This window comes from Coregonus lavaretus (assembly GCF_964263955.1).
Source record: "Coregonus lavaretus genome assembly, chromosome: 23".
Classification (NCBI taxonomy): Eukaryota; Metazoa; Chordata; class Actinopteri; order Salmoniformes; family Salmonidae; genus Coregonus; species Coregonus lavaretus.
This window is the reverse complement of record NC_140010.1, coordinates 40523778-40595866: the sequence shown is the minus strand read 5'-3', so window position 1 is coordinate 40595866 and position 72089 is coordinate 40523778. Positions and strand designations below refer to the sequence as shown.

Here is a 72089-nt window from a genome sequence, read left to right as displayed (position 1 = left end):
GAGCACCACCAACACAGCGAATGGTAAATGAATTCAAAGGGAACGCCCTCTGCTGGTGACTTGCTGAATGTGCAATCCTAAAGGAGGGCTGTGATTGGTTAATGTCCTATAATGTCAATTTCTATGTATAAAATTGGTAAAATCATTACAAGTAGCCCACTCTGGAAATGTGATGTGTTTGAAGAGTATATTGTTCCAAACAATATGTCAAAAAAAATAAGCTAAATCAAAAAGGGTAGTTTTGAGAGATTCATATTAATAGTTCTAATGTTGAATAAATTAAAATGTGAAAATGTGTATTTCAGAATCTAGACATACTCCATATGTTAGAGCACACTATTAGGAGTATAATGACACCAAGATGTTGACTGTATCATGTACGGTTTACGGATCATAGGGACTTATAGGAGGTACCAGTCAAAAGTTTGGATATACCTACTCATTCCAGGGTTTTTCTTAATTCTTTACTATTTTCTACATTTTAGAATAATAGTGAAGACATCAAAACTATGATAACACATTTGGAATCATGTAGTAACCAAAAAAGTGTTAAACAAATCAAAATATATTTTATATTTGAGATTCTTCAAATAGCCACCCCTTGCCTTGATGACAGCTTTGCACACGCTTGGTATTCTCTCAACCAGCTTCATGAGGTAGTCACATGGAATGCATTTCAATTAACAGGTGTGCCTTCTTAAAAGTTAATTTGTGGAATTTCTTTATTTCCTAATGCATTTGAGCCAATCAGTTTTGTTGTGACAAGGTAGGGGGGGTATACAGAAGATAGCCTTATTTGGTAAAAGACCAAGTCCATATTATGGCAAGAACAGCTCAAATAAACAAAGAGAAACGACAGTCCATCATTACTTTAAGACAAGAAGGTCAGTCAATACGGAACATTAAGAACTTTGAAAGTTTCTTCAAGTGCAGTCGCAAAAACAATCAAGCACTCTGATGAAACTGGCTCTCATGAGGACCGCCACAGGAATGGAAGACACAGAGTAACCTCTGCTGCAGTGGATAAATTCATTAGAGTTAACTGCACCTCAGATTGCAGCCCAAATAAATGCTTCAGAGTTCAAGTAACAGACACATCTCAACATCAACTGTTCAGAGGAGACTGCGTGAATCAGGCCTTCATGGTCGAATTGCTGCAAAGAAACCACTACTAAAGGACACCAATAAGAAGAGACTTGCTTGGGCCAAGAAACACGAGCAATGGACATTAGACCAGTGGAAATATGTCCTTTGGTCTGGAGTCCAAATTGGAGATTTTTGGTTCCAACCGCTGTGTCTTTGTGAGACGCTGTGTGTGTGAACGAATTATCTCCGCGTGTGTATTTCCCACCGTAAAGCATGGAGGAGCAGGTGTTATGGTGCTTTGCTGGTGACACTGTCTGATTTATTTAGAATTCAAGGCACACTTAACCAGCATGGCTACCACAGCATTCTGCAGCGATATGCCATCCCATCTGGTTTGCGCTTAGTGGGACTATCATTTGTTTTTCAACAGGACAATGACCCAAAACCCACCTCCAGGCTGTGTAAGGGCTATTTGACCAAGGAGGAGAGTGATGGAGTGCTGTATCAGATGACCTGGCCTCCACAATCCCCGACCTCAACCCAATTGAGATGGTTTGGGAAGAGTTGGAACGCAGCGTGAAGGAAAAGCAGCCAACCAGTGCTCAACATATGTGGGAACTCCTTCAAGACTGTTGGAAAAGCATTCCAGGTGAAGCTGGTTGAAAGAATGCCAAGAGGGTGCAAAGCTGTCATCAAGGTAAAGGGTGGCTACTTTGAAGAATCTAAAATATATTTTGATTTGTTTAACACTTTTTTGGTTACTACATGATTCCATATGTGTTATTTCATAGTTTTGATGTCTTCACTATTATTCTACAATGTAGAAAATAGTAAAAATAAAGAAAAACCCTTGAATGAGTAGGTGTCCAAACTTGACTGGTACTGTATGTCTAAAAAGGGCCTAAAATGGCCACTTTCATCATAATAAAAAAATTAAATAAAGTGGCTGGTGATACAAATGTAAAAAGCATTTCAAACATCCTTCCTCCCAATGAAGTTTCTATGTGAGATACCGAAAATATTTTCACCTGGCGTGGAATCGCCCTAGAGCCTTACCTTTCCCATTGAGCGTGCGTATGGATGCAGGTGTTATGGGGACTTGCTGAGGGATTAATGGGCTTTGAGTCCTGGGCCGGGTCCCCATGCGCGCCCTTTCTTCCCCAGGCCCCAGCAGCAACCCCGGAGGCTTCTCCAAAAGGGCCACCTCTGGGGGCACCGAGTCCTGCTCCTGCCCCCCTTGATCCAGACAGTGGGCCGCCTCGCTAGGCGACTCCTCAGAGTCCGCCCGGCTGCTCATGGGGCTTTTGGGTACCAGGATTTTGATCCCGGACTTGGCCAGGTCCATGCTCCGACGCACCGTGCCCACCGGAGAAGCCGCAGGCCCACTTGTGAAGCCCGGGCTACAAATGGCACCGGTGGCCGAAACGCTGTACTTTTGGCTCAAGTTAAGCTGCTGTATGTTCGTTTTAGCGTCTGCCATGCCAGTGTCAAGTGGTGGCAACTGTTTGGAGATGGCCATAGCTGCTGTGGGGGGCGAAGGGGCATTCCCGGGTTTTACTAGAGCTTGGCTTCCTGCTCCACTGTTGCCACTGTGTGGCTGAGGCCTGCAGATCTGCTTGCGGGCGTTGTTTCTCGAACTGTAGCTGTGGGCCGTGCTTCGAGTGGAGCGCAGTAATGTGCCGTCTCTCTGTCTTTCACTGTGTTGCCGATTAAAATCGTGGATGAACTCCACACAGGCAGAGAGTTGCATCTCGGGCTCCCAGGTGTCCCCCTCGTAGCCATAGCCCCTCCACCGCACCAGGTACTCCATCTTTCCCTTCTTGTTCTTCCGTTTGTCCACAATTCTCTCAACCTGTAACAGAATTAAAACAAATAGTTGGCAGTGGCAATGACTGGATTTAGGGCAGTCATTAAGTCACAATCATGAGACTAAAACATCTCGGGTTATAGACTACAAATGGGGCTACATGATGTGAGAAACAAATCAGCCATATGGTCAAATCATCTGTGATATTCCAGGATCCAGGCACCCAAATGGACGAAAAAGGACTGAAACAGGGCGGGACTACCTAAACTTGTCCAACAAGAAATGCTTGTTTTCATTTTCCGTTTGCACTAGTGAATACGACCCTGCTATAGCTTATTCTAACACCCTCAGATTTCCTGTAGGATGTTTCTAACTAGGGATAGACCTCAGAAATAAAGCAACCCCACATATACTGACCTAACCTAGAAGGCGGCACCTAGGAACAGAGTTGCCATCTATCAAGGACATTTTCATTAACCACTGCCGCCCTCAGTATAATCATGAACTGTTTTCATCCCAATGGTCCAGCCATAGTATTAGACCACCAGGTTCAAAGAGGCCGTTTCTACCCACAGGCAGTAGTGTGACTACTGAATAGATGACTTCATTGCTGACTGGGTCCGTTTTTTTGTATTAGCCTACTTTGATATTCCTCCTATAAGCTTTGATTTCATTGATATATTGCTGAAGCTATTTGTATGTGTTTAACCTGAACTGTCTGTGAGTAAGATTGTCAATGTAGGCAATTTAACTACCAGTAAATGGCAAACTTGAACTTGATAGAAAGACAAAATCAGCATGTTGAGTTTAAAACTAAAATGTTAAATGTAACTTTACTCCATTACCTCATATAGTCTAGATACGATAGGCTGGCTACCTGTAACAGTTAGCCTATAGTCCAGGCCATATATGAAAATGATGTTAACTTTTTCATAAAAGCATGAAAATCTTGACACACTTGTGCAGTTTGGGCCCATTTTCCATTCTGCCATAACCAAAATGTATACTGAACAAAAATGTAAAACGCAACATGCAACAATTTCAACAATTTTACTGAGTTACAGTTCATATAAGGAAATCAGTCAATTAAAATAAATAAATTAGGCCCTAATCTATGGATTTCACATGACTCGGCAGGGGCGCAGCTATGGGTGGGCATAGGCCCACCCACTTGGGAGCCAGGCCCAGCCAATCAGAATTAGTTTTTCCCCATAAAAGGGCTTTATTACAGACAGAAATACTCCTCAGTTTCAGCCGCTGTCCGGTTGGCTGGTCTCAGACGATCCCGCAGGTGAAAAAGCCAGATGTGGAGGTCCTGGGCTGGTGTGGTTACACATGGTCTGCGGTTGGGATGCCAGTTGGACGTACTGCCAAATACTCTAAAAACGACGCTGGAGGTGGCTTATGGTAGAGAAATTAACATTAACTTCTCTGGCAACATCTCTGGTGGACATTCCTGCAGTCAGCATGCCAATTGCATGCTCCCTCAGAACATCTGTGGCATTGTGTTGTGTGACAAAACTGCACATTTTATTGGCCTTTTATTGTCACCAGCACAAGGTGCACTAGTGTAATGATCATGCTGTTTAATATGCCACACCTGTCAGATGGATGATCTTATCTTGGCAAAGGAGAAATGCTCACTAAAACGAATGTAAACAAATTTGTGCACAACATTTGAGAGAAATAAGCTTTTTGTGCGTATGGAACATTTCTGGGATCTTTTATTTCAGCTCATGAAACATGAACCAAGACTTCACGTTGCGTTTATATTTTTGTTCAGGATATTTTGCGTCATATCTCCTGTACCAAACATAACATGGAAAATGTAATGTCTACCCCTATGTTATGATGGTCAAGGATTACAATGGTGACGTGTACGTCATAAACAGTTCAGATGATTACATAAAGGGTGGACTGCCATGGTAAGCAAGCTAATTAAAATTGCAGTTTCTGACTCAATAGAATATTATTTCTGTGGCATACAGAGCCATACAATCGTCTTCTGCTGTTGTCTTTCCCCTGGATCCCACATGCCACTCCTCAAATTATATTTCAGAAGAGAACATGTCCATTTTAGAGCCATTCACAATTCTCCTTTATGATTGCACTCAGTCAAGATAACATCAATCAAGCTCATGTTGAGATGTTCATGAAGAAAGAAACAGAAAATGAGCAAATCCTCCCACAAATGAAGCATTGGTGCAGCACTTCAAAATCAATTAATACAAATATTATTTATATAGCCCTTTTCACAACAACGATGATCAACACCCCGGCCTTGACTCCCAAAGAGCAAGCAACAGCAAAGGAAAAATAAAGAAAAGATGGAAGGATCCTCCTTTAGATGTACCGAGTAGAAGGTTGGAGTGAATATGACCATTTAGGCCAGACAAATTGTCAATTTAGGCAAGAGAGTATGGTAGAGTATGTGACCAAGATTCATGGCATGGATGACCTACAGGGTCATAGAAGATCAGTGTACAACTCTCTAGCTAGAGAGCTGTCCACATAGGCCGACAAAGATCTAATAATCTATACTTCAATCCATTTCATCTCCATTGGGACATAAGTCCATAACCACTTGATGTGGTGTGTGACATTTTGGCAACCGGTCTTCTTGTTTAGCTTAGTGTAGTGCATTTTACTCGGCCAGAAGATGCAGCAGATTCTGTGGAGACATCCACTGCTGGAAGACTCCATCCTTCTCATGCCATTCTTGGGGTTAGCAGTGTGCAGTTGCTCCTGCCTTAGCTTGGTGTCAATGGCTGACTCCATGCATACATTTTCAGTAAAGCAGAATCAGAAATGGTTGATTCTGCATTAACCCTAACCTGTGCTTCATTTTCAAGCATTATGTAAAAAATAAAAAGAGTAGTGCAATTTCCAAATCAACAACAGAAATAATATTATATTGCATACCAGTGATGAGGCAGACAGTGGTGAAGCTGAGGCAGGCTGCAATGCAGGAGGCAGAGAGAGGAAGGAAGCAAGCCGAGAGAGGGGTTAGTAGTACAGTGGTTCCCAAACTTGGGGTCAGGGACCCATGTGGGATCCCCTGACATTTAAATAGGGTCCCCTGAGAGAATCTTGAATCTTATCAAACACATTAATAACTTGCTTCTCTTCAAATAGGCATTATATACACACCATTTTAGAGTCAACTAAGGGCCTTTTACACTGTTAGAATGCACTTTCATGTCATTATGAGTTGGAACAGCCTGTGGGACATAAAAATTGAGTGAAATACAGTATAAAGACAATTTAAATAAATACAATGTAATATTGTCATGTATATAAAAATCTATTTTTTTAAAAATGCTTTACAGACAGTGGTGAGGCAGACAGTGGTAAGGCTGAAGCAGTCTGCAATGCAGGAGGAGGAAGAGACACAGAGAGAGGAAGCAAGCAGAGAGAGGTTAGTAGTCAGGGGTCGCGTTAACACAGGATTGTGTTTTTCACGCAGAAAAGGAAAGATAAAACGCTGAAAAAATATTTTGCTGTGTTTGTAAACGCAGATCTAAAATGCTTCTTATTATAAATTCTGCGCGGCTTCAGTTAGGGTTCGCTCCAAATCACGAATGTAAAAGGACTAATTTCGTGCTTCAGTTGCACTTCTCCACTCGGATGAAATATCTTTGCACTTGTCATTGGATCACCAGACAGCTCTGAAGGCTACTTTTCTTCTTTCCTCCAGAGTAGTTTTTCTCCGGTAGCAAGTTAAAATGCAAGATTAACTTCAAGTAAAACATTAGGAAATGAGGCTGGCTACATTCTTTCTATGATAAACAGAAATATGACATTGCTTTTTTATTGTAAACTAATTTACTTGTGTAGCTACTAGCCAAATAGCGTTGCACTTCTGTTGTTATCTGATGAAAACAATTTCATTTTCTGCCGAATGTGTTGCACTAATGCATTTTGTGTTTCGAAAAACTAGAGTTGCACGCCCCTTATCACTCTATTGAAGCAAAAAAAACACGACTTTCAATATGAAATGCAGGTGAAATGGTTTAAATACGCAGTTTTATTTTGATGGTCTGCGTTTTAGAAATTCAGATTTCAGAAAGCTAATGCGACCCCCGGTACAGTAGAGTGCAGTAAAGTACAGTAAAGAAAACTATAGTTTAGTCTAGTACAGTCCAGTAGAGAAGTATATTACAATATACTGTACTCTACGGGTACGAAATTGGGATTAAGAAAAATCCCTAACGGACTGTTTTTTTTGAGGGGGGGGGGGGGACACAACATTTAAAATCACAGTGCAGTTATCACAAAACATTTTTCGTGTTATAGCCTAACTAGACATAGGCTATAAAGGCCTGGGAAAAGTTGTATAATTTAAATAAAAAGAGGCAAACTTTAGGCTACTTTCATGAATTTGCGAGGCATGCAAGACAAGACATTGCAAGATACAGATTACCAAAATATGCGCACAAATCTTTCTGCCTGCCCCCTCCGCTCTCTCCCTCGCGTTGGCTCGCCTGCTCCTTCTCTTTGCTAATGGTGCGAGTGTGTATTTAGTCTTCAGTCTGTTACATGTAGAATATCCTAGCCTATTCGTTGATGATAGGCCGTGCTTTACTGAAGTTCCGAGACATTGCAAACCAAGAAATTGCGAGATACAGCATTCCATTGCAAGATTCAGCTTTAGATTGCCGATAGATAGGCCTAGTGCACGGTTCTGACTGTCTGCCTGGTGGCCGACTTGCCTATACTGTGCCCCTCCCCTCGCTAGTTCACTATGAAAGATGTGAGTGTTTGTGTTCTCGGAAGTATGGCAAGTAATCAGTCTCCTCTGTTCCAAAAATACTGAATTTTAGGAGTCGATTCCAAGCGGGATCTAATCTTGACAGTCAGAAATGGGAGTCGACACCGGGAGTTGACGTGCAAGGAGCGGAGGAATCAATTATTTTGGAGTCGACTCTCCACCACTACGTCACAGTCGTTAACAGCTGGAAAAACGGCAGAGAAAGGCAAGCGACAGCAGTGTAGTCCTACAGTATATGGAAATGCAAACTTGCGAGGTGGAATTGAGGTAGAGTAATGGTAGTACAGGTGCAATGCTTAACCATCTGAAAGGGATGCACCGTGAGACCCAAACCGTTGTTGGCAGCAGTGCAGCTGCATAGTGAATTCACCTGGAATTTCATGCATTTTTCTTATTGTTTTTTACAGAGAGAAAAAAAAAGGCAGTTTAAATTAAGAAAAAAATATATTTGTCACATCCCTAGTGTGCTCTACTGTACTGAACTATACTCTACTTTCCTTTACTGTAACTGTGGTTTGTGACTGATTTGCCCTTGTGGCCAATTCAATTGCAGTCATTCTGTTAGATGTTTTGGTCACCATTACCGATTTATTAGTGACACGTTTTAATCAATGAATAATAACAAAATTGTTATCCGTAATAACACTGTAACTAATTGGTAGGTCTACCTTTACTTGTTACTTCTGTTAATTTTCATAATCCTCCCTACTCGTAATGGAATATAGCCACCATGGCCACCAGGAGGAAGCGTTTTTGCAATGGCTTCATATCTGAAAATGTTCAGGGCCCCAAACTATACAAGTGTACCAAGTTTCATGCTTTTATTAAAAGTTTACATGTCACCTAAAATGTGGAACATATCTGCCTGGACTACTACTAACGACGTTAATAACTGGAAAGCGTTCACATAATTACATATAGAATAGTACCTTACTTGAATAGGACCTCTGTGAAAGCATAAGCCTACAATGTTTAAAAACCTGGCCACAAGACCTGTAGGTGAGGCAAAATCCTCTAGGTGCAATTTAAAACAGAGTGCAGTACCCAATAGTTAGCTATCTAGCTAACTCACTCACTAGCCTAGGTTAGGCAAGTTGGTAGGGTAAAGTAGCCAAGAGGACTTGACATGCACAGTCGGTATCACTGCTAACTAACGTTAGCTAACGAACAGTCAGCGAGCTAACGTTAGTTGTCGCGTTAGGTGGCCCAATTTCGATTTAGTAGGCAACACGTCCTGGACTGAAATTGTAATGAAGCTCAAGCTAATGTGGTGTCTTTCAAGCCAGGTCGCTGGCTAAGAAGCTAACTTAGTTAGCTACACGAACCAAAAACATTTCAGATAGCTAGCTCCCAGTAGATAGTAGCTAACTCACCTCATAAAGCTCTTCCGAGGCCATTATGAGTTGCAATTTCTCTCGCCGTTTGGCTAATCTTCTTCGGTTGAAAGCACCTCCAGATTTGATGAAGCCCAGTTTACGTGAGTTGTCTTTGGCCTGCTCCCAATCCCCGTAACGTTAGCTAGGTACTCTAGGTGGTGTTCTGTCCAGCCGAACTTTTTGTCTCTGGGTCTATGTGCGGAACTATTTATTTTGCGCTCACAGCTGCGCATGTTTTGCGCATAATGATGCGGTTTTGGAGCCTAGACTTGATAGCCAAACCTGTTGAAGAGGAAAGCTTCTAATTTTTTTGTAAGGACTCCAACGCAGATCTTGTATTCGTTCAAGAAACACATTCAGGCAAAGAGGATTATAATTTTTGGAAAAATCAGTGGGGTAGTGAAATTTTCTTGGCCCACGGAACTAATCATTCAGCTGGGGTTGCAATTTTAGCACACAATTTCAAAGGGACATTTTTGTTTACTCAAATGGACACCAATGGACATTGGCTAGTAGCGGTCTTTTATTTATTTTTTTTATTTTACATTTTAGTCATTTAGCATACGCTCTTTACAGTTATTGAGTGCATACTTTTTTTTTTCATCAACCACATGGACAGATTATTTGTGTAATGTATATGGATACTGTTCTAGTCCTCCAAATAATTTACTTCTAGAGGAAATTCTTAAAAGACTTCTGAGAAAATATCCATCCAGTCAGATTATAGTTAACATGGTTTATTATAATGAGACTGATAGATTGCCCCATAAGCCTAACATTGGTGTGAACAAATTGGCGAATTTCTGCCAAAGCCTGGACTTAATTGACATATGGAGAGTTATAAACCCCGGAGAGAAACAGTACACATGGAGTAATAGAGATCGTTCACTACAATCAATAATTGACTTGTGGGTGATAACCTCTAGTCTTGAGCCCCACACTGTAGAGGTAAAAATACTGCCTGCAGTCCTGACAGATCATAAAGTCAAATGGCTGACTGTGAGTGTGCAGTAATGATGATACGAAATACTCTGGTGGTTATTGGAAATTGAATAACTCATTGTTATTGCATGATGATTAAGAAAATGTGATTAAGAATCTAATTTCTGTTTACTGAAATATTGTGAACTACTGAAATGTAAAATCTGCTCAGCCTGTATTACTTACGGGAAACGGCTTGCTTTAAGAAGGAGATGTGAGGTAGCTGAGCTCTCTAAGAAAATGGCTGATATCACAGAGATTGACCATCTTGATCTTAATGAAAAAGCTAAATTGAATGATTTACAGAATCAAGTAGATACATTTTATGAGGAAAAGGCTAGAGGAGCCTTCATAAGATCCAGAAAACATTGGCTTGAAAAAGGCGAAAAGAACAGTAGATACTTTTTTTATTTAGAAAAGAGGAGAGGGGAACTCAACACACTTCGGAAACTTAAGATTAATGGGGTAACCTCTGAGGATAGGGAGTTGGTATCAGACTTTACCACTAAATTTTATGAGAATCTTTACTCCTTAGATAACAGTTTGAGTGACTCTAGGGATCTCCTTGATTCTATAGAGAATGTTAACTCTGTTAGTGGAGAATTCAATTGGTCTTGTTGTGAAGATTTATCCATTATAGACATCCAATATGGGGTTGCTCAATTAAAAAATAACAAGTCTCCAGGTTGTGATGGATTAACCTCTGAATTTTACAAAACCTTCTCTGAACAAATAGCACAATTCTTACTTGAAACCTTTAAAGAGTCTATAAAGAAGGGAGAACTACCTGCCTCTCTGAAACAAGGGGTTATTACTCTTATACCTAAACCACAAAAGGATCTCTTAATTATTGATAATTGGCGTCCAATCACACTCCTAAATAAAGACTACAAAATTATAGCCTCAATCTTTGCGAAAAAGGTTAAAGTTGTGCTTGAATGATCTGATTGATGAATGTCAATCAGGGTTTATGAAAGGGCTCCATATATCTAATAATCTGAGGCTGGTGTTAGATTTGGTTGAGTATTGTGATCTATTGGATGACTCCCCTGTTATCTTATTTTTTGATTTTCAGAAAGCATTCGATACCGTAAGTCACCATTTTATCTTTGATTGTCTTAAGCATTTGAAGTTTGGTAATTTTTGTTGTTGATGCTATTAGAACTCTGTATAATGGTAGCAATAGCTGTATCAAACTCTGTCATGGAACATCCTCAAGGTTTAACATTTACAAAGGAATACGACAAGGTTGGCCAATTCCACCTTTTTTTTTGTTGTTGTTAGTTTCTCAAACCTTATGCTCATTAGTTTATCAAAGTCAATTTGAAGGCATTACATTCCAGGCCAGAGAGATCAATATATCCCAACTCTCGGATGACACCTCACTTTTTTTGAAAAATGTGTCACAAGCTAGATTGACATTGGATATTGTGAAGCAGTTCTCCAAAATCTCAGGTTTGGCATTAAATCTTTCCAAATGTGAGATGTTTGTTCTGAAAGGAGCTGTCAATCCAGCAGATTGTAACATCTCTGAAAAAGATACTGTAACATACCTCGGTGTAAAGATCACCAAAAATCTTAAGGCTGTGAATGATCTTCATTTGAATCCTGTAACTGAATCTATCAAAAATAAGATTTCTTCATGGTTAGGGAGGGATTTAAGTCTTCAAGGGAGGGTGCTTTTATCCAAAGCTGAGGGGCTATCTCGTGCATCTTTTTTCATCTATTGACATTCCCAAATCCACTTGCTGTACCTTAGATAGGCTATTGTACAACTTCATATGGAAAAACAAGCCACATAAGATGAAAATAGATGTTATCACCAGCAGGGTTTGTGATGGCGGTCTAAATATCTTAGACTTCACTCTCTTTATTCAGATATCAAAATTCAACTGGGTTAAAAGGTACTCAAAAAATCCTCCTAGTTTCTGGAATATTATACCTCATTTTGTTTTTCAGAAGCTCGGAGGGCTTAATGTTTTACTACAATGTCCCTAAATTGCGGGTAAACTTCCTGTGAAATAGGCGGCTTTTCACAAGCAGGCTTTAATGTGCTGGGCTTTGCTGTATAAACACAATTTTTCACCTCATAAATGTTTTATATGGTGTAATGGGTCGATATTACATAGAAACAAGATGTTATTTTACTGTAACTGGCTCTCGAAAAACATTGTCCTTGTCAGCCAATTAGTTAGTATTAGTGGGAATCTATTAACACGGAGAGAATTTATGGAAAGATACAACTTTGAGGTTTCAATCAAGGAATATGACACTGTTATAAAAGCTATAATAATAATAATAATAATAATGCCATTTAGCAGACGCTTTTATCCAAAGCGACTTACAGTCATGTGTGCATACATTTTTACGTATGGGTGGTCCCGGGGATCGAACCCACTACCCTGGCGTTACAAGCGCCATGCTCTACCAATTGAGCTACAGAGGACCACTTACCTATACCTAGTGGGAAATATATTTACTTCAGAATAATGCATATTTTGGAACCTCTCCTATTGTAAGCGATATCCAAGTGAATGGCATAGGTTTACTAGATAAGAAATTCAATAATCGTTTTTTAAGGGATATTTTCTACAGGAATTCTATTCCTTCTGCAATATTTTATTGGGCTTCATAGTTTGATGTAAACTGGCACGGTGCTTGGCGCACTCCACACAAATTTATGGTGACCAATAAAGTAAAGGAGATCTCCTTTAAGATTATCCATAGATTCTACCCGTGTAATAGCCTGATTTCTAAATATATACCTGATGTTACTAGTGAATGCAGTTTTTGTGAACTAGAAACTGAATCTATTGAACACTTATTTTGTAATTGTTTACATAGTGAGGTGTTCTGGACTGATGTACAACTATATCTTGGCAACAAAATTCATACAACCATTGAAATATCTACATTTGACATATTATTTTACTACACTGATTCCACAATTTAATGTCAGTATGTCATAAATCTCTTTATTTTATTAGGAAAATGTTTCATACACAAATAAAAATGTATGAAGAAAATGCCAGTTTTTTATTTTTTTAAATCAGATTTGGAAAAATATTTAGCATAATTAAAACATATACAAAACAAAATGTCATTTTTTTTTATTCATTACATGTCTGTATTTGATTTGATATAATGTGGATTTGTGTTATTTTTGTATTTTTTTCTGTCTTCCTTATTTTTTTGTGTAATCCCTCTGGCTGTTCTGTTTTTTTGTGTTTTACATGTTATTGTTAAATAAATAAATAAAAAACACACACCCCAAAAAATATATATACTGTATATATAACTAAAAATAATAATAAATCACTTTTTTTTAATGAATAATTTAAATGCTGGTAGCTCTTCTTCTTCTTCATCTGTGGATTTTGTATGGCGGTTGGCAACCAACTTTAAGGTGCATTACTGCCACCAACTGGACTGGAGTGTGGACCAGAGACAGTGAAGGTCTAAATAATAATATGCAATTTAGCAGACGCTTTTATCCAAAGCGACTTACAGTCATGCGTGCATAATTTTTTGTGTGTATGGGTGGTCCCGGGGATCGAACCCACTACCTTGGTGTTACAAGCACCGTGCTCTACCAGCTGAGCTACAGAGGACCACAAATCCTACCCAATAATCTCGGACCCCCTAAGGCAGGGTTCTTCAATTCCGGTCCTGGAGGGCCGAAACACTTCTGTTTTTTATTTCTACCTGGTAGTTAATTGCACTCACCTGGTGTCCCAGGTCTGAATTAGCCCCTGCTTAGAAGGAGAGGATGAAAAACAGAGGTGTTTCGGCCCTCCAGGACCGGAATTGAAGAACCCTGCCCTAAGGAAACAAAATACATAATTAAATACTACATCCCCTGAAGATTTCCCCAGCAGTTCACTTAATCCTGGCTCTTCAACCCTATTACTCCTCAAATCTAATAACAATCGCTCCCTTTCTCTCACATATTCCAATGTCTCCATCTCCTCCTGACAATGATCACACCTCCCAGTCGGATGTTTTCCCACCACTTTCAATTAACTATTTAGTCTTGTGTCTGCTGGTAGCTCAGTGGTGCATATGTCTTTTTTTTCGCATCAGTATAGATATGGAGACAATGTTCAACACATATTTGATGAATTAGTATGAAAATGTATGAAAATGTATGCACTCACTAACTGTAAGTCGCTCTGGATAAGAGCGTCTGCTAAATGACTAAAATGTAAATATGTAAATTATCTTTAAATAATCCACTGTTTCCTAAGTATGGAGTGAGATTTGTTTCTTTATTCTGTAAATATGTCTACCACGATCTGTGCATATATTCAACATAACTCACAAATAAAACTATGATCTGTGAATATATTAACATATTTAGTAAATAAAACCATAAAAGTAAATATATTAAATGAATATTTCACAAATTAAACCATAAACCATTAATATGTACAAATATTTCATGAATATTCACCACTTACACAACGGGTGGTTCTAATCTTGAATGCTGATTGGTTAAAACCGTATTCCAGCTGGTGTCTATTCCACAAGTTACCACCGGCTAAATCTATGACGTTAAAATACCTATTTACTCTGTTCCATCTGACTTCGATAAAGCCACCATAAATCACAAATAAATCTATGATCTGTAAATATATTCAACATAGCTCACAAATAAAACTACAATTTGAACAAATGTAGAAGGATCTGTGAGAACATTTTCAGAAATCCCTAACATTTACAAAATGTGCATTTGCGCATTGAAAAAGTGCTTGTGGATCTGTATTCTGAGAAATGTTTCTGCCTGTCAATGTATTACACAAATGTGTCTTCAGATGAGAGTTGGCTATCTCCATTCATTGGGATAATCTTTGTGTCACATGACGCGCAGAGTAATAAATAATAAAGAACGACTTCATTAAATGTGAGTATTGTGGGTAATTTTCCAGTATGTGTATTATGAAATATTGAGATGGAATAACATAATTATTATAGGCTTAAGGGAAACCTGTAACCACACCTTTTTGTATAGGAGAAGGGCAAAACAGAATAAGCATGATTTACACTTTGTAATCCAGATGCATGCCTGGATAGTAACGACAATCAGCACACCTTGTAATTATCTTTAAGAATGTACTCATATAATTTTTTATGAAACTGCTAGTATCACGCAAGAGTCGAAGGGGAGGGGAAACCCCGCCTAGAGAGAAACAACTTAGGTTTGGAAACAATAGTGGCGTGAAACTAAAAGATGTTAGTCATTTACATAAAGAGGAATGACTATGTATGTTGTGTAAGAATGAAACTGTATAAAAGGAGAGCTCCGAGTCAGGATGGGCAGTTGCTCCATGTACCAGCTCGGCTTGTTACTTTGTAATAACGTTTATACTGAATTCACAAGCTCCGGTGTCTGAGAGATATCTTTGAAAAGTATTTTCACTACAGTACAATGTTTAGTTATTCAACAAATTATGTTAAAATGTTCAACAAAATACTTTCATATGAATGTTAAATTCGACCATTGGGGCATGCAACACCGAGTGTGTGCTTTCGACATCAGCCCACTAGCCAAGCTAGCTAACGACATAACATTGGACACTACCGATAGCTAGCAGGAAATATTGTCAGCTGTTTAGATGAATAACCAGAGTTAAACTTACTAGTTAATTGTTTATTCAGGAATGTGTCAGTTATGAAGAACCATGCAGTTAAATCCTAAATTGGTGATCTGGCTAGCCAGCTAATGAACATTTTTGCAAATGATATTTTTCAATCTGATTTCTTTCAGGGATTAAACAGGGCCCGGTTTCTAGAAACTTCGTAGGAGTATCGTTAAATCTCTGATCTGTTTTCACCATCATTACTAAAGTTGCACTTGAAAACGCTTGTTATTTACCGACTGTCTCAGACCACTCATACAACTACCTGTAAGCACATCACCTTATACACAGAAGAGCTCTGCTAAACATAGAATCAATGTTTATCTGTCTCTCTGTGACCGCCATAACTTCACAATGAAGTTGAGTAGAAATACAAAGTTGCCCAATGTCTTTGCAATTGTTACAAACAAGTGAAGGATATAAATTAAAACTGAGATGACGGCATTCAAATATAAATAGCCTACAGTATAGGCTACATAGGCCTATATAATTAAATCATATTTCAATCAATTTCATGTTCATTCAATTGAGTTCTATTTTGCTAATTGTTGGCTACTGTCTGTAATTTTTGCCTCAGTATATTTCATGGTGTAACGTGCACAATGACGTGCCAAATCTTGATTTAGTGCATTATTATAGGGTAAGCATTAGAATAAGCAGCCTCAATATTTGCAGCCATTGGTGATATAATCTTTCTAGCAGCTGATCCGTTGTCAGTAGCCTATTGTTGAATAATTGTAATTTTAAGGTAAGATTTGAATGAAGATAGCTGATCCGAGAGCAGCACTGCCTTTCTTTCGATCCTATCAGTATCGACACGTCTTAACGCACTTAGCGAACGTTCTCTCTGCGTGGTCCATCGTTAAAACACTGGCAAACCTAAGTTCCCTCGCTATCGGAAAACCAGGCCCAAGGCAATTGATGCTTTGACAGGACAAATCACTCTTTCCAGACTGGTGTGGAGGTAAGAAATTGTAACATTATCTGATTAAAAATGTTAGAAATTCAGCTAGCGGTTTTCTGCTCAACGTAGGCTTGCATACTAGCTAGCCAAGTCATTTGTTGTGCATCCTTAGCTACATTTATGCATGCATTCCGTGTCTGACAGTAGTCAGTTCAATCCCTCTCTGTATTGTGTTGCACCATTGGGTTGAGGGACTGGGCAATGTTACAAGTTAAACGCCCACAACAGTAGAAATCCACATTTTCAAGCTGAAAGACGATGGCCAGTGTTTACCCATGATGTTGCAAAACAATTTAAGTCAATAAGTAATCATTTTAGTAAAAGTATGATATATTTGGGCTTGAAGTGACACATCTGAACTACCCACTTTGTGCAAATCTGTGTGAATGCGATGTATTTTCCTATGATATGATGTACAAATTATTTTCAGCCTACGTTTCGTTTCAGGGCTGGGTTTTATTTGAATGTTACCACCCACCAGCATGGCATTGTTTTATAATCAGAAACAGCTGCAAAGTTATTCCTCTTCGCAATTGAGATGAGCCAAACAGCCTTGTGTCCATTTGGCCCCCTGAGCCATGGAGCAAATTAAAATAGAGTGTGCAAACTTAGAATTGGTGAATTTTCACTTATTTTGAGCTAGTCTGTATTATATATATATACATATATATATATATATATATATATATATATATATATGACAATTTTACAAATGGTATAATTGCGTGATATGATTAGCATTTTGCAAACCCACTCCCCCCTGTCTCCCCAAGATTAATGGTTTTGACCACTAAAGTTTTGCATTCTAATTCGATATACACTATTCATCCAACATTACCATGCATAGATTTAAAAACACAGATATTGCACAATATGTATGTTTAGAGATGTATTCATGAACCCTAAGCTACTTCATGGAACAATGGGGAGAGCCTTTATGCACACGAGGGAAAACACGGTGGTTTGATTCATTCCGAAAATTGCCACATTCAGTTCTTCAACCAATCGTAATGTTGGAAAATTAGTGTACATCGAATTAGAATAGGTGTCAAACAGAGGTTGCATGACCTTACATGAAGTTTGGTATAACCTGTGTCCAAATCAGCCAAACATGTGTAAGGGTTGGTGTGAGGTGTGACCCAGGTGCGGTGTAGGATAGACAGTAGGCAGTAAGCAGAGATGGTGAAAACAAGGATCTTTACTGGTGGTCCCGAAGCCAGGATACAAAACAATGGACTTAACACGATAAAAGAAAGGTGGAGCAAATAAGTCTCCAAAAACAGGCTGACAACCAAAATACGAAATAGTAACTACGACTGAAATAATAAAGAAACAGGGAGAACACTTTTCGAGTACCTGTACATACTTCTCCGATCAGACACTGATTAGTACTGCTGAGCATAGAAAAACTAGCAGAGAAAACTGAGCAAGGGAACACAGGGAAGTGAGGGCATAAATACACAGGTGAACAGGTAGACACAGGTGACACCAATAGGATAATGATTAGTCCAGACTGAGTAAGGAGGTGCCTAAGGTTGTCGGGGGATGACACCTAGTGGGTTACTCCGGAACTGCGACCCCCTCCTGTAACACACATGCATATTTATTGAAAATGATCTTGCATTATTAGCTTTCAAGAGGTATGGGGGCGGATGTGAAGTCATATAGCTAGTCCTATAGAGACAAAAACAGTGATACCTGGCTCCATTCTGTGTTTTAAAATACCAGTGTATCATTCAAGTGCCTTTTGTTTTGAAGAGATAATCAGGTCTGATTGTATTATGGGGTATTTGCTAATCATAGCGATATAAGCCTAATACTTTCAACTGATAGACTTCAAACCTGAATCAATCTGTCAACATATTTATTCATAATGTATTGTAAATAAAGATGTGGAACATCCCAAAACAAGTGTGATGTGTACTGTCTGAGAGAGGGGGAGACACTTTTCGTTGTTCTCAGTAACACATGGACAATGCATTTTTATTCTATTCTATATTTTGGCACTTAGTGAGTTGACAAATGTGTGCAACAAAGGGAATATCTCAATTGCATACTCCTCGCATCCTCTCTCCTTGTCTCCTTCTCAAAACCCATTGGATGAGAAACCAGAGGTCCCTCCCCTCTGACCTTCTCCTCCAATGGGTTTTGAGAAGGAGATAAGGAGAGAGGAGTGAGGACGTCTTATTGTAGCCAATAAAATGCGAGCATTAACAGCCCACTGTCCCATTATGACAACCCGATCGTAGAAGTCTCCAGACTTCCAATAGTTGCTTTAAAATTGGATTTGGAAGCTGTCCTCTTAACAATATGGTTCAGGTGGCTATTGTATGCTTATAGTTGTTAAAATCTCTTCTATGAGTTCAGGAGGAAGAAATAGAATGGAACTGCATTTATTTGGGTAAAAAACATACAGTGCATTCAGAAAGTATTCACACCCCTTGACTTTTTCCACATTTTGTTGTGTTACAGCCTGAATTTAAAATGGATTACAAAGGAGATGATTGTGGACTACAGGAAAAGGAGGACTGAGCACGTCCCCATTCTCATCGACGGGGCTGTAGTGGAGCAGGTTGAGAGCTTCAAGTTCCTTGGTGTCCACATCACCAACACACTATCATGGTCCAAACACACCAAGACAGTCGTGAAGAGGGCACGACAAAGCCTATTCCCCCTCAGGAGACTGAAAAGATTTGGCATCGGTCCTCAGATCCTCAAAAAGTTATTCAGCTGCACCATCGAGAGCATCCTGACTGGTTGCATCACTGCCTGGTATGGCAACTGCTCGGCCTCCGACCGCAAGGCACTACAGAGGGTAGTGCGTACGGCCCAGTACATCACTGTGGCCAAGCTTCCTGCCATCGAGGACCTCTATACCAGGCGGTGTCAGAGGAAGGCCCTAAAAATTGTAAAAGACTCCAGCCACCCTAGTCATAGACTGTTCTCTCTGCTACTGCACGGCAAGCGGTACCGGAGCACCAAGTCTAGGTCCAAAAGGCTTCTTAACAGCTTCTACCCCCAAGTCATAAGACTCCTGAACAGCTAATCAAATGGCTACCCGGACAATTTGCATTTTGTCACCAGTAGCGGTGCTTGGGTAAAATCACTGAATAAGCCAAGCCAAGTCAGTAACAAAGCTATATTACAACCTATGTTGTGATAATTGCATTGTTTGCTCTATAACCCATTCTTTCATATGCCACCGTAATATACAATAAGGGCGTGACAACAAAAAGACAACAGTCACACAGTGGTGGAATAAATTAAACTACACATACGTTTGTTTAATCACAAAACCGGAGAGCAACATCTGTCTGGTGAAGACTACAAAGCAAATATTGCCTGTAAAAAACAGTTATATCACCTGCAGCATGGTCACGCAAGTTAATGTTTTTGACAGTTTACTAAACAACTACTGATTTAGAACCACAGAGTTACCGCAAGTCAGCACAAAGACAACAGGAGCACTGCCTCTGTTATTCCAGCACCATTTCAACTTAATCATTTAAACATCATCAAATCAACAAGGCTATATATGCTTAGTTTAATACACTGAAAACAAACTTAAAGATTCCTAAAACAATTTAGTCCAATCAATCAATGTTGCTAAATATCATGTGGCTGCCCATGGTACTGATTTCTGTGTGTGTGTGCGTGTGCGTAAGAAAAACAAAAAATGTTGAAGACTAGTTGAACGCCAATGCCATCCTCCTCTCTTTCATGTTGGCAAAACGGTCTATGGCTCTGTCATACAGTACACTTTTAGTTTGTTTTGTCATAGGATACCTAGCTAAGTTGCTTGCTAGCCTAACTTCCTTGCATTGGCAGCAATGAAGAGGCTAAGTTAGCTAGCTAGCTAGCTAGCTAGTTAACGTGAGCCTACTAGGCTACATCAAGGCTACATATTGAACTTCAATCGTCTCAGGCCAGTGGCACAACATATTAATTTATGGTTAGATCAGAATCACCGTCATAATCATTGGCCTGTAAAGATAATTAAGTCAAAACCACAGGTCCAAATCCCCATCTGCACCTATGGCTTAGGAAAGGGCGGATTTAGCAAGCTAGCTACTGCAGGTCATCAACACAAGCAGACCAGAAACAGACAAGTTTTTCTGAAACTGACATTTTGCTTGGGAAGTGATTTGTTTGGTCTGAAGCCAAATCCAAACTGGCCTCCCCTGGGGGGCGTTTTGCTGCACCAGGACAACCCACAGTTGAGCTCAGCTCAACACTGATTGGCTAATTATTTTATTTAAAAAATGATCAAGGGAGGGCAAGTGCTTGCTCGCATCAATCAATCAAATGCTAAGGCGGCAACATGTTATACTCTTTTGGTCCAGACAGCATCAGAAACATGGGCTACACATATTGAGACAGAGGGGCGCTGTTTCCCTCGCTCTGATGATTTCTAACGGTGAGATTCAGCCCCTTGCGAATTGACGAAAAATTATGAAAACACAGAGAGAGACGAAAATTAAATTATTTTATAATTCCTATTTTGTTATTGGTGAAATATTTTGGGATGGCTGGCTTCCCTTGGCATCCATGAACACATGCCACTGTTTGTCACTGGCCTACACACAATGCCCCATAATCTCAAAGTGGAATTATGTTTTCAAAATTTTTACAGATTAATTAAAAATGAAAAGCTGAAATGTCAATAAGTATTTAACCCCTATGTTATGGCAAGCCTAAATAACTTCAGGAGTGAAATTTGCTTAACAAGTCACATAATAAATTGCATGGACTCACATAATAAATTGCATGGATTTTTGAATGACTACCTCAGCTCTGTACCTCACACATACAATTATCTGTAAGATCCCTCAGTCAAGCAGTGAATTTCAAACACAGATTCAACCACAAAGACCAGGGAGGTTTTCCGATGCCTCGCAAAGAAGGGCACCTATTGGTAGATGGCAGTGGAGGCTCCTCAGAGGAGGGAGGGGATGACCATCCTCCTCAGTGAATTTCAGAAAAATAAAAATAGTGAAACAATTGTCATCCTTTTTAGATAAAGCTATACTAAAGATATTCACGTCACCAAATAATTTATTAAACACTGTTTTGCGATGAAGGTCGACAGTAGCCTCAACAGCACTCTCTAGGGTAGCACCATGGTATAGCCAGAGGACAGCTAGTTTCCGTCCTCCTCTGGGTACATTGACTTCAAAACCAAAACCTAGGAGGCTCATGGTTATCACCCCCTTCTACAGACTTACACAGTAATTATGACAACTTCCGGAGGACGTCCTCTAACCTATTAGAGCTATTGTCAACCCAATCAAAGTGTCACGTTTCAGGAGAAGACCCAGATTTAGATAGTGTTGAAGAAAAACAAAAGTTTATTACAAAAACAGGGGGCAGGCAAACAACAGGTCAAGGGCAGTAATCCAGATCTGAGTCCAAAAGGTACAGAACGGCAGGCAGTCTCAGGGTCAGGGCAGGCAGAGGTCAATAATCCAGGGTGGTTTGACAAGGTAGAGAATGGCAGGCAGGGTCAGGGCAGGCAGAATGGTCAAAACCGGGGAAAACTAGAAAACAGGAACTTGCAACAGACGCAAGGGGAAAACCACTGGTAGGCTTGACGAAACAAAATGAACTGGCAACAGACAAACAGAGAACACAGGTTTAAATACACTGTGGATAATGGGGAAGATGGGCGACGCCTGGAGGGGGGTGGAGACGATCACAAAGACAGGTGAAACAGATCAGGGTGTGACACAAAGGATCAGATAATTCATCTAGTACTGAAAGCATAAGCTACAGCTGGCTAGCACTGCATAAAATGTGGTGAGTAGTTGACTCAAAGTGAGAGAAAGACAATAGTTGAACAGTTTTGAACAAATTAATTTCTTTAAAAATGAAGAAGCGAGAGAGAACTATATTTAGTTGAATTTTTTTCCCACTTACTAAGCTAGAGAATGCAGCTAGCTAGTTTAGCCTGCTCAAACACCCAGCTCAAACAGAGAGGGATGCTATGTTAGCTAGCTGGCTATGGCTATCCAACACTGGAACTCTTCCAAGGTGTATTAATTTATTGCCACTGGGGCCTGACGGTGTAATTGCTAAACTGCTTGCTGTACACTGTACTGCATGATTGTAGCGGGTTTATTAACGCGTTATTTCTAGTAGCTAGCTATATTTACTATGACGTTAGCTAATATAGTGACAACGATGTAGGCTATTTGTAGCGGTTAGAGGTTATGGTATGAAGGTTTGGCTTGGAAAGGTTTTTTCGCCTGGTCACAGACAGCTGTTGTATTGTGCTCCGAAGTCCACAAGCGAAAGGAAAGGTGAGAGGAGTTGAGCACGTAGATGCGAGAAGGAATTATACAATGAGCAAAGTGATCGTGCTGTTTGTATGTTGCTGCTTTGAAAGTGAACTGTGTCTGCGGTGATCAGGGGTGTATTCATTCTGACGATTCTGTTGAAAAACTTTTCTTAAACGGAAGCAAACGGAATGAAACGGGGATAAACATACCTGAATTTATCCAATAGAAACTCTTGTTTGCAACTGTTGGACTACTGATTACACCCTAGATCAGCTAGATGCAGGAAACCGTGTGCAAGGCGATATTGAATGTGTCACTGTCTGTCACCTTGATTACAAGAAATGTTATCTCGACCTGTGCACCTACGTTGTAAACTTTCATTCATATCCTAGGTTGTAGCAACCTCATGATGGGTATAGAGAAAATGTGGGTATCATGTAGTAGCCTAAACCTATTGATGTTACATTGAGCTGGGTGAATGGAATATGAATGACAGTAATCCAATATGCTGTAATAGAAATAAGGCTATGCTCCTAAAAAAAAAAATGGTCCTCCCTCATCTTAATACTGCAGTGGGCTAAATCAGGGTCACACATAGTGGTTCTTGGTAGTCTTAAACGAATCTACTTTGAAACAAAAGTATACACCCCACACACATGGTTATGGCCTTAAAAAAAGAAGACACCTGTACCATGTCAGATATAGAGTTGAAATATATTCAATTTTGAGTTTGCATCCCAATATTACACTTTATATACATCACAGAAGACTAAAATATAACAAAACCATTTGACACAGAAACACTGGATTTTTGGCAGGTTTTTTCAAATTATGTTGATTAATTCTGAAAATAATTAATAACATTCCACCCATGAGGCCACTCTGTCATTTGACTGCAAGAAAGGGCTACACAGCACCGACCGCCACTGGCAGATAAAAAGCAGACATTGAATATCCTTTTGAGCATGGTGAAGTTATTAATTACACTTTGGATGGTGTATCAATACATCCAGTCACTACAAAGATACAGGCGTCCTTCCTAACTCAGGCGAATGGTGCCTTTAAAACAGTTACAGAGTTTAATGGCTATGATAGGAGAAAACTGAGGATGGAACAACATTGTAGTTACTCCACAATACTAACCTAAGTGACCGAGTGAAAAGAAGGAAGCCTGTACAGTTCTCCTAGCTGTGCCATTGAGGAACTACAGGAACAAACTTGTAGCCTAGTTGTTTTGTTTGGAACACAACCCTGCATCCCCGCCAATCACAAAATGTACTGTTGTTGTTTACGTAATCCAAAAACGGCCCACTATAAATCGCAATTTGGGTCAGGTGGGCATCATTTGAAAGCTTGTTCTATTGCCAACATGACTAGCTAAGTTATAAAATACGATATTACAGTGTTAGGCTGCGACAAGTAAATTCAGAGAAACAGATCGTAATTTTGGTGCGCCTAGAAAGGAGTCATGTGTTCCGCGGCTAATTTTCTTCACAATAGACAAACATAGGCTCATTCTGTTCAGACAACCCAGGGTATAACGCCATGTCATCTTGTAACTCTACATCAAACATAGTGATCATAAATGTTGACGCTGTATATGACATGAGTTTTATGATATGGAAATGTAATATCGCTACACCCGAAATAACATCTGCTAAATATGTGTATGTGACCAATAGAATTTGATATGATTTGATTTAAAGTGCACATTTGGACTCACGGGTGTTTGGCTTGCTTGTATGACATCAAAGCAGAATTGTTTATAATCCTCAACCACAGGGGGTTGGTGGCATCTTAATTTACAGTCCACTTAATTTACAGCATTTCCCTTTTCGCTCACTCAGAAAACAAAACATTTGCAAAAGTTGCCCAATTAGTGGAAGGAATGGGGGCAACTTCTTGTCGTGTGCGGTGTCCAAGTTTAGAACGGCTGTCAGTCATAACCCACATACCTGACCGATATTGAAAATTCAATGCCCCCTTTGCTAAAAAAAAAAATCAGAATACTCAACAATCTCAGGATATAAAATGTATGTGGAAAAAAACGAAATAAAGGCAATAGGAAAAATAATAACTCACGATCTACAGCAATCCAATAAGTGGACCACAAAAAAATATTAAATAGTTAGGATGCTTAATAAGTGACAACAAACAACAAATATATAAATAACTTTATTCCATTACTCAACAATATGAAAGCAGATCTAATAATCTTCCCATAAATCTTACAGGCAGAATAAACCTCTTTCAAATGGCATGGCTCCCAAAGTTTTTGAATTGATTTTTGGTAATACCAATTGCCCCACCGAAGACCTTCTTTAAAAAAGTGTACTCGGTCATAACAGACTTTATATGGGCTAATAAAATAAAAAGGAACGTTTTACGTCTTCCTAAGTCTGAGGGTGGTTTTAACCTTCCAGAATTGGAGTTGTATCAACTAGCTACCCAAGGCTTTTACTTCCGACTTATAGTTAAATGCACTAAAGAGGAACAATGGATACATATTGCAGATGCGCATGTGTCTATTTTCAAAGGATAAATCTAAAAACATTAACAACTTCATAGTTAAGAGCACTATAACAATGTGGAAGAAAATGAAACTTATTCTACAAGAACCAAAATTACTCCCTAAAAACACAACCTTACACTCTTAGAAAAAAAGGTGCTATCTAGAACCTAAAACGGTTCTACGGCTGTCCCCATAGGAGAACCCTTTGAAGAACCCTTTTTGGTTCCAGGTAGAACCCTTTTGGTTTCCATGTAAAACCCTTTCCACAGAGGGTTCTACATGGAACCCAAAATAGTTCTACCTTGAACCAAAAAGGGTTCTATCTGGAACCAAAAAGGGTTATCCTATGGGGACAGCCGAAGAACCCTTTTGGATACTTTTTTCTAAGAGTGTATGGAACAATCCTTGGATAGTTTTTCAGAATTCACCGATAAATTGGTCCACATGGAAAACTAAAGGCATGGAAACTGTAAATGACTTGGTAACAGGAAATACATTTATTTCCATGACAGAATTAAACAGTAATTTTGGACTGATCAATGTTCATATGATAGAGAAAATATACAAAACCTTTCAGAGAAAATATCCAACAGACAATCTCTTCGAAAAAATATAAACTGTTGGAGCCAAGACTTAAAAAGAACTGATGTTGGCACAAAATGGAGGGAAAGTTGGAGCATAACTAATTCAATTAAAGTTAACAAAAATGTATGCTTAATCCAGTATAAACAAATGTATAGAATTTGTTATACAAGAGACAAAATTCACAAATTCTACAGCACAAAGGTAGGTTTATGTCTTAAGTGTAAACTAATAATGACTCAATAATCCATGCTTTCTGGGAATGCTATGATGTCCGGAAGTTGTGGGCGGAGCTAGAAAGTTGGCTGTCAGAAGTATTACAATGTAAACTTACTTTTAATCCGTCTGTCTGCATATTTCAAGACATGGCATATGGGGGTGTAGTGAGATACCCAATGATTTATTATTGAAAAAGCATTGGGCGACAGAGAAAATGTGTCAAATTGAAGGCCATGTGGCAAACAATAATGCAGACACTAGGGATGGAGGTGTGAGCATGTGGATCTGGGCAGAGGAGATGTGGTCGTTGTTTGTGTGTGTCTTTTAAGTTGTTCATATGTGTATGTTTGTATTTGGTGTAAAAAATAAATAAACAAATGGAAATAAACATTGTAGCCACACTGTAAGAAATGATTCTGGGGTGAATTGAAATAGACACTGGGTATATAAAACATTAAGAGCACCTGCTGTTTCCATTACATAGACTGACCAGGTGAAAGCTATGATCCCTTATTGATGTCACTTATTAAATCCACTTCAATCAGTGTAGATAAAGGGGGGAGACAGGTTAAAGAAGGAGTTCTAAGCCTTGAGACAATTGAGACAATGATTGTGAATGGACAAGACTAAATATTGAAGTGCCTTTGAACAGGGTATGGTAGTAGGTGCCAGGCGCAACGGTTTGTATCAAGAACTGCAACGCTGCTGGGTTTTTCACACTCAACAGTTTCCCGTGTGTATCAAGAATGGTCCACCACCTACAGGACATCCAGGCAACTTGACACAACTGTGGGAAGCATTGGAGTCAACGTGGGCCAGCAACCCTGTGGAACGCTTTTGACACCTTGTAGAGTCCATGCCCCGACGAATTGAGGCTGTTCTGAGGCGGAGGGGCGGGGGGGGGGGTAATCTTTGGTATACTCAGTGTAGACAGGTCACCCCTCTCTCCACCGAAGACCAGGGTTAAATTCCCCGCTGCAACCCTTCAATCTGTTTCACCCACCTATCTGTATCCCCGCTGTCATTTCATAACAATAAAGTGTCAAAATACTCCAATAAATATCTTTCAATACCCCAAAAATGTTGTTTCAATTATTTGTTATTTTCATTTTACAAAAATAATGTAAATACAATTTAACATGTTGCTCAAAATGTAAGCATCTTTCATGAGGATAACCAAAGAAAGAGACAATAGAGTGATTGAATTTATTCTAAATCTTTGGTTTTAATCACCTTGCATGTCCATTCTTGCCACATGACTCTGTTTTTAGAGGATTGTGGGTAATTCATAATTTTCGTATTTTATGATTCTTTCACACAATATTGTATGCATGTTTAAGAAATAAAATGATATTTCTATACTAGTATTAAGCTTGTTGTGCCATGAGGTGTAATGGATCATGATGAACACATATTAAAACCGTTAGACAAATTGATGTTCAATGAGGACAGCACCCATTCCCACATTCATGATTGTTAATGTAAGAGGAAAGTGCAGAATCCTCAAGTCTTACAGTTCAACCTCCAGTTACTGCTGGTGGTTTGAACACTACTTGATAATGCCTGGCAAAATTGTATATAATGGAAAATGATCAAATACTTAAAGTAATATTAAACATTAAGACACTTCAGAAAAAAATATATTTCTGCACTAGACAGGATTCAAAACATCATAATTTAGAAGCTTTAGAGAGAGGAAACAACACCAAAACAGGACTTGAAACACTAAACAGGACTTGAAACACCAAAATAGTGTTTTCAACCCTTTCTGTTAGTGCTCCCAGTCCCTGGCAAGGTGTTGCAGATCACTTGATTAAGTGGTGTTACAACACACCATGTAATATTTCAAAACATCTCAGGATGATGTGTTTCAATACTGCAGCAAGTTAAGGTTTTGTCTCCTTCAAGTTGGTGGCAGCTCATTGTCACTAGTTTTGGTGTTAAAAAGCACTTAATTTTAACAGTGTATGTTTGGGACAAATCTAATTCAATCAAGTACAGGCTTAACTGAATGACAACAGAGACAGAATAAAATAACGAAATGTTATTGAATAGTTTGGGGTAGGCCTCATCTCCGAGGAATACTCCTCAGAGGTAGATTCTGATGACAGGTTTCCCTATGCTGGGCAGCTGGCATCGAACCTCCCCTACTGGGAGAACGGGGATTAAACAACGGGCCTTCAGTTGGTGGGGAGGTGGAAGGTCGCTGCAAGACTGTTGCTGTAAAACAGCAAGTGGGAGACACAAGGTTTGAGTTTACATATAAATACTCCTCTAGATTTATGCCCATTGGTTGAAAGAAAGCAAAGTGATTATTGCATGAGTGAGCCCATAGGTTAATCAGCAAGCGTGGTGGAATTGCCTTAGTGTGCCCTGCTCATTGGCTGAAGTTAATAGGTGAATGACATTCTGCATGCCTGCTAATAGTAAAGGGGGAGGAGAGACGTGACGCTATGCTGATGAGGTAACATTATGACACTACCATATAAATACCTGCTATGCTGATGAGTGAGATAGGAAGTGATGTGAATGATGTGTTTACTAGATTAATAAAAAATGACGAGCCATTCAGACCAGCTGTCCTGATTGAACTTTTGTAAACTACATTTCAATCAAATACAGCCTTAACTGAAGCCATAAGACTACTGAACAATTAATCAAATGGCCACCCGGACTATTTACATTGACACCCCCCCACCCCCTCCCCCCTCACCCCTTTGTTTTTACACTGCTGCTACTCGCTGTTTATTATCTATGTATAGTCACTTTACCCCTACCTTCATGTACAAATTACCTCGACTAACCTGTACCCCCGCACATTGACTCGGTACCGGTACCCCCTGTATATAGCCTCATTATTGTTCATTTATTGTGTTACTTTTTTTTTTTTTTTTTTTACATTAGTTTATTTTAGTAAATATTTTCTTAACTCTATTTTCTTAAAACTGCATTGTTGGTTAAGGGCTTGTAAGTAAGCATTTCACGGTAAGGTCTACACCTGTTGTATTCGGCGCATGTGACAAATACATTTTGATTTGATTTGATTTTTTTATTTATAGCTTAGAGCTAGGACAGGCGACCGGGCGCCGGCTAAGGCTGGGGTTGCGAACTGGCTATGGGCAGGGACTTCACACCTAGAGGAGCAGATAACCTAGCGGGACGGGAGACCCAGGGCCTAGAACTAGGGCAGGAGGTTTGGCGTGTAGCACTAAGGGAGCTGACTGCTTGCCGACTGAGGCTGGGGGCTGCAGACCAATGGAGGGCAGAGGCTGCAGACCCTAGTGGGGCAGAGAAGCTATAGCCTGGTGGAGCAGTGGACTGAGGGCTGGCTAGAGCTGGAGAAAGTGAAACTAGAACGGCTGAGGGCTGGGAGCCTGGTGCTGATAACTTTGGACCTGACAGTGAAAGTGACTCTGGATCTGACAGTGAAAGTGACTCTGGACCTGACAGTGAAACTGACTCTGGGCCTGACAGGCAAACTGACATGGCTACGCTAGTTGTCTGATTGGTGGTGGTGCTCGTGCTTCCTCTCACTCAGAAGATGTTGTGTAGCAAGCTAATGTGACAACAATGCCTGCCATGGAAGTTTCCCAGTTGCATTGAATGTTTGAAATCATAGTGTAAGAACACTTTTAAAGCCTCAAAGGATATGATCCAACTTTCAAAATGAGTCCTTTTTGGCTAGCCACAACAGTCAACTAGCTAGCTGTTTAGCCAAATAACAGATTTGAATTTGATTTCATAGGTGGTTTGTATCTGACTTGAAAATATCCGATTCCATGTGGGTTTTGACTGTTCAGACTGCAGGAAAAAGATGAGAGACAATGTAAATAGGATATGCAAAAGAATAGGATTTGAGTCACTTCAAACTGCCAGTGTGAACAAGGTTTAATCAACCTATCATGTGCCTTCTTAAGGACATTTTGTGTGAAGACTAGAGGGTGTGAAGACTAGTGCAATCAAGATTTCTAAGTTTTGTATTTTATTTATTTTTTTAATTCTGAAAAAGGTCTTCCACTTTGAAAGTGTGGAGTAGGTTGTGTAGGTCAGTGAATCCCAATTGAATGCATTTATTTTATTGTTAAGGCAGAACATTTAGAAAACTGTGCAATGGTGTGTAGACTTTCAATATTGACTGTATTTAGGACTATCTAAATGAAGTGTTGTAGCCCTAACGTTAACCCTTACCCTAACCATAACACTAGCAAGCTATTGTATATCCACAGTTTGTTGATAGTTTGAGGATCTGTAGATCATCTATAGAGAACTATCAAAATAAAGTGTGACCAAGTTAACAACCTAATGCTTTCCTCTTGCCAACTTTATGAGATCAGTGATTACTTCATGGAAAGAAGGATGCATTTCTTATCGGCCCAAAAATCAAATGGCCAAGCATCATGAACTGAAAAACATATGCTTCACAAGACAGTTTTGGGGCATTTCAAATGTTTATTGCATAATCTTTTCACTGTGAGTCAGATACCTTAAGACTATGTTCCAATATACACACTAGCATACCACTTACAACTCATACACAGCACATCGCTTCATTCTAAGTGGTATGTTAATGTGGATATTGGAACACAGGCATTTGACTTATGGTACAGATGTATAGAGTGGGAGTAGTCATCTTCCTTGATGACCCTTTGGACAGAGCCAGTTGCGGTCAGGACATTCACTGCTTGTGGCCCTTGGAGGAAGCAGAGTTCCACATTTCATCTCCGTCCTTCTCAACGACCAGGTTGCCGTCGTTGCGCAGGTACATGCGACACATCTTGAACCCTTGACCCTGGCTCTTCGTTTGCCAAATTATCTTGTTATCCCTCTTGTACATGACAAAGTTGCAGTCGTCCTGCATGCACAGGCGGTAGGCGTCACGCTGGCCGGCGGTGTCAGAGGACCACATCTGCCTCCAGCCATTGATGACAAAGTTACCATCCTCCTGTGTAGACAAGAGATAAAGGATTGTGGTATGCACAGAACAATTTGAAAGGTTTTGGGTAGGTGCAAACACACAAACAGTTTGGGAGACACTGTCCTAGTTCAGCTGACTGCAGATGACACATTGTCTATCTGTGAATGTATTTATATAGCAGCTTTAAAGAAGCTTCAAACCTACCTGGAAAACTGCCTTGTATTCCTTGTTATTGGACCACATGTAGTCTCCCTTACGCATCTCATCATACTTGGACATGTAATTCCTGCTCATGATTCTGAAATAAAGAAATAAAGAATAAATAAATAAAACCCTTCTTAGCAAAACATTTAATATATACCTTGCCTTTTCTAAATTCCCGTAGCAAATATTTCCATGGCAAAAATGAGTACATTAATAGCTTTTGAAATAGTAAAATAATGGGCCATTCAATGGACCACCTTTCAAAAGGTGAATAGCACCCTTCACATGAGGCATTTTGACAGTTGACAAGAGTTTAAGTGGCCTCCAAAGACATTTCAGTTTTTAGCTAATTGAAATCACTGCTTGGAGTTATCTCCCGTAACACAGCATTTAGCGGGAGACATGCTATACCCAGACACTTTAGTTGGTAAACTCCCGTTATGATACTCACAGGCCGTGTGTGGTTCAATAGTTCGGATTGATGAGGCTGAAGGTTCCAGATGAAGTGAAGCTGGTAAAGAAACTGTCCTCTTTATACCCACAGAGAAGAGGGCAAGACAGGGGGACAGTGGAGGAGGAGACCGGAGCAGAAGACAGCTTTCTTTCATGGCTGAATGGACACTGAGATGCATAAGACACCCTTGAACCCAGTAAAACGTGTGGTAGTTAATTGGACTGGAATCTTGAAAAAATAAAATGCTTTCATAGTTTGGATTAGATTGCCTAGATTAGAGTTTAATCATCTTCAGCTGGTGTATCTGGCTGGACACATTGAGGATGCTAAATTCTTGTTTTGATCTGGTCTTGTGATAATCTTTTAAAAGATCAAATCGTTTTTAAAGTTACATTTTATTTTTGGTGGCCAAGAGTTCATCTGTATTTCGTACGTAGTAGTGACTAATTAGCCCCTAAATTCTTTGTGAATTATTTAGCTAATGGAATAGAGTTAGCTGGTAGGCATGCTTTTAAGAAGCATTCTAGATAAGCATTGAATGTTGTTTCAACACCATCTACCTTTACCCGATCATTACAGTATATTGTTACTTTGAAGTGTCCTATTTCGTTTTTTGAAGTACCAGTACTGGTCATGCTTAAGATTGGATAAGGAATACCACTAATGGTATTGCCTTCAGCAAGCACATTAATGCCGTCTTCAAATGCTCATTGGAACTGGGAAATCTCCCGGTTATGAGTCGTAAGTCTGACGTGATTGTGTTCAAGTAAAAACATGTTTTTAACCAGCTAGGTAAATGAGCTATCTAACGTTGCTCATGATAAAGTTAGCTAACTTGCTTAACATTGAGAGTATGGTCAAACTAGCTACATTATCCACATTGATAAGTTTAACACTGTCAATGGATTTGCTTGATCATCTTTTGGTTGAAAAGGTGAAAGGTCAGTGATGAAATGTCACAACTTGTAAACTCGGGTATCAACATTATCTCTTACTTTTCACTGATAACATAATTTTGTATGAATGCCTTTCACATCAGTTTCTTCTTTGAAAGATATACTTTAATGTAATGTGTCGAATTATCACCAAGCAAGTAAGAGCACACATTTTCAATTACCAATAAACTCTAAAGGGTCAGGTTTGAAAGCATAGGCTACCGTAATATGACATGTTTTGTTACTACCAAATAGCTAAGTCGTTCACATTCTTTCCCTCTGAGTAAGGGCCAGCATTTAACCATCAACATCAATAATATTATTTGACCACGATTAACATGAAACCATATGAAAACTGAGGAGTACACCACATCAGTCACTGGCTTCATCAATAAGTGCATCGATGATGTCGTCCCCACAGTGACCGTTCGTACATACCCCAACCAGAAGCCATGGATTACAGGAAACATCCGCACAGAGCTAAAGGGTAGAGCTGCTGCTTTCAAGGAACGGGACTCTAACCCGGACGCTTATAAGAAATCCCGCTATGCCCTCCGACGAACCATCAAACAGGCAAAGAGTCAATACAGGACTAAGATTGAATCGTACTACACTGGCTCTGACGCTCGTCGGATGTGGCAGGGCTTGAAAACTATTACAGACTACAAAGGGAAGCACAGCCACGAGCTGCCCAGTAATACAAGCCTACCAGACAAGCTAAACCACTTCTATGCTCGCTTCGAGGCAAGCAACACTGAAGCATGCATGAGAGCACCAGCTGTTCCGGATGACTATGTGATCACGCTCTCCGTAGCCGATGTGAGTAAGACTTTTAAGCAGGTCAACATTCACAAGGCCGCAGGGCCAGACGGATTACCAGGACGTGTACTCCGAGCATGTGCTGACCAACTGGCAAGTGTCTTCACTGACATTTTCAACATGTCCCTGACTGAGTCTGTAATACCAACATGTTTCAAGCAGACCACCATAGTCCCCGTGCCCAAGGATTCTAAGATAACCTGCCTAAATGACTACCGACCCGTAGCACTGACGTCTGTAGCCATGAAGTGCTTTGAAAGGCTGGTCATGGCTCACATCAACAGCATTATCCCAGAAACCCTAGACCCACTCCAATTTGCATACCGCCCCAACAGATCCACAGATGATGCAATCTCTATTGCACTCCACACTGCCCTTTCCCACCTGGACAAGAGGAACACCTACGTGAGAATGCTATTCATTGACTACAGCTCAGCATTCAACACCATAGTACCCTCTAAGCTCATCACTAAGCTAAGGATCCTGGGACTAAACACCTCCCTCTGCAACTGGATCCTGGACTTCCTGACGGGCCGCCCCCAGGTGGTAAGGGTAGGTAACAACACATCTGCCACACTGATCCTCAACACGGGGGCCCCTCAGGGGTGCGTGCTCAGTCCCCTCCTGTACTCTCTGTTCACCCATGACTGCATGGCCAGGCACGACTCCAACACCATCATTAAGTTTGCCGACGACGCAACAGTGGTAGGGCTGATCACCGACAACGATGAGACAGCCTATAGGGAGGAGGTCAGAGACCTGGCCGTGTGGTGCCAGGACAACAACCTCTCCCTCAACGTGACCAAGACAAAGGAGATGATTGTGGACTACAGGAAAAAAATTAGGACTGAGCACGCCCCCATTCTCATCGACGGGGCTGTAGTGGAACAGGTTGAGAGCTTCAAGTTCCTTGGTGTCCACATCACCAACGAACTATCATGGTCCAAACACACCAAGACAGTCGTGAAGAGGGCACGACAAAGCCTATTCCCCCTCAGGAGACTGAAAAGATTTGGCATGGGTCCTCAGATCCTCAAAAAATTCTACAGCTGCACCATCGAGAGCATCCTGACTGGTTGCATCACCGCCTGGTATGGCAACTGCTTGGCCTCCGACCGCAAGGCACTACAGAGGGTAGTGCGTACGGCCCAGTACATCACTGGGGCCAAGCTTCCTGCCATCCAGGACCTCTATACCAGGTGGTGTCAGAGGAAGGCCCTCAAAATTGTCAAAGACTCCAGCCACCCTAGTCATAGACTGTTCTCTCTGCTACCGCACGGCAAGCGGTACCGGAGTGCCAAGTCTAGGTCCAAAAGACTTCTCAACAGCTTCTACCCCCAAGCCATAAGACTCCTGAACAGCTAATCATGGCTACCCGGACTATTTGCACTGCCCCCCCACCCCATCCTTTTTACGCCGCTGCTACTCTGTTAATTATTTATGCATAGTCACTTTAACTCTACCCACATGAACATATTATCTCAACTACCTCAACTAGCCGGTGCCCCCGCACATTGACTCTGCAACGGTACCCCCCTGTATATATAGCCTCCCTACTGTTATTTTATTTTACTTCTGCTCTTTTTTTTCTCAACACTTTTTTTGTTGTTGTTTTATTTTTACTTTTTTTGTTAAAAATAAGTGCACTGTTGGTTAAGGGCTGTAAGTAAGCATTTCACTGTAATGTCTGCACCTGTTGTATTCGGCGCATGTGACCAATAAAATTTGATTTGATTTGATTTGATTTGATTTGAAACTGTAGCTCTCCCTTTATGTCAGAAATGCTGTTGTTCTGCTGAAGTCAGCATTCCTTCCAGACCAACAGACAAGCTTCTTTCAGGATGTAATTTAAGATCATCTGATTAGATTTGCGAGAGGCGTCTGACTTGTTTGTGAACATGATTAGATCCAACATGCACAAGGTTTTTATCTGTGAAAATGGAAAGAAAACTGTACCTGTTCTCTGCTTTGAGATCCAGCTTGAGTTAGCTATCTGTTAATTTATTGGAGTAGTAATCAAAAGGGACATTACGAGAGCATCACTTTCTGTGTAAATTCAATTAGAATGGGATGAGGGGGGAACATGGGATCATGTCCCTGGCAGGCTGTAGTCGTTTAACCCATCTGCAAATCTGAAGATGGACTTCAGTTGAAATTGTATTTATAGTGATGATATAAACTAATACTCTACTACAGGGTTCTTCAATTCCGGTCCTGGAGGGCCGAAACACCTCTGTTTTTCATCCTCTCCTTCTAATCAGGGGCTAATTCAGACCTGGGACACCAGGTGAGTGCAATTAACTACCAGGCAGAAATAAAAAACAGAAGTGTTTCGGCCCTCCAGGACCGGAATTGAAGAACCCTGCTCTACTACATCGTGCATATTGTTGTTAATTTTCATATTCAGGTGTGAAGTGTCAGATCGAACAATGATGTAAAGACGATAATAGAATGATATAACAGGAAAGTACAATGTGTTGGAGAAATGCTTGGGCACATCATGTTTTATTTTATTTGCTTATGATGGTGCAATAATGACAATCCATTGCACTCTGTCCTTCATAGAAGTCCCTTAACATTTTGGAGATAGTGTTGTTTTTTTCCCCCTCAAGAGACGTTCTGAACCTTGAAGGTTGGGCACCCTAGGGCACTGGGCACCAGGGCAGTCTAATCAATTACATTTCAATCAAATATATTTATAAAGCCATTTTTACATCAGCAGATGTCACAAAGTGCTATACAGAAACCCAGCCTAAAACCCCAAACAGCAAGCAATGCAGATGTAGAAGCACAGTGGCTAGGAAAAACTTGACTGTAGCATATTTTCTATTAGTCTATTTAAATACTCTATATTTTATGTGCAACATGATATGCTTTAATACCTGTATATATCCCATTGCATGTTTTACAAATGACTTCATTATGAAGTAAAACATAAAGACCCCAGGAAACAAACACAAGCACACAGAAAATATACTTTTTAACAACTTTATTGAATGAGCTCTGTTGACAGCGAGTGTTGAGACCACTCCTCTAAGATGTAAGTTGAAGGTTGTTTCTCAACTCTCTGGAGGAGCTGCAGTCGAACACTTCACTTCTGACCCTTGGAGGAGGCAGAGTTCCACACCTCCTCACCGTCCTTCTCGATGACCAGGTTGCCGTCGTTACGCAGCCACATGCGACACATCTTGAAGCCGTCAGTTCTCGGGGAGTTGGTGTGCCACATGGTTTTGTTGTCCCTCGTGTACATGACGAAGTTGCCGTCGTCTTGCATGCACAGACGGTAGGCGTTGCTCATGCCAGGAGTTTCAGAGGACCACATCTGCCTCCAGCCATAGATGACAAAGTTGCCGTCCTCCTGTGTAGACAAGCCACACAGAGCAGCGCGTTTGAATGTATTCATTAGAATCAACATTACATTACATAAATAAAGCGTCATTTTTCCATTTAAACCTTCTACTGTCCAAAAAATACATAACAGGTCACAGCCATCATACTACCCACCTGAAAAATTGCCTTGTATTCCTTGTTATTGGACCACATGTAGTCTCCTTTCCGCATCTCGTCATACTTGGACATATAGTTCCTGCTCATGTTCTGCAAAGAGAAAGGTGAAGACAACCACAGAATGTGAGTTATATCAAATTGAGTTATTCCTGCAACACTCAGTGAAGTGATCAGTTTTGTCAGGCAGCAATACTCACAGGCTTGGTGTTGTTAAGTGGATCTGACTGATGATGAGACTGGTGCTCCCGGTAAAGTGAGGATAGTAAAGAGCTGTCCTGTTTTATACACCCTGAGAAATGAGGGAGAGGTGGGAGAGAGAGGAGGGAGGAAGAAGACTGTTCCTTTCATGCGGTGGTCACAAACAGTCAAAGGACATCAAAATAATTTCACATTAAAGGCGACTTGTGGATTAATTAAATAAAACCCCAACTAGATTCCTTCGTGGAGACAGCCCTAAAATAACATCGAAAAAATTACCCAAAGTGAACAGCACTGTCTGAAAAGAGCCAGACATCACATTACAGTCACCAACCCAGCAACCACTGCCTATCATACTCTTCTGTTGAAAGAGTGCCCTCGAGCTGTGTTTTACACTGTGGTTGTCACCTTCTCTTGCCCTCCACTGCACAATGGGTTCTCAAAGTATGAGCAAAATTAATCAGGGACCCCCTCATAATCAGAACACAACTCCCACTTTAGAGTGCAATTTTTTCCCCTACATTTTATTTGTCACATGCCTCGTAAACAACAGGTGTAGGCTAACAGTGACATGCTTACTTACGGACCCTTCCCAACTACGCAGAGAGAAAAAAAGAGAAATCATAGAAAAATAATAACACAAAGAATAAATGCACAATGAGTAATGATAACTTGGCTATATACATGGGGTACCAGTACCGAGTCGATGTGCAGGGGTACGAGGTAATTGAGGTAGATACAGTGCTTTCATAAAGTATTCATACCCCTTGACGTATTCCACATTTTGTTGTGTTACAGCCTGAATTCAATTTCTTGCACATTTATTGAAAATGAAATACAGAAATATCTCATTTACATAAGTATTCACACCCGAGTCAATACTTTGTAGAAGCACCTTTGGCAGTGATTACAGCTGTGAGTCTTTCTGGGTAAGTCTCTAATAGCTTTCCACACCTGGATTGTGCAACATATACCTATTATTATTTTCTAAATTCTTCCAGCTCTGTCAAATTGGTTGTTGATCATTGCTTGACAACCATTTTCAGGTCTTGCCATAGATTTTCAAGAAGATTTAAGTCAAAACTGTAACTCGGCCACTCAGGAACATTTACTGTCTTCTTGGGAAGCAACTCCAGTGTAGATTTTGCCTTGGTTATTGTACTGCTGAAAGGTGAATTCATCTCCCAGTGTCTGGTGGAAAGCAAACTGAACCACGTTTTCCTCTTGGATTTTGCCTGTGCTTAGCTCCATTCCGTTTATTTGTTATCCTGAAAAACTCCCCCGTCCTTAACAATTACAAGCATTACCATAACATGATGCAGCCACCACTATGTTTGAAAATATAGAAAGTGGTACTCAGTAATGTGTTGTATTGGATTTGCCCCAAACATAACACTTTGCAGTATTACCTTAGTGCCTTGCTGCAAACAGGAAACACGTTTTGGATGTTTAAAAATTCTGTGCAGGCTTCCTTCTTTTCACTCTGTCAATTAGGTTAGTATTGTGGGGTATATACAATGTTGTTGATCAATCCTCAGTTTTCTCCTATCACAGCTATTAAACTCTGTAACTGTTTTAAAGTCACCATTGGCCTCATTGTGAAATCCCTCATCGGTATCCTTCCTCTCCGGAAACTGAGTTAGGAAGGACACCTGTACCTTTGTAGTGACTGGGTGTATTAATACGCCATCCAACGTATAATTAATAACTTCACCATGCTCAAAGGGAGATTCAGTGTCTGCTTTTTCTATTTGTACCCATTTACCAATAGGTGCTCTTCTTTGCGAGGCATTGGAAAACCTCCCTGGTCTTTGTGGTTGAATCTGTGTTTGAAATTCACTGCTCGAATGAGGGACCTGACAGATAATTGTATGTGCGGGGTACAGAGATGATGTAGTCATTCAAAAATCAGGTTCAACACTATTATTGAACACAGTGAGTCCATGCAACTTATTATGTGACTTAAGCAAATGTTTACTCCTGAACATATTTAGGCTTGCCATAGCAAAGGGATTGAATACTTATTGACTCAAGACATTTCAGTATTTCATTTTTGTCAAGGGGTGTGAATACTTTATGAAGGCACTGTATGTACAGTACCAGTCAAAAGTTTGGACACACTTACTCATTCCAGGGTTTTTCTTTATTTTTAACTATTTTCTACATTGTAGAATAATAGTGAAGCCATCAAAACTATGAAATAACACATATGGAATCATGTAGTAACCAAAAAATATATTTTATATTTGAGATTCTTCAAATAGCCACCCTTTGCCTTGATGACAGCTTTGGACTCTCTCAACCAGCTTCACCTGGAATGATTTTCCAATAGTCTTGAAGGAGTTCCCACATATGCTGAGCACTTGTTGGCTGCTTTTCCTTCACTCTGCCGTCCGACTCATCCCAAACCATCTCAATTTGGTTGAGGTCGGGGATTGTGGAGGCCAGGTCATCTGATGCAGCACTCCATCACTCTCTTTCTTGGTAAAATAGCCCTTACACAGCCTGGAGGTGTTTTGAGTCATTGTCCTGTTGAAAAACAAATGATAGTCCTATTAAGCCCAAACAAGATGGGATGGCGTATCACTGCATAATTCTGTGGTAGCCATGCTGGTTATGTGTACCTTGAATTCTAAATACATCACAGACAGTGTCACCAGCAAAGCACCCCCACACCATAACACTCCCACCCCCATGCTTTACGGTGGGAACTACACATGCAGAGATAATCCGTTCACCCACACTGCGTCTCACAAAGACACAGTTGGAACCAAAAATCTAAAAAAATCAAAGGACAGATTTCCACGTGTTTCTTGGCCCAAGCAGGTCTCTTCTTCGTATTGGTGTCCTTTAGTAGTGGTTTCTTTGCAGCAATTCGACCATGAAGGCCTGATTCACACAGTCCCCTCTGAACAGTTGATGTTGAGATGTGTCTGTGACTTGAACTCTGAGAAGCATTTATTTGGGCTGCAATTTCTGAGGCTGGTAACTCTAATGAACTTATCCTCTGCAGCGGAGGTAACTCTGGGTCTTCCATTCCTGTGCCAGTTTCATCATAGCACTTAATGGTTTTTGCGACTGCACTTGAAGAAACTTTCAAAGTTCTTGAAATTTTCTGGATTGACTGACCTTCATGTCTTAAAGTAATGATGGACTGTCATTTGCCTTTTCTTATTTCAGCTGCTCTTGCCATAATATAGACTTAGTCTTCAATCAAATAGGGCTATCTTCTGTATACCCCCCCTACCTTGTCACAACACAACTGATTGGCTCCAACGCATTAAGAAGGAAATAAATTCCACAAATTAACTTTTAAGAAGGCACACCTATTAATTGAAATGCATTCCAGGTGACTACCTCATGAAGCTGGTTGAGAGAATACCAAGAGTGTGCAAAGCTGTCATCAAGGCAAAGGGTGGCTATTTGAAGAATCTCAAATATAAAATATATTTTGATTTGTTTGACACTTTTTTGGTTACTACATGATTCCATATGTGTTATTTCATAGTTTTGATGTCTTCACTATTATTGAACAATGTAGAAAATAGTAAAAATAAAAACCCTTGAATGAGTAGGTGTGTCCAGACTTTTGACTGGTACTGTACATATAGGTAGGGATAAAGTGACTAGGCAAGAGGATAGATAATAAACAGTAGCAGCAGCGTATGTGATGAGTCAAAATAGTTTGTGCAAAAAGGGTCAATGCAGACAGTCCGGGTAGTTATTTGGTTAACTATTTAACTTAATATTTAGCAGTCTTATGGCTTGGGGGTAGAAGCTGTTCAGGGTCTTGTTGGTTTCAGACTTGGTGCATCGGTACCGCTTGCCATGCGGTAGCAGAAAGAACCGTCCATGACTTGGGTGGCTGGAGTCTTCGATAATTCTTAGGGCCTTCCTCTGACACCACCTGGTATAGAGGTCCCATATGCACTACCCTCTGTAGCGCCTTGTGGTCGGATGCCAAGCAGTTGCCATACCAAGCGGGATGCAGCCAGTCAGTATGCTCTCAATGGTGCAGCTGTATAACTTTTTGAGGATATCAGGGCCCATGCCAAATCTTTTTAGCCTCCTGAGGGAGAATAAGCGTTGTCGTGCCTTCTTCACGACTGTGTTGTTGTGTTTGGACCATGGTAATTCCTTAGTGATGTGGACACATAAGCAACTTGAAGCTCTTGACCCGCTCCACTACAGCCCCGTCGATGCGATGGAGGCGTGCTCGGCCCTCCGTTTCCTGTAGTCCCCGATCAGCTCCTTTATCTTGCTGATGTTGAGGGAGAGGTTGTTGTCCTGGAACCACACTGCCAGGCCACTGACCTCCTCCCTATAGGCTGTCTCATCATTGTCGGTGATCAGGCCAACAACCATCATGTCGTCAGCAAGCTTAATGGTGTTGGAGTCGTGTGCGGCCATGCAGTCGTGGGTGAACAGGGAGTACAGTAGGGGCCCCTGTGTTGAGGGTCAGCGTGGCAGATGTGTTGTTGCCTACCCAAAACCTGGGGGTGGCCATCAGGCAGTCCAGGATCCAGTTGCAGAGGGAGGTGTTCAGTCCCAGGGTCCTTAGCTTAGTGATGAGCTTAGAGGGCACTATGGTGTTGAACGCTGAGCTATAGTCAATGAACAGCATTCTCATATAGGTGATCCTCTTGTCCAGGTGGAAGAGGGTAGTGTGCAGTCAATGACCAAAAGCGCCCTCTTTGGCCTTTCATAATTAATAAAATAAAATAAACAACGAAAATACGGTGTTTCTATGTCACAGTTTTGTTTTCTTACAGTCTTCTGTGATGTATATAAAGTGTAATATTGGCATGTAAACTCAAAATGGAATACATTTCAACTCTAGATCTGACATGGTACAGGTGTCTTCTTTTTTTTATGCCCATAACCCTGTGTGTGAGGTGTATACTTTTGTTTCAAAGTAGAATCACTCTGTGTGATCCTGATTTAGCCAAGTGCAGTAAAAGTTTAAAGGTCTTACATCGGCCACGGACAGTGAGATCACACAGTCGTCCGGAACAGCTGGGGCTCTCATGCATGGTTCAGTGTTGCTTGCCTCAAAACGATCAAAGGAGGAATATAGCTCATCTGTTAGGCAGGCCTGGAATTTCATGATTTTAAGGGTGTGATGGAAAATTGTATCATGTGAAGAGACAGCCTTGAAAACGTTAATCTTCTCTTAGTGTCATAAGTATTCCTTGGTTTCTGCCTGTGCTTGGTAAAGATGTGAGTGGGAGGGGGGCGACATGATCCCCTCCTTAGGACCATCTGGTAGAACGCCCAGAATATGTTCTATAAGTTAAGAGACAGTGCCAGACACATGCCGGAAACAAGCCTATGTAACGTGTCTGTAAGCAGCATATAAGAGATTTACATTAAAAAAAACATTTTAGTCATTTAGCAGACACTCTTATCCAGAGCGACTTACAGTTAGTGAGTGCATACATTTTCCATACTGGCCCCCTGTGGGAATCGAACCCACAACCCTGGCATTGCAAGCGCCATGCTCTATCAACTGAGCTATAGGAGGCCCTATCTAGGACCTATCGGGACTGCCCCGACTGAGCTCACTTCAGACCGGTACTTTATGCATCTAAGTTTGACTGTGACCTCTCCAGCATGCTTTTAATAAACAATGATTCATTTAAAATTGACTTCGAGTGTCCCTGTGTAGAATTTTCACTGCAGTTTGGAATCAACGTGACTTCGAGTGTCTACGTGGTCTGCAGCCACTACTAATAGCACGTGGTGTTATTATAAATGTATGTGAAAGATGCATATGTTGCATAGGAAGTAATGACAGAGAATCTTTGAAGATGCACATGGGGTAATGAGGGAGATTACCGTGTGTGTTTGGGAATAGTACTAAGTGAATGTGGATGTGAAAGTTGTGTGAGTGTGGAAAGGACGTGTTAAACTGATTGAAATTTGGATAATAAGCTGATTGAAATGTGGATAATAAGAGGATTGAAATTGGGCTATTAAGTACTGAGTGAATGAGAGCTGTCAGGGGACTAGCTGCAGTGTGAAATAGGTCTGAATAAATACCCCAACCAGCTCTGTGTGTGCTGGGTTTTCCATTTCTGTGTAAGCTGAGTTTTTCGATCTATAATGTTATGTACGGTTCTGTTATCTAGGGGTTCTGTCCACCACTGCCCATCGTAGTCTGGGACTACTAGCACGATGTGTTATTATATATGTTGTCATGACTCTCATGTGATGGTTTCATGTGAGAAGCCCAAGATCGGAATACAGAGAGGCAACAGTCTACAGATCTCCCTCTCTCTCCCGCAGAACAAAGGAGGGATTGACAAGGGGGGGGATTTATGACCCCTCGCACCAAGTCCTACATGTTTTGCTAGTATTGGCGATCTGAATGTCTCTGTGTTACAGGGACAGATTGCCGCCCAAAACTCTAAAACGACCAAAAGTGGACACTGGAACAGTATATTTCAACATCCGAATGTTGGGAGTGATGAAAGAGAGAATTTGGAAAATAAATGTATATTTTGTGATGTCATTAAAACGTTTATGAAAACGTTATAACATTGTAAGTTTGCATCCATTATAAAGTGTAGGAAATATCCAGGAAAAATATAATATTTTAGGAATCATTGAAGATGCACATGGGGTGGTGTGCATGTTAACATTTAAGTCCACCACCGCCCATCGGATCTACAGGTAGAGGATAACATGTCTCAAGATCTCAATCGAGGGTAACATGTCTCATTAGTAACGAGGATAACATGGTAACATGATTACACGTCTCATTAGTAACGAGGATAACATGTCTCAGAGGGTAACATGACTCATTAGAGATAATGAGGATAGCATGACTCATCAGTAGAGTTTGACGGTATAACGTTGTTATGTATGTGGAGATATGAAAGGAGAAAGTACTATTCCCGAATATGCTGTTACTAGAGATAAAGTAACATATGAAGAGTATAATGGGTTACTAGAGATCTGATGAAGTAACAATATAATTTAAAAAAATTACTTGCACACCCACACATAGACGTATGTAAGTGGTGTAAAAAGTATTATGAAATTAATAGTATGGCGTCCCGAGTGGCACAGCGGTGTAAGGCACTGCATTGCAGAGCTAGAGGCATCACTACAGACACGGGTTCGATCCCAGGCTGTATCACAACCGGCCGTGATTGGGAGTCCCATAGGGGGGCTTTACAGCGCCTGCAGGCTGATCTCGGTCGTCAGTTGAACAGTGTTTCCTCCAACACATATATAGAGTAACATTGTTAGGGTAGACTAAAATTAAAACAATGCCTTCCAATTGGAGAAGGTTATCATGTTTGTTTTGTTTTTAAACCTTGCAATGGGGAAAAGCAGAACATTGTTTGAAAGTGTTCCGAGTGTATTAGCAGTAGAGATTGAGAAGGTCTTCCTATTGGGAAGAAGGGAGTCCTAGTTGAGGGAAGCAGATATGGAGACTAGTGAAATAACAAAGTGAATGGTAATATTGGTGGCTTTCAGATAGCACTTTAATAATGCAATGTCTTAGTAATTTGAAGAAGTAAATGTTTCAATACAAGGTCACATGACGAACAGAGGGATTGAGCATTGGGACTGATATTAAATGAGCCTGCCATCTGGTGTTTGGGTTAGAGATACGTTTCCTGTGGAACAATAGATAGCCACCAGTACTCACTGAACTCAAACAGGCTGTATGGGACACAGTGGGGAAATATCGGACAGTGGTATGAATAATTGAATTAGAGATGTTTTTGACAATTTCCAATTATTATTACTCAATTCTATAGTTTGGGTAGCACCAGTGATTTAAGTAAGAAGGTAATGTAATCTAAAACAACAATCTGTTTCCATTTCTTGGAACTGTGTCCAGAATTGAAGTAGATTCAAGTAAATGTTTTTAGTTCCGAATATTGAGCTGATAAGCCAGCACCAACTTTTGAAGGTCCTAGCAGATTTGTTAAACAACAGGTCTCATATTTTGACTAGTTGATGTCACAGGAACATATGTCAATGCAACAGGTCAAAATGATAAGATTACAGGAGAGGGGCTCTGGGATTGTTTACTTTAGAAGTTGCCTATTCCGCTTAACGGGACACTGTATCATCTGATGTGTCTGAAGTATAATTCTGTATACGCATGGTTTCATCAAGACTTCCTGCCCAAGATGCAGTAAAGTCAATTAAGATTAAGAATTTTTAGGACTGATTGAGATGTGCAAACTAAGTACATGTTTATTTTCTTTCTTCTAGGACTGATGGAATGTCCGCTACCAAGTTTGTTTTGGACATGTTTATCAATGATTCTATATCTCTCCCTTTGAAATGCTTTCTGAGGCAGGTGCCTTGGGAGTTAGCATAAAGATACCTGGATCCGGTTGTTAAGGGAGCTCCCAAATTAAGTAAGGCCTGCCCATTTTGTTTGTTTTTACCTGTTGTTGAATATTTGTTAGTGGTGTTAATACTGATTTATTGTGTGGGGTCTTTTTATTTTTATTTTAGTGGATTTTTAACGGGTTAGAAAGGATGCACCATAAAGGGCACACAAAGGAAGTTTTGTGAAGTATCTATTGTCAGAGTTTTGGTTGCACACAGTTGTTCTAATCATTATTATTGTATGAGGTCTTATTGGTTGGGTAACACCTGTGCTGTGACAGACCCTTATCCTTTCTCTCCACTGGCTATCTGGCAAACAAACTACACTCTAGGCAGTCTCTTCTGCTGATGTGTGTGTGTCTGGTAACGATACTCTCTCTCTCCTACTCTTTTCACATCGGCAGTGTAAATACCTGCCTGGCGCCCGAACAAAAATCGTAATCTTTACCCCTCTCTAACAATACTGCTACAAATTTATTCTGTGCTTTTTAAAATACCTTGCAGCCTTGCAGCCTTGCATTACAATGAGAAAAGACGACCTGCTCAGGTACTCCCTCTCCTTCCGAAAGGCCAAGAAGTTTGGATACACAATTAGGCCAGTGAAGACCAAACCCACCTACGTTAAGATTTCTTTATATACATCTATTTTTTTATTACAGTCTGCCAATATTGTTGAAATGCCTGTTTATTATATGTGTCTTTACAGACTACGCTGCCAAAATAGTGAAAGCTGTGGTTTGTCCCCCTATGGAGGAGGAGTCAGACCCCAGGATCCTGGAATCATTTCTACCACTGTAGCCAGTTTCAATGTCCCACTAAGGACCAGGCGGTGAAGGAGTATACACTGAGTATACAAAACATTAGGAACACCTTCCGAATATTGAGTTGCACCCCGCTTTGCCCTCAGAACAGCCTCAATTCGTCAGGGCATGGATCGTAAAAGGCGTCAAAAGCGTTCCACAGGGATGCTGGCCCATGTTGACTCCAATGCTTCCCACAGTTGTGTGAAGTTGGCTGGATGTCCTTTAGGTGGTGGACCATTCTTGATACACACGGGAAACTGTTGTGTGAAGAACGCAGCAGCATTGCAGTACTTGACACACTCAAACCGGTGCGCCTGGCACCTACTACCATACCCCGTTCAAAGACACTTAAATATTTTGTCTTGCACATACATAATCCATGTCTCAATTGTCTCAAGGCTTAAAAATCCTTCTTTAACCTTTCTCCTCCCATTCATCTACACTGATTTAAGTGGATTTAACAAGTGACATCAATAAGGGATCATAGCTTTCACCTGGTCAGTCTGTCATGGAAAGAGCAGGTGTTCCTAATGTTTTGTACGTTCAGTGTAGAATATAAAGTGTAGGGCTTTTTTTATACATGCGGGTGGCTCTCCTCGTGCCTCAGCTTCTCCGGCCTGCTCTGGAACGGCTTGAGACACTTGAGACTCATGCAGTAAGACTTGAGACTCATGCAGTAAGTATTGAGACTCATTAGTAAATTATCTCATTGGTAATATACTGTGTCATAATATGATTCAAAGTCTAAATGTTTTACAATAATTGAGAATTGAGTAACTTCCTAATTTCTTTCTTTCTCCCTCCCTCTAGGAACCTGAGTCCAAGATGTATTTTATTTTATATAACCTTTATTTAACTCAGCCTTCTTGTCACACCGCCATCAACACAACTGAATCCAGCCCAAAATGATTCCTGTCGATCTGCTAGGGTAGAGCTGTAACTGTCGTTAGGGTTTTGTTACAGAGTTGTTTCCTTGTACCCTCTGCCCATGTTTACTTCCCATTGCTGAGCTGAGATATAATTGGATAAGTATAAGCAGCACTTTGAGCCTGTAACCACACCTACACACCCGTCCACAGTCTATGTTCATCTGACGTTGGGCTCCTTGACACTCCTCACACCAAGCCCTGCACGTCTCTGCTGCTGCCGCCAAGCTTTCAGTCGAACTCAATCGTCCATACAGAAATGTATAAAAATATATACAATTATTAATTGTATTTCTAAATTGTATTATTATTGTTATTGTATATTAACTATCATTATTATGGGGACTGGGACCACAAAGTGGAATGTGACAGAAAAGGAAAATACCCATGCAAAAAGTGGTGTACCAATATTGGTAAATATTTGTAAAAATGTTAATAAAAAAGGTAAGAACGTGTTTGAGTTATTTTTATGGTAACTTAAAGCCCGTTTAGGGCATGTTCTCCTCAATTGGGAACCTACACTCATTGGCCAGTATATTAGGTACACCACCCCGTTCACAAAAATGGATCGCTCCTACAGACAGTGAGTCACGTAGTCACGTGGCTTGCTATATAAAGCAGGCAGACAGGCATCAAGGCATTCAGTTATGAGTAACCTAAGTGACTTTAAACGTGGTATAACCGTCCGTTGCCAGGCACGGCGGATCCAGTATCTCAGAAACGGCCGCCCTCCTGGGCATTTCACGCACGACAGTGTCTAGGTTTTCCCGAGAATGGTGCGACAAACAAAACATCCAGTCAGTGGCAGTCCTGTGGGCGAGAACAACTTGTTGATGAGAGAGGTGATGGAGAATGGCAAGACTCGTGCAAGCTAACAGGCGGGCCACAAACAGACAAATAACAGTGCAGTACAACAGTGGTGTGCAGAACGGCATCTCGGAATGCACAACTTGTCGATCCTTGTCACGGATTGGCTATTGCAGCAGACGACCACACCGGGTTCCACACCTATCAGATAAAAACGAGAAGAAGCGGCTCCAGTGGGCGTTCACCAACACTGGACAATTGAGGAGTGGAAAAACATCACCTGGTCCGTCAAATCCCAGTTCCTGTTGCGTCATGCTGATGATAGAGTCATGATTTAGCATAAGCAGCATGAATCCATGGACCCATCCGGCCTGGTGTCAACAGTACAGGCTGGTGGCATTGGCGTACTGCCATCCAATCTGCAGCAACTGCGTGATGACATCGTGTCAGCATGGACCAACATCCATGTGGAACATTTCCGACTTGTAGAATCCATGCCCTGAAGAATTCAGGCTGTTCTGGAGGTAAAGGGGGGTCCGACCCAATCCTATATGGGTGTACCTAATAAACTGGCCGGCAAGTGTATACTTCCATATTTTTATTTTACTGGTACCGGTCTACCTTCAGACAAGTCTTGTGAGCGTCCTAGAGCAAAACAACCGACATGTTCATGAGAGTTTCACCTTCATGAGAGTCTGACTTTTCATATTAGTGTGTAGCCCAAACTGTTCGGAAGCTACAGACAGAAGCTACAGACAAATCGGCGGTACCAACTTCAGACGAGTCCCGTGACGCTTGTGGGGGTCGTACAACAAAACGGAGAGAACACCACCATTGTTTCTTAGAGTCTCATTTTACCATAGAGGGGTATTAGTTTTGTAGGCCAAACTGTTCGGATGCTACAGATGTTTTCGGGATGTCTCCTGGTCTGACAAACACTGCTGTAGCTCTGCCACCTTCCACCACAGATTATAGCTCTTGCTTAAAGGGTAGGTAGCATAAATGTAACCACATATGGATTTGCATTAGAATACGCATCAAAAGTCCTAAAACAAAGTTACACTTATTTTTCGAGTTATTACATAAAACTGATGCCGAAGTCATGCCAGGGAAAACATTTGCGGGGGTGTGACATAATATGGAGCCAGCCTATTCCCTGTAATGTAAACCCCAACAGAAATAACTTCAAATGTATAACTTCAAATTAAACCAAATAATTTGCAGTCATGACTATTGGTTTCAATAAAATGTTCAGCCAACTTACAAGCAAATACTTTATGAATAAATGTGACTCGTTTCAGGAAACTAGGCATATGTTGCACGTCACAACTTTACAGGAGAGGCATAGAACGTTTTTTTTATTTTTATCAAAATGTGTTTTTTGGCAGAAATGCCTTCTGGAACATGTGAACTTTCATGTACCTTAATAACAAACTTGTATGTCATCTGTAAATACGAATACAATTGTTAAATTACAAGCGTAGTTGGTTTAGCCACGGAAAAAGACAGGAACCTTCCCGCTAGCCATGATTGGCTGACATAATGAATGGGTTGGACATGCCGAGAGATGAGTTCGGATTGATCTGCCATGTAGCACCTTCTGTCTATAACATCAGCTGCTCGGTATGTGTAGATAATCCTTTCTAATTTAGCTTTTTGGGAAGATGGAGAACTGCAAAAGTGTAGCTACTGCTCTCAATAACATTGCTGCCCTGAATTTATCAGGCGCTATCGACAAAGGTCAGTGGGAAAAAGTTGTGATGGACTACTTTCTGGAGGACAATCGTGCCATTCTGACTCTCGCTGACTCTGAAAATGAATCAGACGAGGAGGAAATCCCTGGTGTAGATTTTTTTTTAAATCATTGAACCAGACATTGTCTTCTGATGACAGCAATGGGGAAGAAATGGCGATTAACAGTGTTGTTGTCACGGAAGAAGTTGACCAAGTTTTGAAATCTGTGGAATGCCTGGTGGAAGCAGAGTATGATAGGGAGATTAATATAATTCTGGCGTTTGATTGCAAATGTGGAGGGAGTCGAAAAGAGAATACAGAAGGCTGTTATATAAAACACCTGTCTCCGGATTACATCTTCAACTAAGGGCAACCATGGCATCCGTGACAGAGAGGGACAAAGATCTGAAGATTCTTATGGCATTGCACACGGTCAGTGTGAACCAGAGTGATTTACCACAACGGGCCAAGCAAGCTGTACAAACAAAACGGAAACGACTTATTTAATGAAAGGCGTTGCAGTCTGCCGTGAAGCGTTCATCTATGTATACGGTGTTATGATGAGTTTCTCTGGCATCAAGTAATTCAGTATGCAAGAGAATAGTTAGATGGAGAGTTGGTTCAAAGTATTCAATATTGCGGTACCGGATTCAGCATGATGAACGGCACGTAGGTTGCCCCTCGTTATCTGAATGATAGGCATACAAAATCTCTCAGTTTATATACGGCTTTGCAAGCTAATTCCATCCAACAGTTGCCAGACTTAATCCCGAAGACTTTTTTTTTGTCATTTAGCAGACGCTCTTATCCAGAGCGACTTACAGGAGCAATTAGGGTTAAGTGCCTTGCTCAAGGGCACATCGACAGATTTTTCACCTAGTCGGCTCGGGGATTAGAACCAGCGACCTTTCGGTTATTGGCACAACGCTCTTACCCACTAAGCTACCTGCCGTCCTATCTTCATCGCTATCTTCATACTTATCAAACTGCCGAATGTCACTAACACCTCTTCCCAAGACCACATGCACAGGAACACCTGAAAAAGATAATGAATGCCCTTTCTCCTGGAAAAGAAAGTTTACAAATTGTTAACATTTACTCTTAATCATCAACAAGCATGGCGACGATAATTCCACTGTCTTCCCTTAACTCATTAATTGTTTGATTGAAATTAATTCCTCATGACTACTCTAGAAGAAGATGACATAAACTCTCTCAAAAGATGAGTTTACAATGAGTATTTTTTATTGATTACCCTTTAGACTTCATTCTCTGTAATTCTCAGAATGATTATTAAACCCCAAAATCGTCTCCATTTGATCCCATATCAAATTATCATGGTATCGTTACTGAATCACTGTCCAACAACATAGGTAATATCTGTTTCCACTTAGATTGTTCCTATCACCCCTCTAAATGTAATATTTTAGTCCATCGCAAATATAATCAATTACTACGCATAAAGGAATTTGATCCCAGGCGTCTATTAAAAAGTTGTTTGAGATGTGATCTCCTACGTCTTCCTTAACATACAGGTTGTTACATGGTTGTTACACTTTAGTTTAAGTGTTTCTTATTTTATTACTCATACCTTTTTTTTAACCATTAATCGGTGCCGAAATATTTTATTTGTAACTATCAGTAATCCTACCACGTTTCATTAAGTTGACTACACCTTCTAATATAAACCTATAACCCCTTTCCGGTAATGTAATCATCGCAACCTGTTGCATTGAATTTTATAAAAAATATAAACCTATTGTTTAATAGATCCAGAACCTACAACAAATTGGTACTTCCCCATCAACGTAATAGTCAAAACTACCTCCCATCCACTGTTCAACGTACCAGAAACAGATTATCGTTTTAATAATTAATTAACTGTCTATATAACTCACTGGTATTATGAAAACTATAGAATTGAATAACAATAATTAGAAATTGTCAAAGTACGTTTCCTATTCAACTATTCAGATCTCTGCTTCACGTTACCCCCTGCGTCCTTTACATCCCGATATAGCCCAGCGAGCACAACTCTTTCACCAGCTGACTAAATCATGGCATTAGTCAATTCTATCCACACACCACTACTACCTAATAACATATTTGCATTCACATTGCTAGAAAGCATTATTTTAATACCAGTTTACTCAAACAATCCAATTTGACATTTGTCATTTCCCAATTAACCTACTTTCCTTTTAACCCTTTTAACCCTCTACAATCTCTATTATCTTCTACCTCTGTCTTTCTATCTAACGTTACTTTAGGAGGTGACAAATTATTGTTAAGTTATAGTCAAAACAAACAAAACATCTATTCACAGGGAGGCCACTTTAATTACTATGTTATCCGAGGCTGCCATGGGTTGGTAGGACAATCCCTTTCGTATAATCTAATCAATGCAACCAGTGATCTGGGTCAACAGCATCAATGTAACAGTGTTGCTTCCATCCCTACCTGGGCTTGAACCAGGGACCCTCTGCACACATCGACAACAGTCACCCTCGAAGCACCGTTACCCATCGCTCCACAAAAGCCGTGTCCCTTGCAGAGCAAGGTAAACAACTACTTCAAGGTCTCAGAATGAGTTACGTCACCAATCGAAACGCTACTAGTTGGCACCGCTAAGTAGCTAGCCATTTCACACCGGTAACACTCACCCACCTTTTCCGCAGCAACCAGTGATCCCACTACACCAAATGTAACCCATTATGTCCCTTACAGATCGCTCGACAACTTTCACAATCCTAGATTGCTGTTGTAGCTTCATGTTTTGGTTCGGTGTCTCTGTTACGATATTGGGTCAGTAATATTTCTGTAGTGATCTCAGCTAAAAGTTTCTATATTCCTCAGTTAATGTTGTCTTTCATACACTGCTTCTTTCCAACAATGCTTTTTTTTTTATCTCTGGTGTTTTTATTATCTTTCTCCCTTTGCTTTACTTCCCATTAAGATAACACTCTCACTTCCCTGTGCTTCGGCACTATACTTTTATTTTCCCCTGTTATCAACTAAGATCATAGCCACAGCTCTTATGAGACCACCAATCCGCAATTATTAGAAGTCAGCAGATCTAGGTAACTGTCCTTTCTAAGTAGGCTACAAGTACCAAACCAAACACTTGCTGTAGTTGACAAGCATATATTGAATTTGTATCCATAGTAATAATATTCAATTTATTGATTGACATTACGACCCCATTCACAGTAGTTTAAACTAGTAAACCATTAGGCAACTCAAAAAAGGACTACTTCGAAATCGTCTCGCTATTCCGATGGCATAAGTGGGTCTTTCAATTTGAACCAAGCATGCTGCTAAATCGTCCATTCTACATCACAAAACCAAACACTGGCTGCAGTATATGTCTAAGCAACACATACCAACAGTTGAATTACACTCAGAAACCCATATTTTACACTATGCCATTGACCCAATGCTATTGAAATGACAAAGAAATCCCGCAAATAGCCCAATTACAATGGTTTGTTGTCTTAACATCTGATACAAAATAAAATTCCTTCACTTCATCACCTTAGCTCCGTAATGATAATTAGTTTAATGGAACCCCTAAATTGGCTTTGCACTATGTTATAAGTTACGTCTATAAATTCCACTCCTTATGGGCAGTTTAATTCTTAAACTTTTTCTCTATCAAATGATCCATCAACGGCACCAACTCAGGAAACGTTCATGTATTGTTTCCCATCCCTTACGTACGTCTACGTTTGGGTGAGCAACTTTATATATAAATATTATTCTAATTATTACTTTATCACCTCTCTAGTAATCAATTACACACACATACAATTCATCCTATTTTCATATCTTCACATAATCCATATAGAACGTTAGAAACTCCTAGGTACTCACATCAAACAATCCCTTCATGTTTTTTAACGATTCTCAATCGACACAAATCAACTTCTTCAAACATACTCCCAGCGGAACCAAAAAAACAGACTGTAGTTTCAAGGACACTGACCTTCCTGTCATGGGATCCTCATCGGTTCTCTAACCTTCAGGAAACCCCGTCAAAGTCAAGCCTCTCATTAAAACATAGACTTTTCCACTACTCTCTAAAATAACCTCACGCTCTCCATACCACTCCTTGATATTCTTTGATGGGCATTGATGTACGGAACCACAATATAACGTTATATCAAAGCTTATTATCCAAATGTATATCAAATTATCAAAACTTCTATCATTTATTATGCACCCTTCAGATTAAAAGTACTTTCTGCTCTTTGTTCATAAGGTAGCCTATGTTGATTCATTCAATTACTTAACTTCGTTAGCTGACTTTAGCTCCTTATTAATTATATTTCCAAGCCATCGTGCGCTCATTAAATCGCATGCTTTATACGCATCTTTCATATAATCTAAATCCCATTTCGTGTTGCTTACGGCGATATTGTCAATGATATATTTTCACTAGGGGTGTAACGATTCGTTTTAACAACGATTCGATTTGTATCACGATTCGTGGTTGTCGATACGATTCAAGGACGATATTGGTTCATTTAGAACGATACGATCCGAAACGATTCAGTGACTTGAAATCGATTCAGTAACCTTTTAGCCAAAAATTCAACCAGTGTGACTGAAATAAATACCTGGATACTGGACAGTGTAGGTGAAGTTTCCTAGATTCCTGTTTCTTGTAAGGACCGCAATGGTGGCTTGATAATTTCTCGCTCGTCGGCTTCTCCTCTGTCATCCGCCATGCTATCCTTTGTTGTCTTGGCGCCTTTGCGCTGCTGCTGGCGCAATGACGTCACGGATAGGCAGACTGAATCGAGTAATGTTTAAAGCCTTTATCATTAAAAGTGCTAAGAAAAAACATCCATATAAAGTCTGACGTGCTTAAATCCAATGGGTTATTTCCTAGTATCGATACAATCGATTTATTACATTTTAAAACGATGTTAGATCGATATATGTTGTCCAAAAGGCCAACTCGCCGAGCACAGATCGATGTAGTTGGATCATAGGAATATAAATCGATACATCAATGTAGTAGATGGATCGTTACACCCCTAGTAAAAACACTCCAGTGCGCAAAACAGGGGCACTGGAAAATACAAGGCACACAGGGAATATTCCCAGCGATACAAAATACATGGAGCTCCACCGAGCTTCTCTCTCCTCCACAATAAACAATCACACACAAAGACAAGGGGGCAGAGGGAACACTTATACAGGTACTAATGAGGGGATATGAACCAGGTGTGTGTAATAAACAAGACAAAACAAATGGAATGATGAGATGAGGAGCGGCAGTGGCTAGAAGGCCGGTGACGACAAACGCCGAAGCCTGCCCGAACAAGGAGAGGGGCAGCCTCGGAGGAAGTCGTGACAGATACTGTATATTTTTGAAAGAATAATATATTTCCCTTGACAGAGTAATGCTGAATGTAAAAAATGGCTCAACTTACCCCACTCTCCCCTACACATGATGTAACATTTGTTTACGATTGACAGATAATGTTTAAATGCAAAACACTTTATTTTGTGATGGGGCCCTCAGCTCAGTTTGGGAACCTTAATCCAGGCTGGACAGCAGGAACTCAACCTGTATTTCTAGATTCCCCATCACCTCCCCCGAGAGCCTCTCTGGGCTTTCATAGATTGACTCATTGAGGTTGAAGATGGATTCTAGCCATGCCTTCATCTGGCCCTGTTGACAACAGACACATCATCAACTATTATTGAGAGAGAGAGAGAGAGAGAGAGAGAGAGAGAGAGAGAGAGAGAGAGAGAGAGAGAGAGAGAGAGAGAGAGAGAGAGAGAGAGAGAGAGAGAGAGAGAGAGAGAGAGAGAGAGAGAGAGAGAGAGAGAGAGAGAGAGAGAGAGAGAGAGAGAGAGAGAGAGAGAGAGAGAGAAATGTACCTTAACGAGGAGGTAGAAGTTCTCAGCAGCCTCTGTCCAGGCTCCTCCAGGAGGGTCAATCCTCATTATGACTTGCAGGAGCAGATAAAGGAAGCTACCAGGCTTCTGGAGAAGGAACAGGGGACATGAGTGAGTGTCTAGAGATCTGATATGACAACAGTGTGTATAGCATAGATAAACAACAGGATGTTCCATTCTTAGGGCCACTTACAGATATAGGAAGAGATGTCTTTCCTTCTAGAAGGCTTAGTAGAACAAATTCATAAAAAACATCTGCGAAGTTGATGCGGTCGATCTGAAGTCAAACAAATAGGATAATTACATAATCTTCATTGACAAGCACTTTAGAAAGTCTCATTGAGTAGATGTTAGATGAGAAGATGGTGCCTGCAGCTAACGCTCAAGCTTGCATGTAGACCTACTCCTACGAGAGCCATCTCCTGCTCTAGTCGCTCCCTGTTTGCTGGCTCATTAATGAAGTTCACCAGTAGGTCGTAGGCCTGCTGAAACTGCCTCACATCCTCAAAACAAAACAATCATAAAATTCCTTAAAACTTAAATCATAAACTCAAAGATTCAGGTCTGTAATTCAAAGGGCCTCCGATTGTTTGGCTAGTATGACGTTGAAACTTTTCAACTAAACCCTATGAATCACTGTTGCCTAAAGGTAACCCACTGTGCAAGAACTGGTTGAATCAATGTTGTATCAATAAAAAATGTCAATGTGATGATGTTGAATCAAAGTGGGAAACTGATTGGATTTGAAAGAAGTCATCAACGTAAGGGAATTTCGTCTTTTAACCTAAATCCAATTACGTAAATTTTGGGGGGGATTTCACATTGAATTCACATTAGTTGACAACTCAACCAAATGTAAATCAAAACGAGACATTGAAATGACATCTGTGCCCAGTGGGAACTATATATCTGGTCTGATGAACGTTGCACAATTATGTAATTGGTTACCTGCTGGTTGAGCTCGGATAGTCCACTCAACACCATCCTCCCAGCGTGGGTGAGGTAATTGAGGGAGGTACTGTCTGAGGATGTCAGAGTCTGTGAGAACAAGACAGTACATTTACAAATAGTCCAGAAATGTTCATGAAGTGAAATACAAAAGGTGCTAAATTCACATTTTCTCACCTCCATAGCACGTCTGATACCGGCCAGCCTCAGAGAGAAGTTGGTTGTCCCTTGGTTTTCAAAGTAACGCCTGTAAATAGAAATGTTCAATAACAAATGTTCAACCTAAGAAGCTAAAACATCAGTGCCATGAAATTAAGAAATCATTTTATGTTAGCCTATATTATAACTGCAGGATTCAGAAAGACCATACCAATGTAGGATCTTAATTTGATCACTCTTTTGTTGCTGAGAATTTTCCTGCACAGCAGGAAATGCAAACTTGTAGCGTATTTGGAATTTTCAAGTTTGTAATTTCCACTTTGAAATTTTAGACTCGATTTGCCCTAACGAAAAATGTATCCTGTTGCTGCAGGATTATTTTCCTGCTGTAGCAAACTGTCTCAAATTAAGATCCTACATCTGTATAACTACAATATTGATTATTTCAAAGCAAAGCTTTTTACTATAGATGAACACATGAAAGCGAACCCACCGCAACTGGGGCACATCTGCAGCATTATTTTGCTCCTCCACAAACTCCTCCTCAAACTCCTAAAACAGACATCACATTAACTTAAACTCTACTAAACTGCATTTCACCTGCAACATCAACTGAAGCAGACAAAACATTCAGTGACATCATAACAATACTTTCATCTTGACCTAACAACTTGACCCTTGACAGACAACACAAACCTATCGATACCAAAACAATGACACACACCTGTACACACAAGTACAAATGAAATAAGAATTATTGACTGTAGAAAGAGTTTTACCTGAGGAGTGCTGTCAGGGGTCTGGTCCTGGTCCTGGGTGGAGTGGTAAGGTGGAGGGGGACTGGGAGGGGAATCGGAAGGGAAAGGGGGAGGCGGAGAATTCTGGGGGAACTGGTGAGAGGAGCCAGAGGACAGCTCATGAGGGGTGGTGATGATGTCAGAGGTGGAGAACTGATATGCCATCATCTCATCCCCCCTCTCCTGGTACCCCTCCACTGTGGTGGAGATATCCACCTGCTGTTTAACACACAACATGTGACACTGTCAGCCCAACACTGAAAACCACCATATTGAAAACCCCTCAACCAAACACTGAAATAAATCATAACACAGAGAAACAACGGGGTGTACCTGGGCATCCTCATAATAGGTGAACTCAGACCTCCTCTTGACAAGGCAGGACATGAGTCCATGGATCCTTCTACCAAGGAACTAAAAATGAGGCAAGAGATTAGAACGTGTAATTTCATTTTCTGTCAACATGTATTTATTCAAATAGGTAAATGGACATTTGCCACTTTACATTTTTTCTGTGAAAAATTGCCTGACTGTACCTTAATACCAGTCAGCTTCTTGTTGGTGAGGACCACCTGGACGAGACCCTTTAAAAGAGACAGAGAAACATTACATTTCATCCAGGAAATATAAGTAGACCTATAGCATGTGCGGCATTTGACACAAATCAGGTGCATTTGAGACGAAAGACCAGTTGAGAATCTCTCACCCATGGGTCCAGGATTTTTTCCTGGATGACTCTGCTCCACCACAGCTGCTTCTCCACTCCCCTCACAATGCACAGGTGATGCAAGAAAAAAGTCATTCAGTCTCCAGACCTCTCTCTATATGTTAGCTGTAGATGTCTATAACATTTGGCAGGCGATTTCAGTTCTGAGTATAATCCCTGGCAGTGATATAGAGCCCACATGATGTTCGTACGACAAGTTTCCCCTAGGTTTCAATTAGGGACAGACATACAAAAGAAAACCCAGAGACAATTGGGAGTTCAAATACACAGGTGTGTTCATAAATGTTAAGAATATGTCTGAAGTACCTGCACTCGTCGATAATGGATATTCCAGTAATGGAAATGAAACGAACCCCAGTTCCCAACCAGCTGCAACTTCTCATAGGGAAAACCAGAGTCTTCCCTATTTGGCTGAAAAACAAAGACATCCCCTAATTATAGAGATTGCTCTGTGATTAATAAGACACACAATTGTGGAGATAGAGGACATGGTAATGTGTACTATTACTAATCAGCTATGACTGTCTAATAATGTGATTGACTACCTGTGAATGGCTATCTGAAGGTGCTGACAGTTCGTCAAGCACTAGCCTCCCAGCTTCAGTGAGGTGAATGGTAGGCTCCTCAATAACCAATTTGGAAGTCTGTGGAAAAAAAGGGAACAGGGTAAAGTAAATTCTCCCTATAAGATCAGATGAGCTTTGGTTAATAATGTGTTTGGTTACCTGTGTGTTTAACACTGCAAGCTCTGTTACCAGCATTCTCCCAGCACGAGTGAGGTAGTAGACTGGTTTGGCCTTGGAGAAGACAGGCTATGAAGACAAGGGAATATGTTTTTTCATTATGTGGTTTTATAGAAAACGAGTGACTTGATGTTAATCTTTAATATCCTCTAAAGACCAGAGAGTATCAGAATGGATAGACTCACAAAGATAGGAACACACAAGGGTCCAGACCAAGGGATTAAATCCAGACAGGACCGCTGCCCAACCTCCTCATCCACATACTAAGGAACAAGACAGGATTAAATTAAGAGTCAGTTTGAATGATAGACAGGTAGCCTATAGCACTGACAGACTGGAATAGGGAGGATCGCAAGAGGAGGCCACTGCATGATAGATTCTAAGACAATTGGCAGTTGAAATACACATGTCTGTGTTCAAAGGTTAAGGAAACATCTGAGGTACCTGCCTATGAATGGTTACCTGTTCATTTTGAGAGGACAGTTCCTCCCATACCATCCTCCTAGCAGGAGTGAAACTGATGATAATGGGCTGCTCCATTGTGAAAATCTGAGAAAATGAGGGAACAGCTTTAAAGATATCAAAGTATTCTACTAGTGGATACTGAAGGTAATTATCCCTATTAGATCAGATGAGTAATGGTTAATAATCTGAATGGTTACCTGTGTGTTTAACATTGCAAGCTCTGTTACCAGCATTCTCCCAGCACGAGTGAGGTAGTAGACTGGTTTGGCCTTGGAGAAGACAGGCTATGAAGACAAGGGAATATGTTTTTTCATTATGTGGTTTTATAGAAAACGAGTGACTTGATGTTAATCTTTAATATCCTCTAAAGACCAGAGAGTATCAGAATGGATAGACTCACAAAGATAGGAACACACAAGGGTCCAGACCAAGGGATTAAATCCAGACAGGACCGCTGCCCAACCTCCTCATCCACATACTAAGGAACAAGACAGGATTAAATTAAGAGTCAGTTTGAATGATAGACAGGTAGCCTATAGGACTGACAGACTGGAATAGGGAGGATCGCAAGAGGAGGCCACTGCATGATAGATTCTAAGACAATTGGCAGTTGAAATACACATGTCTGTGTTCAAAGGTTAAGGAAACATCTGAGGTACCTGCCTATGAATGGTTACCTGTTCATTTTGAGAGGACAGTTCCTCCCATACCATCCTCCTAGCAGGAGTGAAACTGATGATAATGGGCTGCTCCATTGTGAAAATCTGAGAAAATGAGGGAACAGCTTTAAAGATATCAAAGTATTCTACTAGTGGATACTGAAGGTAATTATCCCTATTAGATCAGATGAGTAATGGTTAATAATCTGAATGGTTACCTGTGTGTTTAACATTGCCATCTCTCTCACCAGCATCCTCCCAGCGTGGGTAAGATAATAAATTGGCTGCAGTTTGACAGGCTATAAAAAAGGGAATATGTTTACAGAAATGTATTTCCAGAAGTTTCTTTTAGAAAAAGTTATGTTTATGTTTAAGCCCCCCTAAAGACCAGAGAGTATCAGAATGGATGGACTTACAGCGTTTGAAACACACAGAGGTCCAGACCAAGGGATTAAAGCCAGACAGGGCTGCTGCTGAACCTCCTCATCCACGTACTAAGGAACAAGACAGGATCAATTTAAGAGTCAGTTTGAATGATAGACTGGTACTGTATAGGAGTAAAATATTGGCATAGGGAAGATTGCAAGAGGAGGCCACTGCAATGATAATAGTTTAAATACACAGGTCTGAGATATAAATGTTAAGAACATGTCTGAAGTACCTGCAGATGAATGGCTACCTCTTCAAGCTGAGAGGACAGTTCATCCAATACCATCATGCCAGCACGAGAGATGAAAATGTGCTGCTCAATCTTGCAAATCTGTAAGAAAATGAGGGAACAGTTTTAAGGGCATCAAAGTATCCCACTACCATAGTAGATACTGAAGGTAATCCTGCCAATTAGATAAAATGAGCTTTGTCCAATAATCTGCATGGTTACCTGTGTGTTCAACACTGCCAGCTCTCTCACCAGCATCCGTCCAGCATGGGTAAGGTAATAAGTTGGCTGCAGTGTTACAGACTATTACAAAAATAGGGAATATGTTTACAGAAATGTATTTTCATATTGTTCTACAGAAAGCATCATGTTTATGTTTAAGTTACATAAACCAGTCTAAAGACCAAAGAGTATCAGAATTGATGGACTTACAGAGCTGGGAACCCACAGAGGACCAGACCAAGGGATTAAAGCCAGACAGGTCCGCTGCCCAACCTCCTCATCCACATACTAAGGAACAAGACAGGATCAAATTAAAAGTCAGTTTGAATGATAGACAGGTAGCCTATAGGTCTGACAGACTGCTATAGGGAGGATCACAAGAGGAGGCTACTGCATGATAGATTCTGAGACACTACACAGGTCTGTGTTGAAAGGTTAAGGAAACATCTGAGGTACCTGCATATGAATGGCTACCTGTTCATTTTGAGAGGACAGTTCATTCCATACCATCCTCCTAGCAGGAGTGAAACAGATGAAAATGGGCTGCTCCACTGTGAATATCTGTGAGAAAATGAGGGAACGAACATCAAAGTATTTCACTACCGTAGTGGATACTGAAGGTAATCCTGCCTATTAGATCAGATGAGCTTTGTCCAATAATCTGCATGGTTACCTGCGTGTTTAACACTGCCAGCTCTCTCACCAGCATCCTCCCAGCATGGGTAAGGTAATATGTTGGCTGCAGTTATAAAAAATAGGGAATATGTTTACAGAAATGTATTTCCATATTGTTCTTCAGAAAACGTCATGTTTATGTTTAAAGTACATAAACCAGTTTTAAGACCAGAGAGAAGACCAAAGAGTATCAGAATGGATGGACTTACAGAGCTGGGAACCCACAGAGGACCAGACCAAGGGATTAAAGCCAGACAGGGCCGGTGCCCAACCTCCTCAACCACATACTAAGGAAGAAAATCAGGATCAATTTATGAGTCAGTAAAATGACAGTTTGAATGACAGATTGTTATTGAACCAATCCTGCTAATGAAGCAGTATTGTTATAGCCTGGGTGCCAGTCTGTTTCAGCTCTCTGTCCACTCCTTATGGGATTGTGATGCCAATATCATATTGCCACGATGGAATTGGCAAGAGAGCAGAAAGACTGGCACCCAAGCTATTGATAGGCCTGCAGCATTCTTACCTGAACAAGGACTGGGTCCTCCTGGTCCAGGGTGGGCTCATTATCTTTATGAAAAACAATAAAGGATTGTTTTCTCTAAGTTTAAGAAATACTAGCTACAAGACACCAGACATCTGTCCATGTAGTTAGGCTGATCATATATTTACTTGTGTTTTATATTGTATGACATCAAATGTATTTATGTGTCTGCATAATGTACCAACATGTTCAATTAAACCAAAAGCAAAGGTTTGGTTTCAAAGGAGCAAGTTTGTTTGTTGTTGTTAATCTAGGGCTACACTGTAAAAAATGTCATCACCATGATTGCTACCTAAATGACACCCTATTCCCTATTTAGTGCACTACTTTTGACCAGCGCCTTTTAACCATAGAACTATGGGTCCTGGTCAAAATAAGAAATAGGGTATTGGGTGGCATTTGGGACTATTACTATTTAGACATTGTCAAATATGTAAACTTACCCTCCTCAACCGTGACAACACGGTCCACGCTCTCCACGGTGGCCAGTGCATCCTCACCGATACCGTAATATTTGCTATAAAAGTAGACTGCCGAACCGGTCGCAAACAACAGGCCAGCTGCACACAGAAGCGACCTCTCGCGGAGGAATCTCAGCGGGGTCGCTGTCAACAAACGACTGAACATAGACCTACTCATTATCGCTCTACACACTGCAGTGATTTTGACTGAGTTCAAAACCATCTGACAATTCTTTCTTAGAATTACAGGGTTTTATAGGGACCATTAATACGTCAAATTCTTCCATAAGTCATGGTTGGCTATGTCACAATGGGATAAACATGTTTATCAAACTGATTAAAAAACACTAAACAGTGACATCAATTAAATTGAATTTTGAGCATGATTTGGGAGTTTATACAATTGTAAACTATGAAACCATTGTTTAGAGAACAGTAGGAGTATAACCATTTAGAAAATACTGTATCTATGGCTCTGAGTAGGAGTAGAAGGGACAGCGTCACAGTGCGCTCGCCATGGTTCTGAAAAAGAACGTTGCTGCGTTCATCAGCTCTGTGATGTTCTAGGCGGAGACACTCACTGAACCACTCACTTTCACGTTCAAGGTGTCAAAGCGTTCAACCAACATGCATTGGACTAAAACATCATTCAAATAGTTACTAAAAAGCCTACAGATATGTTTTACATTATTATTTTAAATCTCCTGCATAAATCAGCTGAGATAGCCTACTCTTCTCATCTCTTCGTCCTCCTGCCCTGGTGGTTATATCTGAGCGTTTTGATAACTGATTGATAATTTGGATTATTCATATCCAAAGTGAAATGCTGATTGTGTCATATTTATAATGTAGGCCTAGTAGCCCACGTTTCATGACATAACCCTAATCCTAAAATAGACTAAAATTGAAACTCTGGGCGGGCACACAAGCTCTGGCTGTACAGCCGTCAACAATAATACATCCAAAGAGGGTGGCTGTTGAGGAAAACCAGTACACCAACACAAATCTTCATTAGGAGATAAAAGTAATCAGAGGCTAAAAGAAAATGGCAGACAATAGAAATCGAATGCGTATGTTACGGCTGGTTAGTGTTTTAATTACGAAGGACTCCCACAAATCTATTGTCTCTCTAAAAAACTGTAGGCTGCATATTGGTGGTCAAAGTGGTCGAAACGGTGTAGTGATCCTCGCTAATACAGTGAGCCACATTACAATTCTGACCAAGTGGATTAAATCTGTTGGAGCGATGCGTAGGGTGTGTGCCTTTCACGCATGTAACCTGGGTTCGCTTCCCCGCCCCTTGTTTGCTACACTATTTTAGGAAAGGGACATCTTCATGACCAACAATCTTACTCTAAAAACGTTTGTGAAAAAAGTTTGGTCAGTCTGTGAAAGTTAGAAAAGGTTGGTTAGTCTGTGAAAGTTAGAAACTTCCAGCAGGAATTGACAGTCATCAGTCAAGGTGGTTGGATTATATAGCTACAGTGGTGCTATGGTTCCAAAAGTGCTGGTGATAAAATTACTTTACTGGCATACACATTTCAAAACAAAAGCCTATGATCAGGTATGGAGTTTTGGAAATGTTGTTAAACCCAACAGTCTATACTCTATAGCACAAAGTGTGATGTCCCCAATGATAAAATTGCATGTTACTCTAATTGTGAGATGTGTTACAGTTTACAATAGGCTACTTGGGTCTACTATACCTTCATCCTTTATTAAAGCATTCGGTTGCTAGCATTATCTCCACAAGCAAGGGTATCCTGGGGCAAGACAAATCTTCTCCTCCCAGTAGACTAACTGAATCAAAGCCAGTCGCCTCTAACATTACTGCTAGATAGCCATGCAGGGGCGGTATGTTCATTAGGGCGATATGGGCGACGCACTGCCAAACGGGAAAAGGAAGGGATTTTTTTTCTAATCAATTATATCACGGCAACAGTAGTTATCAGTGTTCTAATCTAGACGTCTGATCTGCCACTAAATGTCCAATCAGGCTAAAGTCGTGCTTCAAATGGCCCCGCCCCTTTTGGGGCGATTTCAGTCAGGTTGAAAATCGCCCCAGAAGTCTCTCATAGACTCTCATGTAAAATCTTTTTTTTTCAAATATCAGAGCTTTCAATACAATCTCTATGGGTTCCGGGAGGGCTTGCACTTACGCGCTTTCGTCATACGTAACATAACCATGAACGTAACTAAGAAAAGAGCGGGTAGCAGCGTCAATCAATTCACGTACTACTGTCAAGATGGCTAGCGTTCAGTGCAACTCGATTGTCTCTTTGAAAGAAGTTCCTTTTTGTCGGCGAACAAATCAAGATAAATTGGCAACGAAACAATTAGGACCTCCCAGACCAAATTTAATAATTCAACAGGTTTCTACTAAAGGGGGAAAGTCCTACACCCGAGGATTTTCCAAAAATTGGTACGAACGAAAAACCTGGCTAGCAGGCTGCGATGTAGCTAATGCAGTCTTCTGCTACCCCTGCTTACTCTTTCACCCTGAAGGCGGCACGGCAGACAGCACCGCTTGGACAGCGACTGGTGTAACGGACATGCACCATCTTTCAGAAAAGATTGAGAAACATGAGCTGTCAAAGACCCACATGGATAGCTGTTTGAGATTGTCTGCTTTGGGGAGAGTGAACATTGCCACTCAACTGGATGAGGGATACAGGCTAGCTGTCCACCGCCACAACGATGAGGTTAGCAAGAACCGCCACATCCTCAGCCGGCTAATCCAGTGTGTGAAGTTTTGCGGAGTGTTTGAGTTAGCTTTGCGAGGCAAAGATGAAACTGAGGGCTCCACCAACCCTGGTATTTTTCTTGGACTTGTCAACTTTGTGGCACAATTAGATGAGGTGTTTTATGGAAATGCATATTGTTTATGCAGTGTTGAGGAATGTGAAAGAACACCCTTGATTATTTTTACTGTGATAACTTATTTTGCTTTTGTAAGCCAACACTTTTGAGATCAGTCAATAAATGCTTCTGGTATTGACTTATATGCTGCCCCTGTCTTCATGTTGTTGCTGGACATATCTTTTTTAAAATGTGTGTAGGTCACCTAAATCCTCAGAAAAATTGCCCCCCCTGAGAATTTTTTCAGGAGCCGCCACTGTAGCCATGTAAACACGAACCTCAGTGGCAGAGCTAAAGCTCATCTGAGATCTTGCATAGGCTGCTGTTTACCATAATCAGGATATTTTTTTACAAACCTTGGCGATACTTTCTTTGTTCTCGATTCGGAAGAAACTTGTCTCTTATGAACATCTGTGTGCAGTTGCAGGTGGAACTCCAAAAAACAGAGAATATTCAGAAAAATATTAAATCCACTTTTTGTATTGAGCGATAAATACCGCTTTCATATGTGTAGATCTTTCTTTTGGTCGCACTGTGGGAAGTGCTGTCATTAAGGCTACTTCTACAAGCGGCCGCAGCCGCTTCGCATAGAAACGACTAGTTACTGCAACGGTGTTGGGAAATGTGAGATGTGCACAGCTAAAATGCCGAGGACTGTGCAAAAGGTGGATGTAATATATTTTTTGTCGAATTTTCTCTAGTTTTTGGAGTATGCTACCTGTAACTGCACACATACGTTTATAAGAGACACATTTCTTCCTAGGTTAGGGGTCTATAATTGTAAAATAAATGTGTTTGATTGAATAACTAGCCTAATCTAACTATCGTGGTCATACATCTGGACTCTTCATCATCATCATCAACACTTGAATATTCCTATAGCAACTGGTTGCTAGGGGAAACGAGACACTAGCATTATCCTCTTGTTGTGAGACTGAGAGGGAGGATTGGAGAAGTGCACGAGGAGGGGTGGGAAGCAGAGAAGACGGAGCATGGTTGAAATTCCACCAAATGGATAAGAAGAGGCAGACAAAGTTTGACACATTTATGTTTTCAGTGGTTGACCGACACGAATGAACGAGTAAACCTTGTTTTAGCCTAGTGAAGTATCACAAATTAATACCTCAGTATTAATTATCCACTGCACGGAATCTCCATGAGGGCACAAGTCTGCATGACGATTTTCGCGTAAAGAGAGGCAGCGCGGGAGAGCTGACTTGTCGCCTGGCAGGTATGTTCTGCTATTTTGAATAAAGCTAGCCATACAGCTAATATAAGTTTTAGGCTATTATTAATTTCATATAGCTAACTAAATAAATGAAGCTATCTAACAGCAATGCTGTTGTGGGCTTACACATGTAATAATTACAACCAGGAGCCTATAATGGAGGAAGTCAGCTTTTCAGTCAGTCCTATCATTTATATTGAAAATAGGTTATTATAACACAAGGTAAACACACATTTACAATAATTGTTAGGTCTATGTTATTAGCCAAAAATTTACTGATACAAGTACAGAAACATTCATAGCCAGAGGCAACCTAGGCTACACTGCAATTAACACTATACTTATTATACACGCTATGTTCTACAGTGCTGATTCTAAGAACAGGGTTAATTCCCATAAAGTATTAGTATCTCTGTCTCTATCACATACATGCATGGCCAAGGAAGATAGGTTGCATAAACAGATACAAATATAGAGCGATAAGGCGCAAGGGGGACAGGGGAAGAGAATAAACAGTGAGAGGGAAAGAATTGGTGAGTACGCTCTGTCCTGCAAATGCCAGAGCACATCAGCGCCGGAGCTACATCTAGTTTGATGTAAGGAAGTAGCCTACTCGATTGCCTATCCAGGGGCCTTGTATGTGATCAGACCTGTTGAAGGTGGGGTTCGTGTGTGAATGTGAGTATGAAAGTGTGAGTATGTATAGCTGTAAGTATGAGAACGTATCAGTGTAAACTAGGGGCGTAACGATTCGTTTTAACAACGATTCGATTTGTATCACGATTCGTGGTTGTCGATACGATTCAAGGACGATATTGGTTCATTTAGAACGATACGATCCGAAACGATTCAGTGACTTGAAATCGATTCAGTAACCTTTTAGCCAAAAATTCAACCAGTGTGACTGAAATAAATACCTGGATACTGGACAGTGCAGGTGAAGTTTCCTAGATTCCTGTTTCTTGTAATGGAATCAGGTATCAATTAATTATGAATATAAATAAACAAGTAAACAACAATGAATGGCAAATGCATTCACATTTTATTTGAATAAAGTGCAAACAACACTTTAGGTTGAATTAACAGGAAGTTAAAATTGTCTGATCTCATTTTCAATATTCAATACATTTTCAATAAAAGTACAGTAAGTGCAACCAACATTTCAACAGTAGGTTTACCTGCTACTTCTGCTTTTGTTTTTCAACATAAAAATATTACAATATTAATATCAAAAATAAAGTGCAACCAACATCTCTTCAGGTTGAATTAACAGTAGGTTTACCTGCTACTTCTGCTTTTGTTTTTCAACATAAAAATATTACAATATTAATATAAAAAATAAAGTGCAACCAACATCTCTTCAGGTTGAATAAAGAGTAGGTTTACCTGCTACTTCTGCTTTAGTTTTTCAACATTACAATACAAATACAGTATTAATATCAAAAATAAAGTGCAACCAACATCTCTTCAGGTTGAATTAACAGTAGGTTTACCTGCTACTTCTGCTTTTGTTTTTCAACATTACAATACAAATACAGTATTAATATCAAAAATAAAGTGCAACCAACATTTCTTCAGGTTGAATGAGCAGTGGATGAACCTGCTACTACTCTCATTTTAATAAACAAACAATATTCAACAAAATATCAAGTGTAACCTACTAGGCTACTCTTCAATGACTACAGATTTTTTTTCAAAAATATCAACTGATCAACATGATCTGGCTGCAGAACACTTCTCTGTGCGTTCATTATGTCGCCAGCAGTACTAAAAACTTGTTCTGCTGGCACACTGGTGCCTGGAATGCACAGGTACCGTTTAGCAAGGGTGGAAAGTACAGGTAGCTCTTTCTCCTGAGATCTCCACCACTTCATGGCATTTTCAGTCAAAGGCAACGCATCTTTTGCTCGGTACTTTAACACCTCTGCTCTGGCTGTCTCGCTTGTTGATTTTCTTTCTCTTTGGGTGAAGGAATCGCCAAACAGCGCATCTAAGGCTTTCTTCTTACAAGGATGTGACTCATTTGGAGCTACAATATAAGAAATATATTTCAAAATATAGTCATGTTTCTCATTAATACAAAACAACAACAATCTTTTATTGGTATCACATGAAACACACCTGTGGTCTCTTCATTGAATCCTGACAGCTTTGTGCTTGAGCTTCCCTCGTCTTCCTCCTGATTTCCCATTGCTTGCATCTATTGATGTAAGAATGTGTGAACTGTTCAAATTTCTGCTCTGTAATACTGCACACATAAATTTTGAGGAAGATAAAGAACAGATGAGATTTGAGAGAGGACAAATGAAAGGGGAGAAGAGAAAAGAGCAGAGGAAAGAGGAGAGAAGAGTTACCTGGTGGGACACTTCTGCCTCAAAAACCAGTTTTGTGTAGACCTGTTCTCTGTCCTCTTTTTCCAGGTAGGGCAGTTCTTTAAATCGCGGGTCCAACGCTGATGCTGTTTAAAGAACAAGAATATTGCATTCATTGCATTATTAAATTAAGTTGACCTGAAATTGCAAGTGATGACCACCTCCTCATACACAAAATAATCAGAAGATTAAACTTTAGTATGTTTAAAAGAAATGTGGCACAGTGATGATGTAAAGCCACCATGAACTAAGAATTGTATTGCAGATATCTTGTTTACTTTTCCATATGAAAAAACAACTCAAATTCAAACTTGAAAACGCAAAGGTGTGGCATTTTACAAATTAATACAGTCTAATAACCTAAAATATTAACCAAGTTGATTTTAATTAAGACTCCAAATTAATTACCTATGTTGAGAGCATCTTGGGTGCCTCTGTAGCGTGTGGAGAGGTCACTGGCCATCACCCTCTTAATCTCTGCAACCAGGGTTGAGTCGTCTTCGCATGGCTGTAGGTGTTTCAGCAGTTTTGCTTGAAGAGGAGCAATTACAGAGAGAGTTGGCTGGTCTTCTTCACACATCACAGTGGTTGCCATTTTGACAGGACCCATCAACTGAACAATGTCATCCATGTTGGCAATATCACTCTCACTCAGCGTGCCTACATCTGTGACCCCCTTTCGTAGATCCTTGGACATCAGAGTTGCCATTATAGCTGGCTGTTGTTCCAAAAAACGTTCAAGCATTTCGAATGAACTGTTCCATCTGGTGATTATGTCTTGGATCAGTTTATGTTTTGGTAAATCCATCAGAGTTTGTTTTTCCTGTAGGGCGTGACATGCAATCGGGCTGCGGTGAAAATATCCAACAATTTTTCGCACTTTCCCCAACAACCTGGAAGCACGGTCCACCCCCAAACCCTTCTGCGAGGCAAGGTTGAGTGTATGTGCGAAGCAGGTAATGTGTGGACTGAACTGGGCTTCTGCACCGGCCACAATCATATTCCTGGCGTTATCTGTGACGATGGCAGGATTCTTGTCGTAGATTTTCCACTCCATGCAGGCTTCACGCAGTAACGCGCCAATATTTTTTACCAGTATGGGCTTCATTTAAAACTCTGGTTAGCAGAACAAAGGTCTTCATTTTCCACTCCGGATCAATGTGATGAGAGGTAATTGTCACATACCCTTGATTTGAGCATGACGTCCAGCCATCTGTCGTTATCGCTACTCGTTCAGCTTGAGAAAGCGACAGCTTCACATCATTCTTAGTACTTTCGTACAATGCAGGAATAACCTTTTCTGAGAAGTGTGGTCGGCTTGGTATTGTGTACCTTGGCTCCAATGTTTGAATCATTTCACGGAATCCCGGATTTTCAACCACACTGTAGGGTCGCATGTCTTTGCAGATAAACTTGGCAATTGTTGCCGTGATGTTTTTCGCCCGAGCTGAGTTTTGGCCTAGTCTCTGACTAAACATGCAGGCGAGACCTGAGGCTTCTGCAGAGTTGACTTTACCTTTTGCTGCTGTAGCAGCGGGAACGCTGCAAGAGGTGCCTGGACGGTTGGTGTTGTGTGAAATCCCATGGCGCCTTAGTAGGTGGTTGGAGAGATTTGTCGTGTTGCCGTTGTACTTTACTTGACCTTTACATATCCTACAAACAGCGAGCGACTTATTTAGAACATCTCCGTCTTTGCAAAAGCCAAAGTGTTTCCACACACTGGACCGCAATGGTGGCTTGATAATTTCTTGCTCGTCGGCTTCTCCTCTGTAGTCCGCCATGCTATGTTTGGTTGTCTTTGCGCCTTTGCGCTGCTGTTGGCGCGATGACGTCACGGATAGGCAGACTGAATCGAGTAATGTTTAAAGCCTTTATCATTAAAAGTGCTAAGAAAAAACATCCATATAAAGTCTGACGTGCTTAAATCCAATGGGTTATTTCCTAGTATCGATACAATCGATTTATTACATTTTAAAACGATGTTAGATCGATATATGTTGTCCAAAAGGCCAACTCGCCGAGCACAGATCGATGTAGTTGGATCATAGGAATATAAATCGATACATCGATGTAGTAGATGGATCGTTACACCCCTAATTTTCACGCTATCTGTAATTTATCCCTTTTAAAAATGCCTTCTTGAGGATACTCATTATCTGTCCATGCTGATAAATCACTGATATGGTTCCACATAGAAAAGCTGTAATGTACTTAACATCCATTTGTGCATTGTCTGATTTCAATACTTTTAGTGGAGACTTGTTAAAATGCTGATTTGTCTGTAATATTTTCGTCATTTCCTTTCGCTCTCTTCGAGGTAAATGAAGCTCAGATTTATTATTGTGATTGTCTTGCCAGATTCCAGTTTACTGAGTTGACGCTATTGTTTTTATTATTAGTTCATGCAATATTAGTAATCAAATACTTGAATCAAATCCCCAACTTGATCTTTATTAAAATTTTGTTTGCCTGTTTTGTCATTAGTGCCATGATTCAACATGCTCCTTTTGAGTAATTCACAAAGGACTAATTCTGTATTTCTTTTTATGATGATTTACCACACCAAAGGTCCGTAACCTCTCTCTTTATAATGTCTCTATACACTAAGGGATACCTGCGCCCAATCTTTTTATAATGTACTTTAAACATTAATGGAATAAAACCTACTAACTCTTTATAATGTACTTCCTGCGACAATTCTCTTTTATCCTCTGTTGCTTTTATACTCATTACTTTGAACACACCCTGTTTTGAATCACAGCACCATGTCATTGTCTAATT

At 40.5% G+C, this 72089-nt stretch overlaps 3 protein-coding genes across 3 annotated transcripts in view; all 3 read right to left on the bottom strand.

Annotated features, from left to right (window-relative positions):
* The window catches only part of LOC311150631 (chromodomain Y-like protein), a 16189-nt gene extending 6928 nt beyond the window's left edge, over positions 1-9261 (bottom strand). Inside the window, exons 1-2 of the mRNA XM_084188121.1 lie at positions 9038-9261; positions 2143-2938 (exon numbers count right to left, since the gene is read on the bottom strand). Of these exons, the coding sequence (XP_084044247.1) occupies positions 2143-2938; positions 9038-9061 (820 nt within the window). The 5' untranslated portion in view covers positions 9062-9261. The remainder of the gene's footprint in view (positions 1-2142; positions 2939-9037) is intronic.
* A 21629-nt stretch (positions 9262-30890) lies between these two features.
* LOC311150526 (B-type lectin plumieribetin-like) lies at positions 30891-31826 on the bottom strand (the record flags this gene model as incomplete). The annotated part of the gene is made up of 3 exons (XM_084188009.1): positions 31786-31826; positions 31335-31428; positions 30891-31157 (listed from the first exon to the last, which is right to left on the bottom strand). The coding sequence occupies exons 2-3, from the start codon at positions 31422-31424 to the stop codon at positions 30891-30893; spliced, it is 357 nt and encodes a 118-aa protein (XP_084044135.1). The 5' UTR covers positions 31425-31428; positions 31786-31826.
* Positions 31827-36633: 4807 nt separating this feature from the next.
* Positions 36634-37278, bottom strand: LOC311098699 (B-type lectin plumieribetin-like; the record flags this gene model as incomplete). The annotated part of the gene is made up of 3 exons (XM_084139233.1): positions 37247-37278; positions 37047-37139; positions 36634-36900 (listed from the first exon to the last, which is right to left on the bottom strand). The coding sequence occupies exons 2-3, from the start codon at positions 37134-37136 to the stop codon at positions 36634-36636; spliced, it is 357 nt and encodes a 118-aa protein (XP_083995359.1). The 5' UTR covers positions 37137-37139; positions 37247-37278.
* Positions 37279-72089: the final 34811 nt, after the last annotated feature.